Raw genomic sequence first — 62,540 nt, forward strand, 5'->3', positions numbered from 1 at the left:
TTTTCCAGTCAAATATCTTAAAACGGTTCATACCTCTAAAAAATGACTTTTAGTTGATCTTCTCTGGACATTCATAAAAGTTGATGTGCTGTTCTTCCCATTTCTGATTCGAAATTTCTTTGTTTTGTAACATGACAGTGTTTTCATAAATCTTTTGAAAGACATGTCCTTGTTTTCAGTATTGCCTCAGAATTTAAGGTCTTTGCTTTCAGTCTTGTCTTGAAATTTTAATGTGTGTGTTTTTGGTATAACAACAGAATTAAGGGAACCATTACTGAAACAAACCAAATCGAGAATACAATGCCACCAATCACCAGTTTCAAACGACTTCCTCGTTGATTTCCACACCTCCATTTTAAAAGCTCATGTAATACTATATTCATCGAAAAATGTGTTATCAAAATGTTGTTCTTCTTGTCAACCAAATATTTTTGCTACTAAAATCCTGGTTTGATAGACAAGTGTGATGTCGGAATTCTAACACAGACATGTTTTTTACCATATGCTGCGCAGGTATTTCTCCGTGATCCGTGAATCTCGTTTTGTTGATTAGTTGACTAATGTTTGTATCTGTTTGTGTTGCAAATACTGTATACACATATTCCAAATCTAGTCTAGTCTTTTAAGATTATAGTCTCTTCTCGAATCATAACTCTTTTTTATTTGATGGGGGGGGGGGCAGTGTCTTATCATTTTTTCTGATTAACCTAATTAAGTGAAGTATTCGCTTTTCTTTGTAATTCATTTTATTTTTTCACGAATTACTAATGATGATATTAATGACAAATTTATTTGTCTAATAAGCTACGATTATTACTACATATACATTCATTTGCACTTTCTGTAGTGTCTGTTTCCTCATTCAGACGGCAAATAAAAAGGTTATAAAATTTCATGTTTTCCTAACAATTTTTTTCGTCCAGTATCTGGAGTAATTCCTGGAGCTGGATTTGATAACAAAATCATACAAAACCAATTGCGTTTGGATTGGTTTTAAGAGATCAATGTGTCTGACAAACTGAATTGGTTATATTTCAAAATAGTCTTCTTGTTTTATAGTTATTGACAATTTTTTCTTTTGTAAATTTGTTTTAAAAGATTCAACATTGATTGACTTTTCAAGACAGTCGCAATAATAGAATTACCAGACGTGCAGCCAATCAAATGTATGTTAGGAAATCAGTTTTGTTGTTTAAATTAGCAGGACATTTTTGACAATTTAAAAGTAGATTATTATTTATCTATTATTTAATGTAGTATATTAACAATCATAACTGTTTATCTAGTACATTTGCCATCTATTGGTTATATCTATTTTTTATGCGAATTCAAAAAATGAAAATACAATCAACTTAGGACTCGAAATAAGGTATTTTCCCATGATATTTGCAAATTTAGGCCTGACATATTTGATGACATTATTTCGAACACTGGGTTGATGTAACTGTCAGTGGAAATTTCTTCCCCGAGATTATAACCACCCAAGTAATCAATGCTTCTTATGTTGACATGAGTTATCACTGATATAATAATAATGATGAATAAACTGTTTACAATACTTTTTTACCCTAGGAATGAATTGCCGTATCTGTTTTGGGCAATACCTAACGAATTGTGTTGGTGTCCTAAATGCTCTTTAACTTCGATCTTTATTTGACCTTTTCAACTGTATAATTCAATCATCCCTATCAAGTTGGGTCTTTTGAAGAACAAACGTGCGTATGGTGTTTGCAATGTTAGTCCTAGTATATTAGATGCGTTGATTTTGTACAAATACATACTCATTGCGCAATTAGGATGACGCTTTATTAGTTTTATCAGGAATCTAATGACAAAATAATTCCCTTGCTTTCATTTACTTTGAGAGCATTCTTTGAAGCGGAATAGTATGATTCATTATACTATATGTATAACATAGTCATTGTGGATGTAATTTTGATTATTTTTACTTTTTTTGTCTTTTTTTGCTATATATTTTACAGGTTTTTTTTAATTAAGCCCTTTCCATTTACTGATTTTAATATATAAATTTCAGTGTATCTTTTGGTTTATTGTATATTTATAAGGGTAGATTTTGGTTCATTGTATATTTCTAAGTGAACCGTTTGGTTCTTTGAAAATTTATAAGTTTCGTAATGTAGCTTTAAGTACATTGTGTAGTTTTTGTTCCACTGATTCGTAATACTAGTAATAGGCAGATAACGATTGTATAATATTCTTGCACGCTACATATTCATGTGTCTGTCACAGGTCAGAAACTTTGTCAATGGTTGTTTCAAGTCATATTTGTCGTTTCTTTTTATTTTCTCTTTTTTATATCGGGAGAATTGAAATTGATGGTAAATGTACAACATTACATTGTATTCAAAGTAAACAGATTGATTTGTCAAATTTATTACGTTTCTATGTTTTCTCTGTTCTTTGATGTCTGCTTTATATTACACTGACAATGTTCTGCCACAGTTCCTCAATGCTGTGGTTACAATATACTAGTGTTCGCTTAAAAATAAAAAAGTAAAAGATATGTGAATAGAACTTTTCATAAAAAAAACCACAATCAAACAGAATTTTCTCTTACAACAAATATTATTAAAGGTAATTTCACTGTATCCATTGACACAGTAAATTATGTCCTCACTTAATTATTTGACAATACTTTTACTCACATTCACTGCTACAAACAAAGTTATCTAGTGCTTTAATTCTAACATTATTTTGCGGCAATTCATGTTTTAGTAAAAGTGTAATTCAATAAAGGTTCTTTGAGAGAACTCTGTGATATTTTCAAATGATTGCGAAAATGTGGTTTATAGGGGTTAAGTGAGAGAACTTTTCCCCAGCGATTTCGGGAAATTGTATTCTTGTGGTAGTGTGATACAACTGTATGTGTTATCCAAGTAGTGACGGAAAGATGCTCTTAGTGATTGGTTGAGAAAACGTTGTTTTATCCAAATTCAGCCGTGCAGGCAATTTTAGCGTGATTTAGCGTGAAAACAATATCCAAGTTGTTGCAAGAAAATGTTGTAAGAATGGTTCGTTGAATGAAGTGTATGTTCTATCAAGGTGGCCATGTGAAAATGATACCAGAGTGAGAGTGGTTGTATGAGAGAACTTCGTGTTTTATCCAAGTTGCAGCAGAAAGTGCTTTCAGTTTATTTGAGTGAGGTAAATGTGTGTTATAGTATGGCGTTCATTATCACTGAACTAGTATACATATTTGTTTAGGGGCCAGCTGCAGGACACTTCCGGTGCGGGAATTTCTCGCTGCATTGAAGACTTATTGGTGACCTTCTGCTGTTGTCTGTTCCTGCGTCGGATTGTTGTCTCTTTGACACATTCCAAATTTTCATTCTCAATTTTATACATAAGTGTTGTTGAGAAGATGCATTAATCGTTATAAAATCTTTTTGAAAAAAAACGTTTATTCATTGTTACACATGTATCTAAAGTATAGGCCTAGATTGATTGTAATCGACTATATTTAATTCTTGTTTATTGCACTTCGAGAATATTTTTCTTCAAAACTTAAAAGAAAAGAAAAATAACTGGAAATCGATTACAAGTACATTGCCATTTTATTCAAGAAGCTATTGTTTATTATTAATCAAAAGTTTAGATAATAATTATCACAATTTGTTACAAGTATTGAGGTTTTTTGTTTAAACATATATAAACATACCATGCTTCCTTTTACGGAGCAAATGACAACTTAATCTAGTCTTTTTACCAATGGTACATATCCCTTTACAGTGGTTATGTCTACATTTTATCCGACACTCCTTCAGGGAGGACCCAAAGCATTTTGATGACTTTGCTGGATTTGTTACTGAAAAAAGTGTCCAACATTAATTATAGCTCTAAGGGCAACAGTAAAATAGGTGTTTAAAAGTCATAAATCGATTTAGAGAAAACAAATCCGGGCTACAAACTAAAACCGAGAGAAACACATCAACTGTTAGAGGGACACCAAGAACAAAAGGAACACGATTTGTTGTTCTTTTAATAGCTTTGTTTAGGGTTTCAGACGTGTTTATCAATTATAACATCTACGCGCCATATATCATGACCGAGTTTATGTTACTAATGAAACATGGGTAGTTGACTATTGGAAATTTCAAATCGGCACGTTTGTCATATACCTATGTTATTAAATGAGATCCATGATTCGAAATCAAGATATCCTTAAGAATTCAGGACCTCGATGTTAGATTTTAGTTTTCCTGAAATATTTTAAAACCTCGACTATCCATATGTCACATAATAAAATTCAAAATAGAAATTTTTACTGAAGTAAGCAAGCAATGGTTTAGCCTTGTTTTATTCGGTGTCTTTTCCTGCTAGGTTTAATATAGATTATTGTATTATCATTGTGTTCTGTGCAAACCTGATATAAAAAGACTTACCATTTGTAAGGAAAAACAGGACCGCAACTATAAATATGACAGTATTCATGGTTTCCTTGTTTTCCTAAATAGTAGATTGAAGTATATAAAAAATATGTAAATAATAGAAAAACTTAACATCCTATACATGACCTTATAGTACAGTTTAATGAATGAAATCAACTTTGATCTGAGTAAATATACAAGTATTTAGTTTGGTTGAATGGCCTAATCCTTGTTTGTGATGGCATATGTTACTGTTCTATTCTTCGATTGTATTGTTATTATTTGTTGTTTTGACGGAAATACCTCCATTGTTTTTACTTAATCTTAATATGTAGAAAACAAATGCACTGAACTACGGTACAGGTTTATGAAAGCGTTTAAAGCGTCTTTATATTCAAGCATCTGTCAGGATGAAGTACAGCAATACAAGAGTCGATCGCTTCGTGGATATACGGCTATTTTGTTTAATAAAGCTTGTGAAATAATGTTCATGCATCCCAAACCAAATTTCACCCGAACAGTAAAAATCATGAACATAGACAAACCAAACAACAATGAGATTTATGCAATGTTCGAAAAAGAACTATTAATAATTCGGAGAAGATTAATGTTAAAAAATCTAATAGATATTTAAATGTTTTGTAAGGGGGACTAATAAGCAATGAATTTAGTTCTATATTTATGTTTTGGTGGTGGGGTGGGGGTGGGTTGGGGTACATTTATTTACGTTTTTTTTTGGGGTTTTGGGTTGTTTTTTTTTGGGGGGGGGGTACATTTCTTTACGTTGATTTAGGTTTTACATAACAGATTTTCAATATATAAATGAGATAGGGTAATACCCATAGAATTCTTTAATACACGGACGATTTCGGTGTTCAGTATATATTTTAAAGACATTTAAGAATCGCTTGATAAATGCAACGTTCGTTACAGATAGTAAGGACAACAGTAGTTAGTTTGATATAGTATCCCCCCTCCCATCAATATGACCATCTTATAAAATAAATTTCTCATTTCGTTTCGTGTATGGTGAAATTTTGATGCACTTGTGTAAGGCTGTTTGTATATATATATTTATTTCAAAGATGTTTATCAAACATGATCTTGTAGCGAATCACAACCCTCTCCTGTGTTTATTTTTTTCCCTACGATATATGTAGTTAAGAAAAGCTTATAATTTCCGAGGAGTGAAACGAGATAGAAAATGAAATGAATTGTTTTTGTTTGTGTTGAACTGTTCATTTTGGGCTGTTGCAGTGAAATAGACATGGTTTCTTTTACAGGAATTTATCAAGGGAATAACAAAAATTAAATAGTATACTACGCATTCTTCCTCCTTTTTTCACGCAAATAAAGAAGGAAAGAGAATTTTGAATGAACCCAGTTTCTGTAAAATATTCTGTTAGACTTCCTTTTCCTGACATTTTGTACGTGTAACAAACATTCATTAGATCAATAAGCAGTGTGATATTGTCATTGTTTTGAACGAGTTCAGGTGCTATATTTCATGTTTAGATGCTTGATACTGATTAAAAACGAATACCATGTTTGCATCCAACTAAGAGTTTGTGATTAATTCTAAAGCGCCTTTGATTCAGTTGTGTCTGAGATATGAATAGGTTATGTGTGAACGTTGCTCGAAAAGATATACTATCAACCCTAAAGGAATCAATGTCTTTAAGGTAAGCTCGAAAGTTTATTATTTAGTTAGTTTAATTGAAACAGCTGACACCTGTAACATTTTAACACTGACATTTCTACAAACAAAATACAGTCTTTGATGTTTGGTAATAGAGGTTCAATATCATATTGTTTCTCTTATTTTTAAACGTTATTAATACTGGATTTATTGACATATCATTTATAACTGTAAAACTAACTTTGCTTTACTTTATAGAGAATAGATGTTGAACCTATTTACGTTATTTTCATTCATTTATATTCACCTTTTTATCCAATATAGTCTAGATTGTACCGTGCCCGATTATTCCCTTACTTCTATACAATCTTCAATTTAAGATACTTTTATAGTATAACATCATTTATCTTCGGGGAGATACCTTTGAACCTAAAAGTTAATTGTTAACCGTCAATGTCCTGTGTCTACTGAATTTACAAGACTACATTTAAACTTTAAAATTTGTGGATACAAAATTTGAGAAAATACAACTTCAGGAATACTAACGATGTTCTGCAAGATTAGCACAGAAACACTTTTCTTTGTGTTTATTTCTTTTAGAAAAACGACAATGACAAAACCATGTAAAACTGGTTTCTAAAAGTTATGTCTTAAATCAAACTAAAGCCTAAAAGTGCATGAAAATAAAAGATTTTTCATATTTTAAAGTCATATGACAATTTAATAGTAGAATGTAAAAAATCATACATTTTTTTCTTTGCTATGCATAATGATTGCAGGACAAAAAAGTATTAAGTAATTTGCGGATTCAAGAATAAAATTATATTGCAGAATATCCATTACCAAAACGAGTTTTGCTTCTACAAGGCAATTCATTGTTTTAATTTTTGTTCTTGGTAGGAAAGTCTTTCAGGAAACATAATGAAAATTACAAGTTTTGAACCATTTTCGAGCACTTATAGTTGATTACATGGTAACAAATGCAAAATCTATTTGTTGCACACTCACTGCAAATTGTGTTTTATTTATCCCCAGCAAACAATTATGCTTAAGTAAAGGCAACATTCGTATACCGCTGTTATAAAGTTTAAAAATCGATTGAGAGAAAACAAATCGGGTTACAAACTAAAACCGAAAGAAACACACAAATAAGAGGAAAACAACGACACAACAGAAACACTGAGGTGCAACAAAAACAAACACCAAAGCAACATACATAGATAACAACTGTAATGTTCCCGAGTTATCACACGACATTTTAAAGAGAATGGTGGGTTGAATCTGGTTTTATGGCTTGCCAAACCACCCGTTTGATGGGAATTGTAAAAAAAACCTGCTTAAATGACAACATTACGTGACGGGAATACAGAACAAAAAAATGAAGAAAAAAAAACACAAAAAAAAAAACGATAATGTAAGTCAAAAATTGTTTTGATCTAAAATCTTAAATCTGACAAAAACAAAAATTATCACAATAAACATCAAAAATATAGAACATAAACTAATAATATCACATAAAATGATGATAATGGCGATTATATTTTAAAACGTTCTCAAGAACATTGTTCTTTTTCATCATGAAAACTGATTATGTCTTAATGAGAATGTGCTATCTGTATCTATATTTTGATATAGCTCTAGATTTATTTTGAAATAACATAAACAAAGTGCACACACTGAAATATCTTGCCTGTTTCACTGAACATTGATTTTATGTTGTAAGTCTTAAAGATTAATGTTAGTATAACATACACAAGAAAATACTTTATTAAAAGTCAGAGTAGACACAAATTAAAATCTAATAAATGCATTTAGGACCGTTTTAGTTTGAACTGATTTTGGTCACACTACGAATATTATGGTTCTCATTGAAATGAATTCATTTGGTATCCCTTTTTTCTAGATCGGCACACTTAGCTATGGAAAATAAAACCAACATGGACATCGTTACTGTGACAGGTGGATCAGGATTCCTGGGGCAACACATAGTGAAGATGTTGCAGGAAAGAGCAGACTACGTGTCAGAAATCAGAGTGCTAGATTTAGTTCAGCATAAAAACCTACTAAGTACGATATTCTATAAGTACTATAGATACATGTTTAAAATAGGCAGGAGGTATGGAGCCATGGAGGTAACGCATAGAATATTACAAAAAGAATTACAATCTCATGGTTTTGTCCATTCTTGAAAAAGTCATAATTGGATTCGAGCGTCACTGATGGGTCTTTTGTAGACGAAACGCGCGTCTGGCGTATATTCAAAATTTAGTCCTGGTATCTATGATGAGTTTATTGATAATACTATGTTTGTCTAAATAATTCATAACTTCAAAAGTATAACATTAGAAATAGAAGCCTCTGATAAATAAAACTATTAAATACGCTTTGTGTTATTGTACAATGCTTTGTAAGAATAAATACATTGTTTTTGTTTCTTAACATTTAAATTACTAATTACAGAGCATTAGAACAGACGTGGCAAATGGGTTAACAGTTTTTGTATAGTTATGATTTATCTATTTTCCTGATATATCCCAATAGTCAGCACTTTTTGTGCTGACATGAATTGTCATTGATATGGTTATATTTATAAATTTACTGTTTACAAATTTTTTGATTTTTTTGAAATATTAAGGCTTTTCTACCTCAGGCATAGATTACCTTAGCTGTATTTGGCAAAACTTTTAGGACTTTTGGTTCTCAATGCTCTTCAACTTCGTACTTTATTTGGCCGTTTTAACTTTTTGGGATTCGAGCATCACTTATGAGTCTTTTGTAGACGAAACGCGCGTCTGGCGTATATACTAAATTTAGTCCTGGTATCTATGATGAGTTTATCATTAATTTACATTCCCGACCTTTCTTGATTTTTTTCGATCTCATTACTACATACTGCAAATAAAACATGCATTTACCTTAGTTCAAATTTAGGTTTTTCTTATATTTTTGCTTTACAATAGAACTTCAAAGCATCTGCTGATTCAATATATGCAGTTCAGGCTTTTTACCAAAGGGTTGTTTGATATATAACAGTAGTATACCGCTGTTCAATATACTCTTGATTAATTGTTATAATAGTCACCAGGTAAATGTTATTAAATTATAAAATGAGAACTGAGTCAGTGTGAAACCATTTTGATGTTTGATACAGGCTATGATGAAAATTTACCAGTCAGCATGCACCAAGGGAGTATCACAGATATAAACACTATCACTGAAGCTTTCAAAGGAAGTCAGAGTGTGATACATGTAGCTGGACTTATAAGTTTTGGCACATTCCCAGACACTACTGCTATGGAAGCAATCAACGTACAAGGTTTGTGAGACTGAGTATTCTAGCTTTTTAAATGTACTGCATACAAGGCTCTAACATTATCAATTCGAAGATTTCAATAGAAAATATGTTATTCCAATATAAGTTAGCCTGTATGTTTGCCGTTGTATGATCTATATTTAGTAAAGTCATAAGAACAAAACAAAAGCTAAAGTAGATTATAATGTTGACCATAATGATGTTCGATTTCCCTTTTATATTTCTTATAAGCATCTTACAGTATTGTTGAAGTGAGATGATGAGTTTTTAATCAAAATACTGGTAAGGAGGCAACCGTTTAACGTCAAAGGGGATGAGTGGTGTGGGTCTATGTTTTTTGTTTGAGTCAGATTTTTTCATTTTTTTTTCACTCATAGCGCAAACATTTTTATTTAGGTTTTTAAAAGCTTCAAATCAAATTATTTTGTTCAAAATTTATTTAACACTATAAGGTATGGGGACCATCTGGATTTAGAACATTTTTTCTAAGTTCTGTCCTCAGTCTACTTGAACAGATTTTTGTTTTCACTTAATTTGGAAATCAGAATTAGTTGTAAGAAAAAACATATATCTTTTAATGCTGTTTAATTTTTTTATTCTAAATAATAGGTGTAATATACTTTATCTATAATCTGTTAGGTCAATGTTAATGGGGATGTACCTCAGCAGGACAGTTTAACAAGTAAACACCTACAGCTTGTAAACCTTAGAAAACATGGGAACATGGGAACATACACCATACAAGTGAGAGGTTTAGCTAGCTGTAAAACCAGGTTCAATCCACCATTTTCTACATTAGAAAATGCCTGTACCAAGTCAGGAATATGACAGTTGTTATCCATTCGTTTGATGTGTTTGGACTTTTGATTTTGGACTTTCTTTTTGAATTTTCCTCGGAGTTCAGTATTTTTGTATTTTTACTTTTTTATATATAACGTCGATATATATATATATGTTCCTGGGAAACGATCACACACCAAAACCAATCAATGGCAATTTTGTTTGAGTCTAGACATTTTTAAAAGTTTAATTGCTCTCACCACTAAACATCATCAACAACAACTTAAAATTCTAAAAGAGAATGTAGATGCCTGAATTGTAATGTTTAACGTTTTGGTTCTGTATTTTAGGTACTGAAAATATCATCCAAAGCTGTCTAGATACTAATGTTGAACGTTTAGTGTTCTGTAGTACTGTTGATGTAGTGATAGGTCACGATGCCATAAACAATGGAGATGAAACAACACCCATCCCGAAATCATTTCTTTTCCCGGGATATCCAGAGTCCAAGTATAGAGCAGAATGTCTTGTTCGCAAAGCCAGTGGACAAAAATGTAAAAACGGTACATAAGCATATTTTTTTTAACTATTCAAAACTTCTGTAGTTATTTTTTTACATTTTTAAATATCTTAGTGACTTGTCTTTTTATTCAAGCAGATTGAAAAACAACGTTTCGTATGTAAAGTTTTCTTCTATTGATTCCGCAATTGAGTTTCTATTGAAGATTTACTTGGCATGAATATCTGTTCAATTACTATAGTAAAAAATGTGTAAGGGTTCCGCGGAACCCAATGTCTCGCCTACTTTTGCTGTAAATCGCAGGCTCAACAAAAATGAGGAAAAAATCAATAAAAATATTCCTCTTGATACTATCTTATGATTGTAAGAAGCTTCTGTCCAAGTTTGGAAAAAACTAGGATAGTTAATGAATCTAATAAATGTTTTGAAAACTATAACTGCAGACTGTATGTAATGTTAACTGGCAGAAAATCTAAGTCCATTTAAAAGTAAAATACAGAAAAAATGGAGTTATCTTTTTACAAAATTTACTTCTGGATACTATCTTATGATCATAAACAAGCTTCTGTCCAAGTTTGGTACAAACCCAGGATAATTTAAGAAAGTTATTAAAATTTCAAAAACTTTAACCACAGAGTGAATATTTGTGGACGCCGCCGATGACACCGACGACGACACGGAATGTAGGATCGCTTAGTCTCGCTTTTTCGACTAATGTCGAAGGCTCGACAAAAATATATATAACACTTTACTAAGTTTTCTTGCATAGTTTTTCCCTTTTAATCTGCCATAAGCTCAATATTTCAGGAAGATATTTGAAGACTGCTATTTTAAGAGCTAATGTCATGTATGGTGAGTTAGACCCATACTATGTAACAAATGGACTTCAGTCAGCAAAAGCAAACAACAATGTTCTATACCAAGTGGGAAATGGAACTGCCAAATTTCAACAGACTTATGTCGGAAATTCAGCATGGGCATTTATCTGTGCAGACAAATCTTTGCGAGAAAATAAAATCAACAGTGGGGAAGTTTTCTTTATACCTGATAGCACACCTGTCCAGAACACCTTTAGATTTATGAGAATCTTCTTAGAGACTAGACACATGCATCTGTCAAAGTACAAAATTCCATACTCTTTAGTGTACTATCCTGTATTGTTATTGGAATGGATATTAAACATATTAGCACCTATACACAAAGTTAATCTGCCTGTAGTTGGTTGCAGTATTAAGTACATAAACATGAATCTATATTTCAGTGGGAGGAAAGCTCGAGACCAATTAGGATATGAACCTGTTTATACTCCAGAGGAAAGTATTTCAAGAAGTCTCAAGTACTATGCTTCTGTCAAATTAAAATGAAAACTAGTTTGTTGAAACTTCATATTTGTTTTTCGTTCAATAATTTGTACATAAATTAGGCCATTAGTTTTGCATAATTGATACTGAAAAATCTCACTGTACTAGATGTGCTGTAATATTTACTAAACACAATAAAATTAGTTGACTGCTGTAAACAAAAGCCAATGAAAATGTTCTTATATTTGAATTTGAAAGAGAATTTTCTCTTACTTTGTTTCATGATTGTGATCACTGAGCTATCACTGACAAGGACTGGAACCAAATTCAATGAAATGAAACCCAGATAAAGGTACATCTTCTATCCAAATATAGTTATACTGATTATAAGTTAAAAAGTAATTTAAACCTCAAGAATCACAAAACTTACCAATTTAAGATGCATTCTCTGTTGAAATAACACAAATGATAGTCACTTAATTTATAGAAAATGATTTGATGACTACCATAGAGTCACAGGATAACACAAAGGTTCCATTTGATTCAGAAAATCCTTTTGTAATGTTGTGATGTATAAGCAGTTTTTTTTGCTTGCCATGTAAAATATGATGTGTGTCACAACTTGAGCAGGAACTACTTCTAGATATCTTTTTTTTCTCTCATGGTTTATGTAGTGTTTTCTATTTATCAATATTAACTTTACTGTGTAGTTTTTAGTGCACTGTTGTCTCTTAGCCATAGATTGACTGTTCCTCTTTAAATACTCCTACCCTCTAATTGTATCTTCCTTCTTTTATTGACTGAACTATGCCAAAAATTCAACCGTGTTGTGAATTAAAAAAAAACATAAGTTTCTTATTTATTTAATTCTCAATAAGAATCAAATATCTTACACGTTATGACAACCAATCAACAACTTGTACATTAAAATCTCATATTTACACAATATAACATTTATGTACAATATATACATAGGATAACAAATAGGTGTTTTCACATCAATAAATAACATTTCACACTGATTATCACATGATCAACACTGATTATCACATGACCAATGCAGATTATCACATGATCAATGCAGATTATCACATGATCAACAAACAAATATCATTCGATTCTTTAAACCTGAGATGACATGGTCAAACTCAATTACTGACTTATAGACACAGAGAAAAACTAATTTTTTGTGTAAATTCTAAAATCAGTTTAAAATTTGTAACTTAACTTAAGATGCAATCAGTAATGGTCTTGGGATATATATTTTTAGGAAAAAAATTATTTGATTTTCAATTTCCACAATATAATGAACTACATTAAAAATATCTTATGATTTTCATTCAATACTTGAATCTTTAATATTTCATTATTCTGCAAAGCAAAGATGAAATATCAATGATATAATTCATCCCTTATCTATCAAACATGCTTAATCTCATACACACACACACTAAAAAATTGTAACCATACGAGGGTACACCTCTACGTATTCACAGTTGTCGTTCAAAAAGTAAGAGCAAATCAACATTAAAAACAACAATAATAAATTACCACAAAGTAGCAGTTTAAATGGTTGGCATGTTCTTCAGGACAAGTATACTTGAGAAATAGAACAATGAAGTAATTTGTACTTTAAAAGTTGATTATTATAAGCCATCCATTCATTCAGGCCAAAATATGGAGACATCACTCATAAACAATTCTAAGTACACTTTTTTTTTAAAGTAAATTAATCAAAAATTTGAATGAAAAATGTGCATAATTAACAAACTATACATATAAGTTGATTGATGTTTGTCATTGGTTTACTTAATTAGAAATAAAAAACCACTTGGAATGAAATTTTGTTATACTATAAAACATGTGTTAACTACTAACAAAGGCACAAAAACCAACCAAAAAATTAAACCAGATATTTTAGTAAAAGTAAATTCTTCAATACTGACAATTTTTTCACTATTTACTGATAAAGATCTCCCTTTCACAACCAAATAATTTACTTCCTTAATGACTATATTCTGATATGTTTCATATTCTATCTGTTTTTTGTGTCTTTGATATCAACTATTAGGGTTAAAACAAAATTTGTTAACAGCAAAGATGATAAATATTAATACAAGAACATTTATTTCAAAAGTTCCACTTGATAAATTTGATGTTTCATCACCAAAAATGCTTAGAAATTTATCTTGCTAAAGAAGAGAGAATTGGTCATTTATTATAATGGTTTACAAATTAAAAAAGATTTCAAATATTTTGGGCACGAGCATCACTGAAGAGACATGAATTGTCGAAATGCGCATCTGGTGCAGGAAAACGGGTACTGTTAGTGTTATTACAGATATATATGTAAAAGGTTTCCATTGTGAAAATTAATACTTTATATAAAAGGTTGTGTCTATAGTGCTTTTTATGTCTGAACTTGTGACAGCATCTTAAGAAAACCTGTCCTGCATTATTCTGATATACTTTAAAACCAATAAAACAAAAGTTTTTAAACACTGACTTAATACTTTTTTTTACAATAAGCAACATTTTAAGGCAGTTAAATAGTTTCACTTTGAATACTTTTTTGATTATCGGGCAACTGACCACCAAACTCATGTGTATAAAATATAACTGCATATTCAGAAATCATTGCAATGTGTTAACTAATGCAAAAAGGTGGCAATAATAAAAACTTGCATTCATAATTTCAGAAATAATTTTTCATCATAATCTTTTTTTCCAATAGAATAATTTAACCATGCATATCATTCATAATAATAAATGACTACACTAATTTCTGAATTTACAGTACATTAAAGAGAACTGGTAATATCACAGAAATTACAAACAAGCACTAACTTAAATAAATTAAAAAACAATAACAACTGTCAAAAATAAAACTGTTAAAATAAGAGTGATGTAAGGACAAAAGAAAATGACATCTTTAAAAGAAATATTTAGTGTGCATCTTACTACAATTAAACCCATACATATCTCTAAAACTTTCCATAGACAAAACAAACATTTCAGTTTACATTCAATTTTAAATAGTTGTAAATTCTATCAACTTTTTAAGTCCATAATGTTTTGATATATAAATTGTAAACACAATGTCCCATCCTGTACATATGTAATATGTTGAATTGGTTCAAATAATAGAAATAACATCATCCCATAAATAGATAGCATTACCACACAAATGTAGAATGTTGTTTCACAGGTATATGGATCTTCTGAACATCAAACACAATGCTAATTAAATCTTTATTCTATTTCATATTAAACAAGTTGGGCAAACAGTAGTATTATTTTCAATAGAAAAGCCCAGCAAATCCATTCGAACTACTAAATATCAATTAAAATGAAGGCATTCAGGGAAAATAGATAAGTTTTAAAGGAGTGGAGACAAATATTGGGTTGGATGTATTGCTAGCATGATTTTATTTGAGATTCAACATTATAATTCATAAAAAGCAGAATATTAGCCTTGTTTTTTTTAACTTTGAAATTAAGTACAATTGTCAATAATGCTTTTAAAAGAATAGACCTTCACATAGTTATCATTACAATTTGTTTTTATATAAAATAAAGAATATGACTGAACTGTAGGAGACATTATAAGGCTGTTCCATCACTTTTTTGCTTCGTCTAATAAATACATTAAGAGATTTGGTACCATTTTCAGATAATCAATTAAGCCCTTATACACAAATGCCCATATGAGAGATCAAATGATATGAAATGATTACATTAGCAATTTAAAAAACTTATTCACTGATTATTCTCATTACAATTTTCTTTTTTACAAAAATAATTTCTGCATAATATGATTGATTATTTTTATACTGCCAATTGTTATTTACAGTTGTTACTGACTATTGTAAAATATAAAGAGTACTTCAGGCTGAATAATTTTCTAGACATAAAATATGGTCACATTTTAAAATTCAAACAAATGAAAATATTAAATAACAAAAAATAAAATATTTTATCCACAACTAAATTATAATCCTACTGATTGTGGCAGTCAAACTTCATAAACATGGAGGACTATTCTGACAATAAATAAAATGAGCAAGAGATTACAAAAGGTTGAGCAAATGAAATGAAATTTCACACAGAAATATTGTTTGTACTGATTGCAGACAAATGAAGTCTACTATATATGAGACAACAGTTACCTGGGTTGAGTTCAATATCGTAGCTACTACGTAGCTGCTATCAATATCTATGTAGCAACTAGTCTATAGCAACATGTTCAATAGTCAAGATCTATGTAGCACTAATTAGCAGCTACGATATTTAACACTGCCCTGTCCACATGCATGGTAAGAAGATATAGTTTGTACTATCTTGTGTATACACCTTTTATTGGTGGTAGTGAGACATACACAAAAATAGGTGTTTACAGTTATTTGTTTATCAATTTATATCAAATTGCATATAAATGATCATGATGATTAGCTATTAATTTTAAGAATTATTTTGAGGGGACTAATGTTAATGAGACTGAAATTTTGGGACAGTTTTTTTACTTAACATGTGTTGTACAGAAATGAGCTCTTCATCCTACTGTGAAAACAATTTCATTAAAACAAAACAAAAATAATTTTAATATAACTAAAGCCTATAAAATCACTTGAAGGAGTAAGAAAGTGAATATCAAATTAAGATGTTACACAATTTTAAAATGAGTTGCCACCGTACCAGTTATATTGCTGGTTAAATCTTCACTACTGTACTTCATAGTTCATTAATTAGTTAGATGATCTTTGATCCATCTTTCTGCAGAAGAATATGATTCCTCAATAGTTGTAGTAGATTGTCTCCCTTTGGTATTATCTGTATTATCTCCCTTTAAGAATCTCCATCAGGTTCTTCCATTTGTACCTGCAAACAGATAATTAAGTTTTGTATTATAATGGATTGACTATCAATTAAATGATGTTTACACAAAGGTTGTATAAATATACATTTTTCCACACAACGTCATTGGTTAAAATATCTATTTATTCCAAATAATTCATTTTTTATCCTTACTATATGTGCCTGTCCCAAGTTTCAAGACTTTGTAATTCAGTGGTTGTTGTTTGTTGCTACACATATCATATTTGTATTCAATTTATCACTTTGTACATCAATCAGGATGTTATTTTTCTTGAAAGAATTGTTTTACATTTGTTATTTCAGGGCCTTTAATATCATACTATGTGGTATGGGTTCTGCTAATTGATTGAGGCTTCCAGTAACTTATAGTTGTTAACTTCTACATCATAGAGGAGAGATGACTGTGTCCTTATATCTGTTATCTTATATCTAGTAAATATTTTCCTAATCAACAAACCTTAAATATTCATAGATTCCAGTGAAATTCTATGTCAAAATTTAAGAGTAAATATAGTTATGGTTTATGATTAACTGTGGACAAGTATTCAACATTTGTCTCTTTTTGGAACAATAAAATATGTTTAAACTAACTAACATTTCTTATTCCTTACCTTGACAAATGGATGGTCTATTAATTGAGATGCAGTCCATCTTATTTCTGGGTCTGGTTCTAGACAATGTGAAACAAAGTCCTTGCCATCAAAACTTAACGTATCTGGAATACTAGGTATACTACCCATTCCTACTTTAAACATGATTTGATAGTTATTCTCCAACTCATGCCATGGTCTCTACAAGTAAACAAAATTTATCAATACATTTATTTAATAATTTAATATTTATATCACATATAATGGAAATGTTTACAGCAATAACATACTATCACAAAACTCTTAAGAATGTTATTTCTTGAAAATTTAATATAAAGTATACAAGAGGCTGTCACAATAACAGCAAACCGGATTTATTAACATTTATTTGTGTCCTGGCAATATCACAAGAACCATTACTGATGAATGGTGAAAGTGAAAATCGTCAATATCAAATTTGACCTCCATTTTGTCATCAGTATCAACATATTAAAAAATTTGAAAAGCTTAGATTGAATGGTTCATGAGTAAATGTAACAACATGAATGGAAACACCATTTCACGATCTTTTAAGAACCATAACTCCTGAACGGAATAAAAATCAAAATTATCATTATTGAACTTGACCTCCATTTTGTAATCAGTAACAATATATAAAAATTTCAAAAGCTTTGCATGAATGGTTCATGAGAAAATGCACGGACACGACTGGAAACACCATTTTTCAATCTTTCAATAACCATAACTCCTGAACGGTAAAAGTCAAAATCGCCATTATTGAACTTCACCTTCATTTAATTTGTCAGTATCAACATATTAAAATTTTAAAAGCTTTGGTTGAACGGTTCATGAGTTAATGCACGCACAACATTTGATTGCCGCTCGCCTGCCGTACATCCCCAAATCAATAACCGACATTTTTGTCACAAAAATCCGATTAAAAATGCATAGTGTTGCAGCTTAACACACTCTATACATTCATACTGTTAAACCAGTTCTAAATGCAAACAAAATTCCATCAAAATCAGAAATATTGGCCAAATACATATTATTAGCCAAAATTTGATTTTTAAGTAATATTTACTATAATTCATAATTATAATCAAAGTTTAATATACTGGGCTATTGACATATTAAAAAAAACATGTTCTATTTTTAATGAAGATTTTACTCAATAATCTGCTGGGCTAACAATTTTTATGGAATCATGTTTGTCATGAAAAGCAACTGAGAAAGGATTATACAGAAAGTATACAGTATTGGTATTAATATTCACAATTGCCTGTACACAATTCCTATGAATTTTTAAAATGCAATAACTAACATCTTCAGAAAGAAACAAAGGAGTAGGTTCAGTAAGACCCCTTTTTGGTCCCAAAAATATAGCAGTTTTACAAAATTGTGAAAATGTAATTGTTAAGCTATTTGTTGTAAAGTAGAATGCTTCTGCTACATAAATATGGGCTGTTTTTGACAATACAATGCACATTTACCCAGTACTAGCATCATGCTAAATTACTGAAATCTACACAATTTTAGCATTTTAGTTAAATTTTAGACGGTTTCTGTCTTAAACGAAAGTGGCCGCATTCGTGTTCATTCATAATATTGAAATGTAAGTCGTATTTAATGATCATACATGATATATTTAAAGGTTAAGAATGAACACAGATGCGGCCACTTTCGTTTTTGACAAAAACCATCTGAAAAATGACGATTTTTTGCATATTTGATAGATTTTTCATATTTTAGCTTGAATAGGAGCATTTTTAATGAGTTAATCAGTTAAAATCTTTCACATAAACTAATTGAATCAATTGAAATAGACACTTAAGTGTTTAAAAAGTGTATAAAAAATTTTGTTAGATGAACTTGAAAATTGAGGCCAAAATCGGCCCTTACCGGACCTACTCCTTTACCAAAAAACAAACATTGTTAAGTCTAACAAAACCACACCACTAAATAAATTTATAGCCTATCAATTTTGGGGAAAATATGAAACAAAAAAATGTAGTTTGATAGTTAATTTGGGCAATGCACTATGAGATCAGATTTCACATGATAAAAGAAAAGAGAAATCAGACATCTTGCTGCAAGGCATGTTAATAAACTATCTTAATGTTCAAACGGAGTTATCTTACCTTTCCTGTAGCCATTTCTATGATGACACACCCTAAGCTCCAGACATCTGCTGCACGACCATGACCTCCTGACCCACTTTTAGTGATAACTTCAGGGGCCATGTAAGCTGAAAAAAAACAACCTCTGATATTACTATTTGAGGAACATTATAAAAGATCAAAAACATGCTGTGGTTTTTAAGTATTTGTAAGATACTAATTTTCAATGGTGCATATGTATAATCATACCAAAAATTGAACTGTTTAACGAAAATCAAAATTTCCAATATTTTGGTATTCATACTTTGGCTAAACCATATGAAAAATACATTTTTTTTTATTCAGAAAGGTATTCTTTATTTACTACTAACTAATTTTCTAATTGCAAAGATCTTATAAATTTGGAGATATTAAACCTTGTTTAGCAGATCCATTCTTAACAAATTGATAAAATTAGAAGTAAAGTGCCTGAGCAATCTTAAAAAAATGTGTGTGAAGGAAAAAAACATCTTTTACTTCAGGAAAATTAATGTCCGATAACTACATTAGTCAAAATTTTCAATGAAGAAGCAAACCTTCTTAATAACTACATTTTACCAATTTGGAAAAAAATTGAAGTAAATCACAAAGTAATTACTTGCATAATATGTTCAGAATCTAGATCAATTCATTGCATAGAACAACACACGATCTCACATGTTCAGAGTATGCAAAGCTTAACTTCAACTAAATAGGAAGCAAATATATCAAACTATTCATTAACAAAGGTAATAAAGCTGTTTTTCTATTCCCATTATACACAACAAAAAGGTGTGTCACTTGACTGTCATACCTGTGGTTCATACAATATTATTGAACTCTCCTGACTGGTCTGTTAGCTATATGTCACATGACTTTCTTACCTGTGGTTCCTACCATATTATTGAACTCTCCTGGCATGGTCTGTTGACTCTTTAGCTTGGCTGAGCAACCAAAATCTCCCAACTTAAGACATCCCTCAGAAGTCAGAAAGACATTAGCTCCTTTGATGTCTCTATGGACTATATTGAACTCATGAAGGTGACCAATAGCTTTGAGGATTTCCTTGGCATACAATGCCATGAGATGTTCAGGTAGTCCCATTTTACTGGCTTCTTCTAATGTTCCTCTGTCACAATACTCCATAAAAATCAACATTTCATCCTAAAAATGAAAGACTAAATTACTGTTCAATCTATGAGGGGGGATAGGAGGGGTTCTGATCCCAAAATCCTGAGGTCCTGAATTTAAATAAAGTAAATCCTGACGCCCCGAAATCCGAAAAAAATAATTCCCGGATACCGAAATCCCGAGCTTAAAACTACCCGATCCAAAAGTCCCAATAAAGGTCCTATCCCCCCTCATCTATTTTCAAAAGTTTACTGATTACTTCAATTTGCAGGTAGGGATATAATGAAGCAACACATATCAATGAGATGAATTATAAATAGTCTATCCACCTACTTTGTAATTCTTATTGTATATTTCTGGATTTCATTTGTTCCACATCATCCTTTTTCTCTATATGCTTTCTATTATATTCCCATGGAATTTTATTTTAAATAATTTTTCTTAAAAATTTGCATCAAATTTCAGTTACTGTGCATTTATTTATTTTTGTGGGTATCAATTTTTCTTTTTTTGTGGATTGCTGAAAGCTTGTATATTTGTGGATATTAGATTTCCTGGTTTTGCCCATCTCTGTATACAAAACTTTGGAAAATATGTTATTCGTTGAACATTTGAATTCATGGTTCACGAACCCACGAAAATTGGTATCCAACAAATAATAATGAATCCACAGTACTTATATATAAGTAATATCCAATAATAGGTCACTATGACCTAAATGACTCACCCTGTGTACTTCAACACCATAGTACTTTATTAAGTTGAGGTGCTGTATTCCCTCAAACATTATAATCTCATCAGCAATCTCCTTCAGGGCTTGGTGGTCATTAGCTTGGAATTTCATCTACAATCAAAATAACTCAGTTTAAAAATAAGCACACAACTTTTAGAACTTACAGACATGAAACTACTTCTTCCTTTCTTATCAAATTACGATTGATTTTAATTTTGAACAATGTTGAAGATCAACATGGACATTTTTGTTGGTGTTGCTCATTGTAAGTATAAACTTTAAATGGAATTGTTCATCATCTATCATTTGAATTTGTTGTTTTTAATGTTTTTTTTATCAAATCAAAATGGTTGCCTTTTATGGGCATACGATACAGTTACAGGGGACGTAATGATGTTGCTAACGTAAAATGTTATTTTCGCGACGTCAAACTGTGACATATCAGGAAAAGATGCATTTTTTGTCTAATTTCTTTCATTCAAACTGATTTAATTTGAAAACGTGTGCATGGACCCCTATTTTTTAAAACTAAATTTTGTTTCATTTCGCAGGGACAATATGTGTACCAAATTTTATAACACTGTTAATAGTGCAATTTTTTTAATTTTGATAAATCTACAGCAAAAAATGACGTTTTTTTTCTCAATTTATGACCATTTGATGAATATGAGTTATTTCTGAATACAAAATGCATAAATTTTTAGGATACTTATAAAATACAGAAAGTACAAATTATTTAACAAAAAACAATTTGTGTTTATCTTTTAAAACAAAAAAGTTATGTCTTTCATTCGAAAGGGAAAATACAGCCCCAAATCTGAATGTTGAGCAAATATAAAATTTTTTGACCTCATTTAACTCAAAAAGTAGAACATGAAGGTATATTTTTTATTACATATTTGTCTAAATCAGGCAAAAAATAGCCAATATAGAAATTTTCATCAAACTGTAAATAGGGAATTAAAACTGCCCTTTAAGGTGGCTCGTGGGTACAAAAATTTTAGCAAAAAATTAAACCTTTATTTTTTCATTACAAATTTTATTTATTACACTATTAGTTGTTACTTTATGATATGGTACAAAAAACAATCCAAAAAAATGAGTTGGTTTGGCCCCAGATGACTTTAAAAATTGAAAAAGCTTCAAATTATCTCCCTTTGGTGCAAAAATGCCATTTTTTGGCCTTAAATTTGAAATATCTTTTTTATTATTGTTTTCAAATAAGCTGTACATAAACTAAATAATTGTAAAATTTAAGCGATTTCTTATATTAGGTTATTTTTTTATTTCGATTTTTCCTCTTTTTCTTCTATTAGTTCAACAGAAAAAAAGGACATTAACAAAAATGTATGCTTCTTCCAGAGGCAGATTTTAGCTTAAATGAACGGTGACCCAATTTTTTTATTTCTTTTTTCTTTTAAATATATGATAAAGTTCATTTATGAAAAAATATAGCGAAATCCTATATTAGAAAAAAAAAATCATTTATACCCAGGAGCCCCCTTAAGCGTGTAATATAGGTCAGCTTCTAAATGAGAATGTTTAAAATTGTCCTTATAAGAAATGAAATAATTCTATTATGCCATGCTCTATGCTCATTTTAGCTTTTGCTCGGTATTAAGATATTGACAAGTATAATGCATACCTATGTTAAAATGAGCATAACACATGGCATGACTCACCTCTTTCATGGCCATCAGATCACCTGTATCCATGTTGACAGCAGAATATACCTTTCCAAACTGACCTTCACCTATAATGGCAGAATAAAAATATGTACAATTTCTATTAGTTCCATTGTCATATGCATGAATATTTGATACTGGACATTAAACAACAAACAATCCTAGTTTTTCTGTAGAACAGACCTAATCCAATAAATACTTCAACTTTTAATTCAAATTTTTAAATCAAACTGTTTATGCATTTCAGTTTCAAAGCAATGACAAGTTTACAAGTGCTTTTTGGGAATTTACCTTCATCAGAAATGCTTGAACTTGTTGAACATTAGAAATGGTTCATTTATATACTGTGTCAATAAATAGTGATTAAAACAAACCATCCTTACCTATTTTTAAACCTCTTTGCCATCTAAAATTAACCCTTCGTACATTGATACGGTAGTCTGTCTCTGACTTTTTACTGACTTCCCTGCCAATCACTCTTTGTTCCTGTAACTTCTTGGTCCTGTCCTCCTCCAGTTTTTCTATCTTCTTTGAAGCTTTCTCAGACAGTGGTATTATTTCATGGCTAAAATCACAAGACCCACCTGCAAAAGAAGGATTCATTTAAAAAAATTTTTTTTTTATAATTTATATATCGCAACCGAGAATATGACAGCCCTGTTGAGGTGCTAAAAATAGGAATATCACATCAAATACCAGTTTTGTCTATCTCTATTTATTATTTATGACTACTACCTGGCATGGTCAAGTTGTAATTTACTGATCGTAATAAAAGGCAAATTGATGAAAAATATCTTAAATTCCAATAGATTTTTTATCCAGTATTTTCTTAATAATGAGAAAAGTAGTTTGACCTTTGTTTATTAGGGTTTCTGTTGCTAAACAGTGGCTATGAATAGTTCAATTATTAAATATTTGCAAATATGAATGAATAAAGACCTATGTGAAAATATAATTAGTAAAATATAATTAGATAGGTGCTAGACCATGCACATGCAATATATGTAAACAAAAAAACTCACCAATTCCATAAATTATGTCTTACAAACATCATTTTTGTTTTAAATAAAATAAACAATTATCATTAAAACATGAATTCCATATTTCAAATAACACTTCTGAACATGTAATAAAACAATTCCAGCTTTTTTCATCAGTATAAAACTAATTAAGGTAAAGGTATAGGTCAAATACATTCAGGTTAAAAAAATATACATAGGTGATTAAAAAGTCTTAACTAAACAAAGGTAAAACATAAACTTTTGGTTGATTTTTGAAACGTAAATACCCTAACGAAATGCTGAATATTTATGTAATAATGCAATCTCAATCTCAATATTGATTATTTATTTTAAAAATAAAACCATAGATTCTTTTCTGTAAAATATGATAATTTCTTATCCTGACTTTGGTAGACACACAAAATTAAATATCCAACATACTACAATTGTACCTAATATGAAAATAAGTGAATCCACAACTGTTATAAACACTACAAAAAACTTCAGAATATCTGTTCATCTGGAAATTAGGGTACTGTAAACCAACTTATTTTCGCCGATACTTAATTTCGCGTTTTACCCTTCATAGACCACTTTGCGGCTTTTTAATTTCGCGATTTTCTGGAGATCAATAAGGAATGATCCAAGTATTACATATTCGCGTTATTTTTCTACTCACGAAAAACAAATTGCTCACGAAAATAAGTTGGTTTACAGTATGACAATTGATATCAAACTCATTAAGGTCATCACAGATGTTAAATGAGAGGACTGCTACTGTTACATATTTTTATAGAAATCTGATCTTTTCTTAAACTAATAACTTGTTCATAATTTTGTCCTGTTTTAATGTGTGAGTAAACTGTAATTAATTTTAAGCATAATATAGAGTAAGATCCTGCTGAATGATAAAAGAAACAAATCATGCAAAACCTATCCTCAATAAACAAAATAAAATATAAATAAAACATTGTGCATTAATAAAGGTGATAGCGTGTTTACTTAAATATATGGGGGAAAAGCAGAATCTGGAATAAATAAATATTGAATCACTACTTTGGTCATTTCTGTATTAAATATGTCAAATAAATGCTGTGTAGTTTTTTTATTTGTTAAATTATCTGACATTTAAATAAGCAAATATATAGTCCATAAACCTCACAGCTTTACCAACCTACATGATATAACCCAAGTGGACATAGGAATATTAAACAAGTGTTTATTAAAACTAATGTGGACACTACTTTGTATTTTCATAATAGAAATGAGCTTTATTCAGTAATTTCATGCTTTGTATCACATTAAATGTATTTTTCCCGAACTGTAGCTCCATATATCAATGAAACTATTCAATCTACACAGAGCTGCTGTCCTGCAGTAAAATGTCTTTATGAATATTAAAAGGGAAAATCCCATCCCCTTTGAATGATAAAAAAAGTACCTTTACATAACATGAAAAATGTAATTTTCTGCTCTTTTGATCCATAATAATTAAGAAAGTGCAAGAGTTAAAATTTCATAATGATATCAGCAATATTCATCTTCTTAAAAACTCTATTTGCCCTAATTTTAGGTTTCTTATATATCAATATAAAAATTAAAGTACTTTTTTTTTTTACTAAAACAGGTTTTTTACAAGCATATCAAAAGGGTATTGACTTATACCAACTTAAAAACTTCCTTCAAGCATCTTTTCTTGATAAGTCCATTCTAATATATTTGGTAATAAAACTGAGGGTGGGGACAGTTCTTACCTAAACTTGCTGAAATATTCAATAAACATAGAGTCAACATAGGTTTCTTGTAAACAAAGGACAAATAAAAATACAGTCAACATTTGTATAGACAAAGGACAAAGGAATGTATAATACAGTAGTCACAGTTTAAAAAAAAATCGTGTGTGTGATATAAATCTTCAGGCTTGCCCTCAATTTATTGATAGATTTGAATTTTGCCTGAATTTGAAAGAGAAAGTGAGTGAAATTGGAACTCAAATAATTTCTAGGATTCTGTATTTCATCATATTAATCTATTTTTGTATGATTTTTTTTTCAAACTTTTGGACTTTTGTTCAACAGGATAAAGATATATCAAACCCTGGCACACTTAACACATTAAAGCCATCCCTCAACAAATTCAGTTAAAGATGAGCCACAAGCACAAAATGAAGCTTTTTTGTCTGAAATAAGTGTAATGTTTAACCAAGTGAATGAGCGAATTTATTAATTTTTCCTTGTTTATCCTTGAAATCGTACCCTTTCCTAGATTCTCCAAAACCAAATAAATTATCTACAAAGACAGTTAAAAAAAAAAGAGCAACAAAAATGTGCAATCTACCTCTACTGCGACGTCGGTGACATATATCTAAAATTAGACCACCGTCTTCCCCATCGTAAATACACGACTCTAATACTTCTGGCATAGATTCTATAGAGCTGCGTTTGGAACTTCCTGAAAACAAGTCAAAGCTAGCTCAACTATACAATTATTTTACAAACTGAAATTCTCAGTTACCAATTTCTGAAAAGTTGAATTTCATTGTTAACATGAATATACACACACTTTGTGTGTGCATTTACCTTGAAAGTTTTTAATGATGAAACAGGACGATTTATAACAAAGCAATAATTTGATAACAAACATGAGCCAGTTAAAAATATTATGTCTTGCATTTTTTATGATGAATCTTATAAGAATTTCAGTTTGTTTGCAGATTTTGTATTTATCAATTATTTAACTATTTCTAGTACATGAACAAACCATACATTTTCCTGTATAATATCATAAAGAAATTGAAGCTCTTAGAATTGTGATTATAAGCATGCTGTACACTGTGATTGGACAGATGTATACAATACAAAGAAAAGACAAGAAAGTAAAGTTCTGTGATTACATCTTAAAACAGAGATTGCCACAACTTATGTTCAACTTTCTTTGTATGAATTAAGTTCTGTAGAAGAATTTTTAGGTATTGACTTAAACATGTTTTCTGTTTTAGAAATGGTATCTGATTTGGTGTTTTTTTTTAAGGCTAAACCATCATAGACAATAACTAGTTTTGTCTGGACATTGGACATTGCAAAAACTTAAAAAAACAAGGCAATAAATAAATACACTTTTGAAAAATATATGGTTAAATTAACAATTGCTTTTATGTCAAAACTCAACTGACTATAACCCAAAATTTTCTATAATTATTATATTACAGCATAAAACAAATCATCCAAAGAAATTGAACAGAAAAAATGCAAAGGGTTTAAACAACAGTCAAGGGACATTAAAACTAATACAACTAACAAATAAACAAACAAAAGCAAACTGACTTGTGATGTTTTAGTTATTCTAAACTTAATAAATGTATTTCTTGAGCATCTAATTAAAAAAAAAACCAGACAAGCTCTCTGAATACTAATTTTTTTACAATATAAAACATTCAAATATCTTTCTATTTCTGATCAGCTCTTATTCAATTAAAATGGAACTAACTGACTGCACAATAACTGATTGGCACATGCAACCTTTATGCTCAGATATATCTAATTATAATCCAAGTCTTTTTTCTTCTATGATAGAAGCAGATTGCCTGATTACTAAAACAGAGTTATTCTGACAAGCCCTTATATCTATGCAACTTCAAGCAACAACACTATATCATGTTTTCTCTTACTTGTGTCAGAGCCCGCAGACAAAGGGGAGGAAACTCCATCAGCTGACTTTGTTGACATCTGTGATGTAGATCGTTTGATTGGTGACTCAGTTGTTGGCCAGGATGGGAATCTCATATAGGACCGCCCACCTCCAAAATCAGAACTTGATGACCTTGAAGAATGCATGGATCCTGGAATAGAGGTTGTTTATATAATATAGCATCAGACATTTTCATAAATAATAATCTGTATTGTTCTTATGTACACATTTCATCTTCACTTTACAAGTGTTTACCAAAAAAAATTACTAGTTTGCTCCATGCACTATGATATCAATACTATTTTTGATACAACTACCAATGGTAGGAAAATCCAGTGATAAGATCTAGGTACCACACAATTTATACATTTCCACATGTTTACTTACCACCATGAGTTGGACTTGTAGGTATATTACGATCAGCTGATCCTATCACATGTGATATGCAGTTGTTGATACTGTGCTTCAAATCCTGTAATATAATGTAATATAATGTAATATAATGTAATATAATGTAATATAATGTAATATAATGTAATATAATGTAATATAATGTAATATAATGTAATATAATGTAATATAGTGTTAATTCTTGCAAGTTGTTATCACATTGATCAATTTCTGTTTTACGTTATTTAATAGTATAAATTTAGTGCTTTAATGACTTCAGGCTATTCCATAAAAAAAATGTATGGGGGAGTTGAATAATCATGTTTTAATACTCTGACACTCATAATTCATATTCATTTATAACAGTAGTGTATTTGCTTTCATCTCTATGACACATCAAAAATATATCATGTGGTTTCTTATCCACCCATTCATTTTCCTTAGAAAAGGCCTAATCAAAATATTATCTATCTTCAATTCTTGTCAGGTAATGTAGTGGTATACAATCACAATGGTTTTGTGCCTGTTCCAAGACTGAGTTTTCCCAATTGAATTTGATCATATTTTTTCGGATCTGGGCCTTTTAAAATTTATTAGAGGGTATAGGTTTTTCTAAGTGTTAAATGCCTAAAGGTTGCCTATAATTGCACACATCCGCTTCATATGAACTTTGTTGGACAGTTATCTCATTGGCAATCATACCTTATTACATACATGTCAATGAGACAGTAAAGAGACATAAATCACTGCATGTTAAGATACCTGAAATTCTTGTTCTGTTAATCCAGCAAGTACTACAGGCTGACAGGCTACAGTGAGGAAATCAAGTCCATGGCTAGCCCATCTGTAATATATAAGTTATACTATGCTTTAGAAATCAACAGTTCAAGACACAATATGCTTTCAAAAGTTTAATAATGTTTTGTCACAACTGTAATAAAACCTTACTCCACTGTCCATATAGTTTCTAAAATTGTTCCAAATATGATAATTAAATTACAAGATATTTTATGCAGAGGACACTTATACAAAGAATTAATAACAGACAAATTCATTCATGCTTTTCATATGGTTATTTCAACCACTGTTGTTAAGTTAACATATCACATATTGACACTCCACTCTTATTTTTCATTTTTTTAATGTAGTCTTTGATAACACCTTTTTGCTTTTTGATATATATAAAAGTAGTTAATTTAAAGCATTAAGTCCACATGTGAAAACATCAGATTTAATTTGAATGTGAAATCAATTATTGATTGATTACTTGTCAGTGTTTTACAAAACTTTAAGCAGTCTTGGTTATACCCTAACTGCTCATTATTATAAGTGGAGGAAGCTGGGGTTCCTAGCAAAAGGCTGTCCTAATCAATTAAGAATGGAGTTGAACGTAGATGCTACAAGTTGGACAAGAACTCACAAATTTTGTAGACCACTTGGCCACTAAGGCACCTACAACATATATTACAAGTGATTTTTTTACTTACTTTGGCCTCATTCCTCTTCCTTTATCACATTTCTCCATTACAAACTGCATCCATTGTTTGGCAAAGCTAACGAGACGTGTCCCTAGTTTCTGTCGTGGCTCTCCTGTAACTAACCTTGTTACCTCCTTCAGATACTGTAATACAGAAATGTTAGAAGTCAGAATCAATTAACAACCAGTAACTCTTATCACAAAAAATATTACAATACAATATACTCGTTATAAATATTTCAGATCTATCAACTTACAATCAATTTTAAATGTCAGATTTTTTTTAATAAAACTTTAATGTTGTCAAAAGTATATTGATGATTGATTAACTCTAAACTTGCCTATATGATGTGAGGAATTGACAAAGACTTTCAAAGAGATTAACATACTTTTTTTCAGTGTAAGTATATTTGATTGACTGGTGGTATTTTAACGGCACTTTTAAGCGAAACATGTGGTAAATTTCTTGGTGGCCAGTTTTAATTGGTGCAGGAAGCAGTGGTGCCCAGGGAAAACACTGACCTCTGATAGGAAAACTGACAATCCTTTCGTTTGGCAAATCTGTTCGAACTCACAGCCTCAGTGTTGACTGGCTAGTGTAAGTATAATAAAGTTATATCAAATGCCTTGTTTCTTGAGTGAGATTGTGGAAAGCTTAAACAAAAGAAATTTACCTCAAATCCAAAGTTATAGCCTTTGAGCATAGTTTCTCTGTACAGGTTCAGTAGATGGTATTTTTCGTTGTCTTCTAGGTTTGCTATATCTTCAAAGTTTAATTTCTCATCCACCTGTTTAATGGCTAAAACTACTTTTTCTTGTAACTCTACAGCAGCTGACTGTTAAAATAAAAAATAAAAAAACTTCAGTGACTTTTAAAATTATAACAAATATATACTTATAGATTAATTAAAAGTATCATAATTTAAAACTCACATTAAATGTAATTATCAATTCAGGCCTAAATTAATTCGTTCAAATAGTATACTGTTAACTGCATGACAAACAAGTGGAACTGCGAGCTACTGCTCACTGATGATACCCCCGCCGCAAGTGGATAATATTAATAGTGTAAAAATATGCAAGTGTTCTGTAAACAGGAAGTTGTCGAGTGATGAATCTGAAAACGCATCACACAGTATAGCTGACTTATATAATTCCTGAAACCAAATTTCAGAAATCCTTGTATTGTAGTTCCTGCGAAAAATGTGACGAAAATTTTCAACTTGGCTATCATGTGTAAAATCATACAAGTGTTCGGTTAACAGGAAGTTGTCAAGTGATCAATCTGAAAACGCATCACAGGGTATAGCTGACTTAGGTAAACCCTGAAACTAAATTTCAGAAATCCTTGTATTGGAGTTCCTGAGAAAAATGTGACAAAAATTTTCAACTTGGCTATCATGTGTAAAATCATACAAGTGTTCGGTAAACAGGAATTTGTCATGTGATCAATCTGAAAACGCATCACACGGTATAGCTGACTTAGATAAACCCTGAAACCAAATTTCAGAAATCCTTGTATTGTAGTTCCTGAGAAAAATGTGACGAAAATTTTCAACTTGGCTATCATGTGTAAAATCATACAAGTGTTCGGTAAACAGGAAGTTGTCGAGTGATGAATCTGAAAACGCATCACACGGTATAGCTGACTTATATAAATCCTGAAACCAAATTTCAGAAATCCTTGTAATGTAGTTCCTGAGAAAAATGTGACGAAAGTTTCATGGGACGGACGGACGGACGGACGGACTGATGGACAGACAGAGGTAAAACAGTATACCCCCCCTTTTTTAAAGCGGGGGTATAAAATGTCTTCATTGGTAAGTAAATACTGATGTACAGTAGTTGTCTTTTGTTTATGTAATTTATACGTGTTTCTCGTTTCTCGTTTTTTTATATAGAGAGTCCCGTTTGAATGGTTTTACACTAGTAATTTTGGGGCCCTTTATAGCTTGTTGTTCGGTGTGATTTGAGGCTCACAACTGAAAGTTGCAGGAGGAGTTTGAATATGCAAAACAATTTCCCAACCCACTTGTCTGTCACCTGGCCTGCCAACCTTAATTGTACGTCATTTGAATTTGTAAAGTTTTAAAGATATATTTTAAGATACATGAGGTCTATTCCCTGATCTGTTTTTTTTAACTTACTTTTAACTCAGCTAAAGATTCAGCTATTGCTTGATGACATGAGGTTTGTTCATTGACTAGCTCCACTGTTTTCCCAGCATACCCTTCAAACTCTTTTCTCTGTGTTGTTAAATGTCCAGCATTGATTACAACTAACAGCAATCCTTGAACCTTGGTAAAAAATATACAATGTGTTATTAATCTCTTTTCTTATATTTATGAAAACATGTTTTTTTTATGTTTTATGTTACTCTTTAATAGTTTCATTTAACATTCTAAAAAGTGTATCAATTATTCTGTTTCCATCTGGGTTTTTTTCTTATCCACTATTCAGAAACAACCATTACAACCTATAACTTTCATGTATGTCTTCATAAATAAGGATTTCACATTCAATGATAAAAGTATTAGAAAGTAAAAACAAATAAATCATGAACAAATATGAGCACAGTCAAATGCTCTATTCACCCGTCTGTCTATAACTTGGATTCCAAACTCCCAGTTTTATTTACTGCTCATTGTATTCAACAATTAAACACCAGATTAGAAGGGAAATAAGGTTCACTTCAGTTGTCAAAAAGTTTTGCAAAACTGACTAAATGACTGTGTCATATCTTGTATTCACTGTTTACTTCACATTAATTAACAAGAGAACAGTAAAAATTATGCTGTTAGACTCAACTAGACAACACTAAAAATTATGCCACCCATATTGGAACTTCATCTGTGTCTAGTAGTATAAGCATTGTGTATAAGTTTTATAACTTTTGGTTGAGGTAAACTGAAGTTACTGGACAGAATTTTGAGATGTTCAGACAGACAGAGACTTATATGGATATACAGATTCGATAGAGTAAAACTTAGCGCCACCTTTGCTGCAGATCATAGGGGGCTATCCCCTCTCATCCCTATCCCTGGATCTTCCACTGTCTGGATATAAAGAATTCATCTGACCTTTACCTCAATATGAGATAGGGCTATAGTAGTTTCTGCTGTTGGTTCCACTTTGACAGAGTTCCCGACCCAGATTGGACATTCTGATTTATGATCTCGTCCCCCTTCACATTTCACCATCAACAGGTAACCATCTTCCTTGTGAGGGTCATCTTGTGACCTTGAAACATCATCCCGACCACAGGTGACATTCAGTAACTGTAGAATCAATTGTTGGTTGTTGATTATTTTGTTTGGTATAAACATCTGATAGCCTGGATTCATGGATGCCATCACCTACAAATATAAGCAAATTTACTTTTTAAAAATCAATCAAAATCTGTAATATAAATGTTATAAACCATGATCAGTAATATACTTTAAAAATGCTCTGTCTGTCATGTCTGTTGTTTTTATGCGCTAGCTTAAACTAGTCCAAAGTCAAATATGTCACAAGCCTTGAAAGTCTTGCTGATCCCATATGTACCTGACTTTTTTCTTACTACTTATTGTCAAAAAAGTAAGCTGATTAGCATTAGATTCCAACAATTTAGTTTTTGGTTTGATCTTGTTCTAACCTATGACCTCTGATAATCAAAGAAAGCATGCCACAAATAAAGGCCATCAAGAAAGGTATAATCTGTTAATTCCGAAATTATTGCTATGTTTTTATTATTGCGAAAAATGCGACAGGGTTATATTCTTAATAATTTAAACTCAAATTTTGAAATATATTATATGACTAAAAAAGGATTTTTCTCAATATGGCAAAGATTTAAATCGCATTTGAGTCTAAAATTACAAAATCGCAATAATAAGTGCATGCAATAATTTTTGAATTTACAGTAATCTGTTTAATAGCACTTATTTAGTATTACTAATTTAAATTACAAATATCCTTTATTTTATCTACACTGGTAATATTGTGTTAAGTGTTGTAATCTTTTTCTTGATATTTATCATAAATATTGTGGATTCATAGTAATTCATTGAACAATGATTTTTGTGCATTTCAAGGGAATAGTTAGACGTGACATTTAAGAGTTGGAAAGAATTCTTATTTCATATAGGTTTGTATATGGAATTGTTACACCAGGAAATTGTATATCCACAAAAAATTTACCCATGAAAAAAAATGATTCTACAATACCTTGTTTATATCTATTATGGTATTTATATAACTACATTTTTATGTGGAGTTTAAATTCAGTGGTTGTAGTTTGTTGATGGATTACATATTTGTTTTTCATTCATTTTTTTGTACATTATTTAGGCCTTCAGTTTTCTTGTTTGAATTGTTTTACACTTGTCATTTCGTTGCCTTTTACAGCTGACTATGCTGTATGGGCTTTGCTAATTGTTAAAGCACATACTTGTTAGTTTCTGTGCCGTTTGGTCTCTTGTCGAGTATTGTTTCATTGGCAATCATACCACATTGGCAATCATACCACATCTTCTTTTTTTATATTTAAACTTACCAAGGCATGATTTGTTTCTTTTAATTTATCCATTAACTCAGCTGTGTTGACTATTATGTTAAAGTCTGCTGCTATTTCAAGATCCTACAAAATATATAAATAACCATTACTTTCTATTTCAAAGTTCACCAACATAGTAATTTGTATTTAAAGGTGCAAGTTAGAAATGATAAATAATTTATCATGAATCATTCATTTTTGTACATTTCTCTGACAAGTAGTAACATTGAAACAAGTTAATCTTTATTTCATGAACAATTTCCTTTCATAAACAAATTTCAACAAATTTAGTTAAAAAAATTCCTTGACAGCAGTATATCTAAAAAGTGGACCTATAAAAGTTATCAAAAATTATTCTACTTTGCTAAAAACTTTATACATGTAATTCTTTTTAAAAAAATGTAAAAATCTTTGAGATATTGATTGCTATCAATATGCTAAGATAATATCATAATCATTGCTTTCTACTTCAACATCTTTGGTCCTTCAAATTTTTGCGTTTGAATTTTCCTGATGGAAGTACATCCCGAAAATGTGTTAGATGCACCAAATCTATTAAGTTTTATTGTCATTATCTTTTTGTTACATTACCTTTCTTAATATTTTGGCAAAACCTAATGCTTTGGTGGCTCTTTCCCTTGCTTCATTAAATAACTTCTTACAGTTTCTGGAGGTTTGTTGGAATGAATGTCTAGAAACAGTAAATAGGAGATACAATACATCACAATCCACAAAATAAAATACTATAAAAGCTTACAATATAAATGTTAAATACTTGGAACTTCATTATTCAAACTTTTCATTCTTGGAAGTATTATGTGGAAAGGGTAGTGGGTTTTGTAGATTAATGCTATTGATCTATTAATTATTTGTGTACATATTTTCATGAATTAGGAATTGCTGCTGAATTGTGCATATTAATTTTACAGTGTTTAAAAAAAAAGTTTTTAACATAAAGATAATATTGATTATTGTATGACTGGTTTACTTGCTTTATAATATAAAGCAGATCAGGGTAACTCTGTCAATAAAAAAACCATGACTATTCTATTATCAAAACAGTTGTTTGTTAGACATGAGGCAGTGTCATATAAGTTAATAAATGACACAATAAAGATGTTTACATTTGCTTCTGAAGTTCTCTTGGATCATGGTTTGCTTTTTTAATTCAGTTTTAGTCATGAATGTTAGTATTAATGTTGTTTAAATCATTTCACGGTTTATTCGTAGTTCTGCCAGATAAACATATATGTATGCCTATGGTGTTCCAAAAATAAATGTGTTAAGCTGATTGAAGAATTTCAAATAAAGAGCCAAAATATACCTCAGTTCCATAATTCTTTTAACATGATCATCCCTAGAATTTTCATAATCTGAAGGATCAAGGCTGTCATCATCTGTATCTCGTGAAATAAATTGTGCATTGCCATTTTCATCTTCTTCATCTGCATATTCATCACCATTTTCATCTAGATCCTCATCTTCATCATCTCTCATATTCCAGTCATACAAGGAGGCTGTGAAATCATCTATACCTGTCTCCATGAAATCCACAATAGAATTTAACAGACTGCTTGCTAAAGTGCTGAAAAGGTCCAAAAAAAATCATCATAATTTTTTAAGTTTACGACAGATTTTTAAAAATGTAATAACTGTAGATTCATTTATTTTCGTGAACACCAATTATTGTAAATCTGGGAAAACTTTCATGTTTGTTGACATTTAATTTCGTGGTTTTGAGGAAGCCTGCATAAGAGCATATAGCAAATTTGTCATTTAATTTTGCGTTTCATCTATATCAACAAAATTGGTATCCAATAAAAAATAATGAATTCCCAGTATGCTCATTTTCTCAATAATCTTGTCTTCATCTTAAAAATAATTATAAACACTTCATTAAACCAATCATTAGCCAAAACAGGGCATGTAACATAATATGATAAAAATAAGTAAAAGTGGTACCAAGTGAAATAAATCTTATGAGACATGCAAAGAACATTAATGGTAACCAAACAGGGTATATAATGTCTTTAGTTTAATTATGCCCCATTCATGGGCATTATGTTTTCTGGTCTGTGTGTCTGTCCGTCTGTCTGTTAGTTCCTTTCTCTGTTCGTCTGTCTGTCATGCTTCAGGTTAAATTTTTTGGATAGGTAGTTGTTGATGAAGTTGAAGTCCAATCAACTTGAAACTTAGTACACATGTTCCCTTTGATATGATCTTTCTGATTCTAATAACAAATTAGAGATTTTCCCCGTTTTCACAGTCCACTGAACATAAACTAGAGGCTCTAAAGAGCCTGTGTCGCTCACCTTGGTATATGTGAATTAAACAAAGGAAGCAGACAGTTCATGACAAAATTGTGTTTAGGTTTGTACATCTTACTTTACTGAACATTCTTGCTGCTTACAATTATCTCTATCTATAATGAACTTGTCGGTGTAGTTTCAGTGGAAAATGTTAGTGAAAATTTACAAATTTTATGAAAATTGTTAAAAATTGATTATAAAGGACAATAACTTCTTATATTAGGGGGTCAATTGACCATTTTGGTCATTTTGACATATTTTTGAGTCTTAAATTGCTGTTCATTATTGCTGTTTACACTTTATCTCTATCTATAATAATATTCAAGATAATAACCCAAAACAGCAAAATATCCATAAAATTACCAATTTAGGGGCAGCAACCTAACAACGAGTTGTCTGATTCATCTGAAAATTTCAGGGCAGATAGATCTTGACCTGATAAACAATTTTACGCGTGTCAGATTTGCTCTAAATGCTTTGGTTTTTGAGTTATAAGCCAAAAACTGCATTTTACCCCTATGTTCTATTTTTAGCCATGGCGGCCATCTTGGTTGGTTGGCCGGGTCAAAAAACACAAATTTTAAACTAGATACATCAATGATGATTGTGGCCAAGTTTGGTTTAATTTGGCCCAGTAGTTTCAGAGGAGAAGATTTTTGTAAAAGTAAACTACGAGGGACGACAGACGACCGACGCCAAGTGATGAGAAAAGCTCACTTGGCCTTTTAGGCCAGGTGAGCTAAAAAGGATAGTGCAGAAGAGGAATTCCTGTACTGGGGACACATTCTTGTTTTTATTATGTTTTATATTTTTGGTGGTGGAATACATACAAAAGTATGGTTACCCTATAAAGGGTGTAAATATTCAAAGCATAAGAAACAATAATGATAGTGTACTCCAATCAATTCATAAAATTATTCATCTACTAGTTCAAATTGTCACTGCATATTTATCTTGCCTCATCAAACCTTACCTAAACCTCTTTCCCGCCTCTGCTTCACCTCCAATAATATAAGGACAAATGCCTTTAGTAAATGTCCACTCAGTGTCAAGTACATTCTTAAGACTTCTTGAAGCTTCAGGCAGATTTTGTAACATATATAACCAAGTTTGTAGATAAGTGAGATATTCCTATAAAATACAAAGGTAAAAAAATCATGTTATTATACTTATTCTGACAACAGTGTAAACTTAAATAAAAGATAAGTTGGAATACAAAAATGTAGATACCCACACTAAAAAACTTACAAGTTCACTGGAAACTCAATAAAATAAATTTACAACAGAAAACAGGTTTTTCCAATTGTAAATTTTCCCTTTTTGTACTGTATATATTTCTAAACCTCTTTCACTATGCAAGCATCACTAGTGACATTTCAAAGAATGTCTTCATTGTATTGATTGTAAATTTTAAGTCATGGATTTAGTTTACCAAAAAGTAGAAAAATTTAAGCAATATATAATTTGCATTTCATAGAGCACTAAAAATAAATTATCAAATCTATTAAAAAGAATACTGCACACAAAATCTGGTTCTTTCTTCAATATAACTTCTGACAATTAGCTTCAGTATTTTTTGTTTCTGAATAAAAAAAAATCCCTTTGGTATAAAAAAAAATACACTAAAGTATAAAACTTTCAATATTTATACCACAATGTTGAAAGTTGTATACTTTAGTGTACTTTTCTTCTTATAAAACTATGAAAAAGTATACATATTGTAAAATTGAAAACATACATTGACATATAGAAGACCAAATTTATGAACTTTTTTATCTCTTGAAATCTTTTCTTATTTATTAGAAGAAAAGACCTTCATATGAACTTTTTCTACCTTGAAAGATTTCATAATTTATTAGAAGTGAAAAAACTTCATATGAACTTTTCAAATGATCAGATACGGAATAATATTTTCAAAATAAACATGCACATCTAAGATGAAAAAGATAATAATGATTAAACCTCAACTTAGGTGATAATCAATTAGTTGACAAACGTTTATTGAACTTTCGAAGCGATAGTGTACCGAGTACAGATATTTAAAGGAAGAAATTTATACTGAGTAAACTCTCACCATATAAGAATTTTTATTTTTCAATTGATAACTGCTATATTTATTAATGTTTTCTAGTCTTGAGAGTATTTCATTTGGAAGTTAAGATCTGATGGAATACTAATACTCCCAAACACAAACATGCCAACTTTGAAAATCTCAGATGGGGGAGGGGGGGGGGGGGATTCAGAGCCAGAGAGAATAGACCCTATGCACCTATCTTATATGTCATCAGTGTTTTGTTCTGCTACACTATATTTGCAAGAGTATGCATGAGCTTAAATGTCTTTTTCACTTCTTTGGATACCTGTTTGATCTACTGTGAATTCAGAAATTATTGCAATGTTTTTATTATCGGAAAATTCGACAGGGTATCACAATTATTTAACCCATTATTCTCAAATTTTGTATATCAATTAGACAGGATTTTTCTCAATATGGCATAAAATAAAATAGCATTTTAGACTAAAAAATGTTAAATGTCCAACTCTCTAAAATAAAATGCATGTAATAATTTCAAGAGTCATTTCACGTCTTTCTCTCTATAACCAGAATAATTAATATACATACATCAAGCATTTTCCTCAGGTCTTGATCAAACTGTTCCAAGTCCATCATTTCTTCCTCAGCAAACACAGCATACACCATGTGTTGATAATACTGTTTAACAATCACAGCACCTTGTAGAACATCCTTACATTCTCTCAAAAGCTGTAAACAAAAGTACATTATAGTTAGCAATCACAGCACCTTGTAGAACATCTTTGCATTCCCTCAAAAGCTGTAAACACAAGTATGTTATAGTTAACAATCACAGCACCTTGTAGAACATCTTTACATTCTCTCAAAAGCTGTAAACACAATTGCAAGTACATTATAATTAACAATCACAGCACCTTGTAGAACATCTTTACATTCCCTCAAAAGCTGTAACACAAGTATATTTTACTTTAACTAACTTAATACATTTTTTTGAATTCTAAAGAGTATTGTTAGATGAATCCACAAAACATGTCAATTTAAGGTAATATCAAAATGAACAGTCTTTCATGTTTTCAGAAAATTCATTAATTTCACTTTTTATAAAGAAATTGAACAATTCTTTTGAAAGTCTCATCATGAATCTGGTTTTTAAATAACTTCTATGTTCTTGGTTTGGATAGTAAATACATGGCTAGATAAAAGAGTGAGAAATTAAGATTTTTAAGATCTAGTTTGAATAAAAATATATTGGTCAGTTTAATTGCAGAGATTTTATTACTTGGCCATGTTGGCAGCAGATATCTTCTTTTTTTGTAATTTTGTGGTGTTAGGTTGGAAATTGACAACAACAAAAAGCTAGCTCACATCCCATTATACAATTCATTTACAATGTAAAACAATTTCATGATCAGTTTAATTGCATCTGAGTCTTGAGGAGCAGAGACTTAAATAACTAGCCTCATGGTGCCTTTTTTTGTTAAAATGTGTTGCTAAATTAAACAACACATTGCAATTGGCAACTTAAAAAAAAACACGAAACATACCTTTAATAAATTTAACATGCAATGAAGCGAGACAATACAAAATGCACAATCAGCTGTTTTTCATGTTTTTATAACCTCAACAAAATTAACATCATTGATTAAATATCACTGAAAACTTTTACATGCATATGATATTCCTGATATAAGTTGCAGAAAAATAGCTTTTTCAAAATACTAAAACACAAAACTACAAATTTCTTAACCAGATAATTTCATAAATACTAGTACCAGGTAGTTGTTTTTCAATTAATAATAATCTTAATTCTTATCATTGTGACATTATCTAACAGACAAATAATACATTGTTTTGTTATAAATTCATTTGTTGATATTGAAAACTGTAGTCTGTAGATTGGCTAAATATTGTATGTTGACTTCCTGGTTCTAACCTTTAAGGCTAAGTGATAATTGTCTATTGGTTTATCTGGTATGTACCTGTATAATCAAAAGGTTACATTTTCTTCTCACTTATTTCTGAGCTATTATCATGATTATAATTGTCTTATTTACAATAACAAATGCAAATGCAAACAAAAATGTTCAAATGTGAATGCAAGACCTAAAGTTGATAATTTCTGTGTCATTTGGGCTCTTGTGGAGAGTTGTCTCATTGGCAATTATACCACATCTTCTTTTTTATACTGTATACTAGCTACATTGTAGTAGAGTGTTTTTAAATTATTCACTAAGTAGTATGCATGATTGTCTTGGTGTTGTTTAGTGGATGGTACAATGCCATCAGCCGTAGTGTATTGTCACTATATATCATAACAACATGTCTTCAGTTTTCAGGGTCTACTGAAATACAAATTTCTGCAATGGTGACATTTTCAACCTGTCATTAGAATCATCAAAGCGCTAACATGCCACTGTAACTATCATTGGAAATGACTGATTCTTAATGTGCTATGCTACGACTTAATGACATAGATGTACATAACCTAATACAGTCAACTCTGGCTATCTCAAATTCACTTGAACCAGAGAAATATTTTGAGATACCTTTAGTTTCACTGCAACAGGGGCCAAAAAATTTGCGTAACAACTAACTTTGAAAATTGGTTTACATAAATAAATAATGTTTTAAACTAGACCCAGGAAGAAAGTTTTCAGGATTTCACTCAAGCTCTAAACATTAAAATTATTTTATTAGTAACTCATAAAATTATTCCTTCAACCAATACTTACCGGTCTAATACTGAGATGTGAAGGCTCACCCATAGGTCTTTGATCTAACCTTAATCTCAAGGCCTCGTGAATAACATCCATAAACACTTGTAATAGAAATAGATAACTTGGTCTAAATGATGGCAAACCCATCTTCTGAAACTGTTCACTACACGCTCCACAATCTGTTATACTAGAACTACGATGGACTGGTGTATTATGGGGGAAGTCCTGAACACAGAGGAAGTCCAGAGCAGCTGGAGACGTGGACATTTGAGTGTTTGCATCATCTCCCGAGGACTGCAAAAGTTCAACAAATATAAATTAAAATTTCATCTTATTCTCTTAGTCTCAATTGCAATCATGCCAAGGTATTTTATTGTTAGCCTCTGGTTACACTGTTTAGAACTTCAATGAATTTGTGATTATATATATAGGGATTTATGAAATTATATAGCTACTATTGAATATTACAGCTACAAATCATTTTCATATACACACATCATGTACATTGTAAATTTATGTATAATAAAAGAATATCCCACAAAGTATGTTACACAAAAAGAAAAACCTTAAAATAAGCATAACCTGTCTGAATATTTCCACCTCCCAAAGTATGTGCATGTACAAAATGTACATGTACATGCATGTAACACTACAAAGAACCTTGCATACGCATCTTCTGATCATGACTTGTAGACTATCTTTACCATAAAAAAATATAATTTTCTGTAAAGATTAGCAAGAATTTGTATGCCAATTTACCGTTCACATTAAGTTTGAATTTCATGTATATGTTTTTTTATAAGGTATAACTTGAATGCTATACATTACATGAAGGATACCAAAAACCTTAAAATATTGTTATACATGTAGATCTATTACTTATATTACATTCATGACATTGTGTTCATGACCGTCAGAGAAACTGTATTGAATGACTTGACGATTTAACTACAAAATTTCCTTTAGCAAACAATTTGGAGCTTACAGCATGCAGTGTGGAATTTCTGTAAGACCTGATGTAAACTATTCCTTAGAAACTGTCCATGAGCAGATATTGACATTTGTGGTGGGAATCTATTGGCTTACAGGATTTAAGGTGAACTTACCTTTGGTGATTGTCCTTCAGCAGACGGTGTGGATGGTTTTTGCAAAGCTTCTTGAGCCCGTTGTAACGTTCTATCAAACAATTCACGGAATCTTAATAACATTTTGTTCATACCCATTCGTTTAAGTGTTTTATCTACAAACTTCCTATACACAAATGTTGTTGTCTTTGCAAAATCGTCCATTATACTAGCTTCACTTGACACTCGTGACAAATCAGTGGACGATGTAGAATAATATCTAATACTTGGTTTTAATGGGGTAGAAGTATCTTTTGGCACATCATTTGTGGGACTGGCTTTCCCTGAACCCATTGTAAATGTAACACGTTTTGTGGAATGACTTGAATCGCCAGGAGACAACTTGTTGTTTGCAATACCTTCGTCTTCACTTTCACTAGAATCTGGTTCCCGGATTTCTGGTATACTCTCACGATGAAAAGACACACTTGATTTTGTTTCATGCCATCGTGGACTTTCAAAGTCCATCATTGGCCAGTCAATATCTGGAATGTATTGAACACCCAACATCTTACCTAATTGTTTCATTTTATGACAAAGATCTCTAGTTATATTTAACCACAGGTATAAAGATTTCACCTGTAAGGTAAACTCTTTACTACCATACTGAGGACATTCCTTGGCAAATGCTTTTGAAGTAGGAAATAATTGTTCACACTGGTCTAACTTGTCTAATAATTCTTCCACTTGGCTTACTGCCAATTTTTGAAAACTAATGGTTTCCGTGGTTATAGAATTATTTTCACATGAAAGTATTTCGGGCGAGGACAGGTCATGACTGGCATCTTTATTATACACAGGTATATCACAAAGTTGTATAAAATCTTTATTGTCAAGTTTAAAGTTCATGATGTCTTCCAGAACCTGTGGAATTCTTGCTTTCTCTACTCTTAGATTATCCTCAAAGTCTTTAAAACTAGTATAACCTAAGTGTTCCATTCGTAGTTCAAGCCTGTAAAATATTCATGCACATGTTAAACCATGAAAAAGTTTTGCAAGTATTTTTGAACAAGATTATCTAAGAAATAAGTCACATTTTATAACATGTAAATGTACATGTACATGTATCATAGGCAACTTCTACTGCTCGAACTGTGTGTGTGTGTGTACCAAAAATGTAATAAGGACAAATAAATCTATTAAAAACATGAAATTCTGTCCACTGTTATACTTATTAAAAGTTCTGGCTAACAATTATATTCAACTTATCAAGAAATTTAAGGATGAATGGTAATTTTTAACTAATCAGTTTTTTAACATTTGTATCTTAAAATTTCAATTCATTTTTTTAGTCACATATTGTTTTCTCAACGATTAGTTTGACAATTTGATCTTATTGACATCTTTACAGGTTTTCTGTGTACATTATGAACATGATTAGAACATTTTTAAAGAAATAGTGGTTTTCACTTTATTGGGAAAAACATTTCTACAAACCAGAGATAATCCACAAAATGCTGTTGCCACAGTTCTTGTTCAGAGCTTATTTGTCGACGATATGCTCCAAATTTATCTTTTCTGTTATGATCTTTCTCCTTCTTAGGTTGAGAGCCCATCTGAATAAGAGCGGAGAAGATTTTGTAGAAATCACTTCTGTCCTTTGGACAATCTGGACAGACTACAGATAACCTTCTGCTATCAGGCTTTGATGGACCCCAAGAACTGTTCAAGCTACTAGATAAATTTAACGAATTTGTCAAAGTTATTGTCAGAGGCGATGGCCGATTTATCAAAGAAGAAAACCTTCCTGACAAGTCAATCCTTGGAGGATTGGTTGATGAAAATCTACCGGACGTTGTCAAAGAAACGTCAGCGGTATTTGTATCTAGATTTGACAAATCACCAGAAGTAGCCTTCAAATGCCTATCATAACTCCTTGATGTTTTCAGAATTTTTTTCTTGGTACTTCGATTATCTTTGTTCAATTTTTCTGCATCTTGTGAGAAATCCCTTTCAAGGTTGTCATCGGAATCAACACCACTGAGTTTACAAAATACTGGATTGTCTGCATACTGATCTTTTATGATGTTAACTGGAGTTCTTGGCTGAGGTTTCTTTTTTGTAGCAATATACTCCTTGTAAGACACTTTACGCTGATGAGAGTGTTTTTTGCCTTTTTCAAGTTTTGCACTTCTTGGATTGGCGGGTGGTGTTGTGCCATACACCATATTGGAATACATATTGTCTGGTAGAGATTCAACAGAATTGAACTGATCTTCTTCTTCACTAATGTCTGCATCATGACTTTGTTGGTGGAAAAATTTAGCTTCACTAAAAAATAAAATACACCAGATTGTTTATATTGTACATTCATATATACAGATAAATGTAAACAATTGTAGAGGTCCTATAATAATCTAAATATATTTGGTTATCAAACCTGACATTGTAAAAAGTTTTATATGGAAATAGTGCCCCATGTTCACAGTAAAACCAGGACTTAATGGATGTGCTCAAAAATTTAACTATTTGAAGGTCATTAACATTTATGCCATGTTTGGTTTCATTCAATTCAGTACACCTCTAGAGGCATTTGTATGTATTTCAAATTAGGTAACGAAGTCCCCTCACTGGCAGTCATTTTGGATTATGGCTCGGCTTCAAAGTAACAATATTTAGTCAGCACCTCATAATTCATTAAATATATATATATGCCATATTTGGTTTCAATCCATTCAGTGGTTCATTCAAAGAGAAGTAACTGTATGTATTGTCCATAGAATCCTGTTTTCATCATGTCCCCCCCTTGGCAGCCATCAGCTTCAAAAACTTGGTCAGCACCTCAAGGAGCATTCATGCCATGTTTGGTTTCATTCTCTTCATTACCATGATAAAATGGTGTTTTTCTATTTAATTAACCATTCACAATCTTTTCCCTAGTATTTTTGATGTATACTTTTATTTTTGTAAATTTCATAAACTTTATTCAGATCTTCCTTTTGAATGTCACTTATTTTAATTTTTTGGTCCAGCGGTTTCACTCCTCCCACCATTTTCCGTATTTTGCATTGTTGTAAAGGACCCTCACCCAGGTTAATAATTAACTCGATCAATTATACTACTAAGTACCCCCAAATACCATGTAATTGATTTCGCAGGTAAATTGTTTTGTTCTTCAACCTGCAATGAATGTTTTTTAAATATCATAAAAAGACCAGAGACCTTGATTTGGACTTTTTGCTATGACAAGATGTTTTAATATACACTGTACATGTACTTTAATAAGTTCATGTATCATGTGACTATCAACGTCAACATGGAAATAAAAGAGGGATGAAAGATACCAAAGGGACAGTCAAACTCATAAATCTGAAATAAACTGACAATGCCATGGCTACAAATGAAAAAAGACAAACAGACAAACAATAGAACACATGACACAACATAGAAAACTTAAGAATAAACAACACAAACCCCACCAAAAACTAGGGGTGATCTCAGGTGCTCCAGAAGGGTAAGAATAAATGAACATGTACACACATGTATACCATAATATTCTACAATTTGGCAAAATCAATTATACTTTATAGTTTTTTATACATTATATTTTATAAACTTATATTTTTTTGAGGGGGAAATGGGGGGTTGGGTGGGGTGAGTTTGAGTTCATGTTTTATATAATTTTATTAAGCTCGCGTACAACTGTTAGAGCGAATCTAAATAGATTTCTACATGAAAATGCTTTGAGAATACATGTAAGCAAAATTTGAACAATGGATTTTTCAGCTTACATGTAGTTCATAGAGCAGTGGCTTAAAGGGCCAGACTTCCCTACATACAATGTAACAGAGAAGTATAGATTTGAAAGAAAATTATACTCTTCAATAAAATTTTGTACCTTACTGAAAACCAAAGGTCAGACAGTACATGTTCTCTATTATTGTGTATAAATTTAGTACTTTCATAAATTTACTTTGCATGTAAATTACTCCTTTCATCATGTTCATCTAATTCTTTGAAACTACCCTGTGTCAGATGTTTTAATATGCTAGCTCATTGACACTAGATTTTCACAGGAAAGTTTTACCCATTTATGACACAGGAAATGGTACCTATACGCTTTTGCAAATTTATGTGGGAATGCAATCCACACCATTTTTTTTGTATCCCGTTTGCATTCTGTTATGAAATGAATGGGTTTATAACAAATTTTAAGCGACAGATTACAAGTTAGATTTTTGTTCACCTGAAGCACTGTAACACTTAATTAATCTTAATGACATTTTATTGATATTTTTCGGAAATTATAACATGTATGCATCTGTACATGTAAGTATAATAACGAATACAATGTATGTTTTTAACACATGTCCATTTCTGTATTGTGTTTTTATAAACTATAACCGGATGATGAAATTAGCTACAATAAGTAATGTCAAGTCCAGTCAATATATACATGATACATCAGTGTTCCAGCTAGGTTTTCAAAAGGGCAGGGTGCCAATCCTGAAAAAGAGCATTTAACGCGCGATATGATAATATGAAAAGGGCATATTTTAATAAAAGATGTTAATCAAACAGTTGTGTTCATTCTTTGAATCACAGGTTATACAAGAACAACATCATTAGCCCATATAGAACTCTATCTTTCTACTTTTAAGGCTGAAAAACTTGTCAAGCAGCTTGTCACACAAGTTTTTTTATCATTGCTTGGCACAGTTGAACTTTATATGCAGTATGTTTTGAAAGGAGTCCTGTTTCATACTGTTTCTATGGTCTACCACATTTTACCAGTTTCACCTTTCTACGCCTGCTGTGCTTGATGGCAATACAGCACAAAACAGCTGTGCTCAGTAAATTCACAATTTTAGGATATAAAGCAACAGTGAAAAATAGTATCAAAAATAAAGAATACAGAAAAAGATGATCAAGGCACCCTACCAACACTGCTACTAAGACCCTCTTTAACTTTTCCCATAACTCAAAATGAATACCTAAACATATATATTCTTAAGCATTTGCAAGAAGTATGGAGACATATTTTAGAATATGTAAATGGGTTACTCAATGCTAGGGAAAAAATCAGATTGCAGGGTTCGACACTAACGGTAGTCCGGTAGTCCGGTGCCCCCCTAAAATCTAGGAGGACTACCAAAACCTGGTTAGTCAGTAGTCCTGTGGACCACCTGGAAATTTGTATATGGTCTGGCTATTTCAATTCTAAAACTTGGCATAAAAGTCCTCCCAATAATGTTTAAATTCTCAACCAGATGCTCCGCAGGGCGTAGCTTTATACGACCGCAGAGGTTGAACCCTGAACGGTTGGGGCAAGTATGGACACAACATTCAAGCTGGATTCCGCTCTAAATTTGGATTGTGATTAAATAGTTGACACAGCATAGGTTTCTGACACAGAATGAATGTATTCAAATGAACTTAAAATTTTTGTTTTCTCTTAGAGCAATTCACTATGCTGTTGAATATTAATCCTCTCAAAAAAATGTTTGAAGAAATTTTCTTTTTATTTATGAAATTTCAAATGAGAAAAATTTAACCCAATTTTTTATTCACATCCCCCTTTCCCTTATTCCAAAACTAATTTCAATTAAAATATTCTAATGGAGTTTGCAACAATTACTACTCATTTAAATACATGATGTAAAAAAACTGCTTGTTATCACTGAATGGTAAAGATTATTTAAATTTATCAGTTGGTAGTAAAAAGTGAATATACATTGTATATTGTATATAACAAAGATTTAAGTTGATTCTGGACAAAGAAAGATAATCCAATTAAAAAAAATTCTTGCAGATATTTCTTGCTTACTATACTGGACAAAGAAAGATAACTCTTAATTAAAAAAAAAATTGCTATTTCACAATATTGTGAAATTAGATATTTCTTGCCATTGCACAATACTGTGCAACTGAAAAGACTTGCTATTGCACAATAAAATGTACTTAATATAATAATTTTAGATCCTGATTTGGACCAACTTGAAAACTGGGCCCATAATCAAAAATCTAAGTACATGTTTAGATTCAGCATATCAAAGAGGCCCAAGAATTTAATTTTTGTTAAAATCAAACTTAGTTTAATTTTGGACCCTTTGCACTTTAATTTAGACCAATTTTAAAACTGGACCAAAAATTAAGAATCTACATACAGTTAGATTTGGCATATCAAAGAACCCCAATTATTCAATTTTTGATGAAATCAAACAATGTTTAATTTTGGACCCAGATTTGGACCAACTTGAAAACTGGGCCAATAATAAAAAATCTAAGTACATTTTTAGATTCAGCATATCAAAGAACCCCAAGGTTTTATTTTTTGTTAAAATCAAACTAAGTTTAATTTTGGACCCTTTGGACCTTAATGTAGACCAATTTGAAAACGGGACCAAAAATTAAGAATCTACATACACAGTTAGATTCGGCATATTAAAAAACCCCAATTATTCAATTTTGATGAAATCAAACAAAGTTTAATTTTGGACCCTTTGGGCCCCTTTTTCCTTAACTGTTGGGACCAAAACTTCCAAAATCATTACCAACCTTCCTTTTATAGTCATAAACCTTGTGTTTAAATTTCATAGATTTCTATTTACTTATACTAACGCTGTGGTGCGAAAACCAAGAAAAATGCTTATTTGGGTCCCTTTTTGGCCCCTAATTCCTAAACTGTTGGGACCGAAACTCCCAAAATCAATACCAACCTTCCTTTTGTGGTCATAAACATTGTGTTTAAATTTCATTGATTTCTATTTACTTTAACTAAAGTTATTGTGCGAAAACCAAGAATAATGCTTATTTGGGCCCTTTTTTGGCCCCTAATTCCTAAACTGTTGAAAATAAAACTCCCAAAATCAATCCCAACCTTTATTTTGTGGTTATAAACCTTGTGTAAAAATTTCATTGATTTCTATATACTTTAACTAAAGTTATTGTGCGAAAACCAAGAAAATGCTTATTTGGGCCCTTTTTGGCCCCTAATTCCTAAAATGATGGGACCAAAACTCCCAAAATCAATACCAGCCTTCCTTTTATGGTCATAAACCTTGTGTTAAAATTTCATAGATTTCTATTCACTTTTACTAAAGTTAGAGTGCGAAAACTAAAAGTATTCGGACAACGACGACGACGCCAACGTGATAGCAATATACGACGAAAATTTTTTCAAAATTTGCGGTCGTATAAAAACAGTGATGGCATTTGGAAGAACGTAATTTTAATATTGTTATTATGAAAGCACTTTTGAGATCCAGATTTCTGATCAGAATCATTACAGTGTCAGGGTTCGACACTAACGGTAGTCCGGTAGTCCGGTGCCCCCCTAAAATCTAGGAGGACTACCAAAACCTGGTTAGTCAGTAGTCCTGTGGACCACCTGGAAATTTGTATATGGTCTGGCTATTTCAATTCTAAAACTTGGCATAAAAGTCCTCCCAATAATGTTTAAATTCTCAACCAGATGCTCCGCAGGGCGTAGCTTTATACGACCGCAGAGGTTGAACCCTGAACGGTTGGGGCAAGTATGGACACAACATTCAAGCTGGATTCCGCTCTAAATTTGGATTGTGATTAAATAGTTGACACAGCATAGGTTTCTGACACAGAATGAATGTATTCAAATGAACTTAAAATTTTTGTTTTCTCTTAGAGCAATTCACTATGCTGTTGAATATTAATCCTCTCAAAAAAATGTTTGAAGAAATTTTCTTTTTATTTATGAAATTTCAAATGAGAAAAATTTAACCCAATTTTTTATTCACATCCCCCTTTCCCTTATTCCAAAACTAATTTCAATTAAAATATTCTAATGGAGTTTGCAACAATTACTACTCATTTAAATACATGATGTAAAAAAACTGCTTGTTATCACTGAATGGTAAAGATTATTTAAATTTATCAGTTGGTAGTAAAAAGTGAATATACATTGTATATTGTATATAACAAAGATTTAAGTTGATTCTGGACAAAGAAAGATAATCCAATTAAAAAAAATTCTTGCAGATATTTCTTGCTTACTATACTGGACAAAGAAAGATAACTCTTAATTAAAAAAAAAATTGCTATTTCACAATATTGTGAAATTAGATATTTCTTGCCATTGCACAATACTGTGCAACTGAAAAGACTTGCTATTGCACAATAAAATGTACTTAATATAATAATTTTAGATCCTGATTTGGACCAACTTGAAAACTGGGCCCATAATCAAAAATCTAAGTACATGTTTAGATTCAGCATATCAAAGAGGCCCAAGAATTTAATTTTTGTTAAAATCAAACTTAGTTTAATTTTGGACCCTTTGCACTTTAATTTAGACCAATTTTAAAACTGGACCAAAAATTAAGAATCTACATACAGTTAGATTTGGCATATCAAAGAACCCCAATTATTCAATTTTTGATGAAATCAAACAATGTTTAATTTTGGACCCAGATTTGGACCAACTTGAAAACTGGGCCAATAATAAAAAATCTAAGTACATTTTTAGATTCAGCATATCAAAGAACCCCAAGGTTTTATTTTTTGTTAAAATCAAACTAAGTTTAATTTTGGACCCTTTGGACCTTAATGTAGACCAATTTGAAAACGGGACCAAAAATTAAGAATCTACATACACAGTTAGATTCGGCATATTAAAAAACCCCAATTATTCAATTTTGATGAAATCAAACAAAGTTTAATTTTGGACCCTTTGGGCCCCTTTTTCCTTAACTGTTGGGACCAAAACTTCCAAAATCATTACCAACCTTCCTTTTATAGTCATAAACCTTGTGTTTAAATTTCATAGATTTCTATTTACTTATACTAACGCTGTGGTGCGAAAACCAAGAAAAATGCTTATTTGGGTCCCTTTTTGGCCCCTAATTCCTAAACTGTTGGGACCGAAACTCCCAAAATCAATACCAACCTTCCTTTTGTGGTCATAAACATTGTGTTTAAATTTCATTGATTTCTATTTACTTTAACTAAAGTTATTGTGCGAAAACCAAGAATAATGCTTATTTGGGCCCTTTTTTGGCCCCTAATTCCTAAACTGTTGAAAATAAAACTCCCAAAATCAATCCCAACCTTTATTTTGTGGTTATAAACCTTGTGTAAAAATTTCATTGATTTCTATATACTTTAACTAAAGTTATTGTGCGAAAACCAAGAAAATGCTTATTTGGGCCCTTTTTGGCCCCTAATTCCTAAAATGATGGGACCAAAACTCCCAAAATCAATACCAGCCTTCCTTTTATGGTCATAAACCTTGTGTTAAAATTTCATAGATTTCTATTCACTTTTACTAAAGTTAGAGTGCGAAAACTAAAAGTATTCGGACAACGACGACGACGCCAACGTGATAGCAATATACGACGAAAATTTTTTCAAAATTTGCGGTCGTATAAAAACAGTGATGGCATTTGGAAGAACGTAATTTTAATATTGTTATTATGAAAGCACTTTTGAGATCCAGATTTCTGATCAGAATCATTACAGTGTTTGTAACAGACAGGATTTCCAATGTAAATAAAAATGTCTGATAACCAAACTGTGAAGAAACTGCTGAATAGACAGCAAAGGTCAGCAATAAAAACGTAGATGAGTTTAAAAAATACTTCCCAAATTTGGATAAAAAGTTATTATCCCCCCAAAAAAATAAACAGGAAGAGGTAGTTTGGAAAAAAAGGCAACAATATTTTTTTGGTGGCTTTCTTATTAAAAAAATCCCACATACATGTCATTCAAAATAATATTAAAGGCATTTTGTTTCAGCAACATATCCACTGAATTGCTTTCAACAGTGATGATGACGTTGACCTCTAGTACACAAACAAAGACACTGTATCACTACAAAAAAAATCTTATAAACTGATTGAAGAATTAATGAAAACTTCAAACATTGTTAGGTCACACTTAAAAATATTTTGGTTTGCCCAAACCCTACCCAAATGTTGAGACAGTGGGGCATGTGGGTAGGTAGGTAGGCATTTTCTTTTCTTTTTTTTCAAAAAACAGAAATTGAAGTATTAGATGTTTATTGGTCTTCATGCCTATTTGATTAAAAAAAAATCTTTAAATCAGGACAATAAAAGAATTTGAGTGAGCAGCTTTTTTCTGGGTAGGTAGCGTTTGGGTAAACAAACCTATTATTTATTATGGCCTTATTTTTTATCCTTTTTTTTCTTAATAATCCTGGAATAAAAGGTCAAGTAACTCCACCTAACAAGGCCTTAAAAATTGTCTCAGATTGCAGATTTTGCATTTAATTTTTCAAAATTTTCTGACAGGAAAAGTTCAGGAGTAATAAAATTTATTCACTGAATGTCAACTTTAATTTATCTGAAAAAAAAAACCAAATATTTTCAAAACTCAAATGAACATTTCTGTGCTTTTGAGGTGCTCATCAGATGGCAGGAAATTGCATCTTATTTCCAAAAATTTTCTTGGGGGGGGCATGCCCCCAAACCCCCCTAGCTAGTTCGGGCCGCGTTGCGGCCCTCACCGGTGATAGACGAGGACCACCAGGACTACCAAATTTTTTTTCTTGGTAGTCCTGTGGACTACATCACCTCTAATGTTAGTGTCAAACCCTGGATTGAGTTATCTTTCTTTATTCGGGTGTGCTCCTTCTTTGGAGGATTATAAACAGTACGTAAATATGATGTAAATATGATCACAATATGGCGGCCGATTTTGTTATTTTCGTATCAAAAATGAAGGCAGTCAATGACAAATACGTCTGAATTTTCTGTTTATTTTACAGAAAAAAAGTAAAACAATGTCTTCAACGAGTTTATTATGATTTTCCAACTTTCTGTCATTACGTTTCCTCCATGAAACTACGGTAAACATCGCAAATTGTGCCCAAGTTGTTGTATGCACATTTCTTCAAAGATAATTGCCGACTGACCAATTCTATTTGAATGAATTAATGTTGATGATCATTAATGACCCATCCGATAAACGGAGTACCTATAACAACAGATTATGACACCAGTTGTAACCATTGATTAGCTTGGGGTCGTAAACAAAGTCATAAACTTTTCCCCAGGTAAAATTTAGTAATTAGCGTATCATATCAATACGCAAATTAATATGCAATCGATCTTCAAAAAAGGCAGGGCGCCACTCGGAAAAGGGCGGGCGCCGCGCCCTCTGAAAACGGCCTAGCTGGAATACTGTACATGTTCCTGCTTTCACTCAGTTTGTAGTCAGACATCACAACCACCAATAGGAATTTTGTGGACTACCTGATTTTTGTTGGTCCAGTTCAACAGTTCCAGACAAGACTGTATATGGCGACTGCATGTGGGACAGGGTGTGAAATTCTTGGCCTTCTTTTACTTTAAGAGTCCCTGTACTTTTAGAGTTAGGGTTTGTTCTTGGTTATTGTTAGGTTAGGGAATGTTCTAGGTTAGAACTGCGGGTTAGGTTTTAGGGTTAGAGCTAGTGTTATGTTTAGGTAGGGTTATGGTAAGGTTCAGGGTTAAGGATAGTTTAGTATACATTTGTAGCTCTATATGGGTTGGGACCCCTAAAGCAAAAGAATAGACCATGCACAAAAAATCTTATGAGCACTGTAACTTGTAAGATGTATATGTCTGTTGCTATTGTTTGTGTTCAATTAACAAATTGAGCATACTTCATTGATAATAAAGTGGTTATATATTCATTGTGATAATACATGTATTGATTGAGATTGCATTATGCCATACATAGTATTCCAAGAATACGTAGTATTTCTGGCCCGTTTCTCGAGTTCAGGAATGTGGTAAAACGGTCGATTTTAGCATTCGAATTCATGAAAATTTCTCAAAGATGTGCAAAAAAAATTATTTAAATGCTTAAATTATCATTATGCGAGGTTGCATACTGACAATGCACTTACGTCTCGTCGTGCAAAGGGTTGTAATCCTCATTTGGCGATGCTGACCTGGGATACTTTGTCCCATCAGCCGCCATGACAGATTATCACGGAAAGTCACGCGTGATTTCTATTTTTAGCAACACAAGGGATTTACCCATTTGCTGTGTTTTTATGTAAACAATTTTTGGGGTTCATTCACCTATGCCAACATTTCAAAAAGAATTGTATGAAAAATTAAAATGTTGGCATTGGTTGAATACAAATTTCACAAAAACATAGATTAGCGTTTAAGTGTACCCAGAAATAATTTTGTTGCAATATTTATTATCAAAAATCTAGACATGTAATAATATAGCTCCCTAAATAATAAGTACAGACAAATTTTCATTAGTAAATAACCAAACAATTTTTTTCTCATTTGAGAGATGTATAAAATAAGGACAAATACAGTTTATCTCCTTGAAAAATATCTCCCTATCTCATATCGAGATACATGTACAAGTCATCCAAGTATTCGATTGGTCTCATGCTAGGGGCTAATACAACTTTACATAAATGGTAAACTATACATATAGAATTAAGAGCCATTCCATACTTGGGGGGGGGGGGGGCAAAGAGAAGAATCGTCATCGCAAAATATCATATATATACTGTATTCATTAAAATTAAGGCCACGGTGACTACGTTTTTGCCAGTCCGCAATCTGTAGTGAAAGTGATATAGTGAAATAAATGTACTAATTTCAGCTGTTACGCCAGTTTGGTCCACTGAATTTTGTCAAAATAATCCAAGAAACATTGCAGATGATAAATTCACTTGCAAGTAAATAATTCGACATCATTGAATCCGTATTTACACAACTTTCAATTTAACCCTTTTTATAACAGATGCATGAGTTAGGCATGTTCAGTTAAAAGTAAGAAAATTGTCGACATAATGTGAATCATGAATAAACAATTCGATTGACTTCATCCAACAAAAAAGAATTCTTATGCATGTAAAAAACGACGAATTAATATATCATTTTAAACTTATGATATGAAATCAAACAGACCTAGAAACTGATTCAATTGCTATATCTATTTATATCTATGTTTATGTTTCTATCGAGTTATATGGCCGTTGGCAGTCTTCGTATGTCACCTCAATTGTTGATAACATGACGTCTAGAGAAGAATAAATAATGATACACGTTATCTATCCCAATCATCGTAATATACTTATTTTAGATTTTTTTTTAAACTTGGACATACGTTCTATGTTATTAATCAAATATGATAATTTGGGTAAAATCGTTGAACATGAGTTTTATAGCTACTACCCCTTTCAGTTGTCTCTTTTTATTCGAAATTAGATAATAAAACCATAGATATCACATCTATGAATTACATATATGATAAAACCAAGGATTTTTGTTAATTTATTAGAGGAATAATTAAAAAGAAAGTAACAGTATCATCCTGTCCCATTATTGTGATGAATATAGAACAAAACAAGAAAAAGATATATAATGATAACTTTAACTGCTACATATAACAAAACCTATTGTATTTTGTTTGTTGGCACAGGTTGCCAGAATATATATTGACTTCAAATGTTGGCATAGGTTGAGGGCACCATTTTCTTAGACATACATTAATTTCTATTATTAATGATAAATTAATAGTACAGCTAAATGGGCTCTGTGTATGTCTGTCTCTTATCATAATCATGATTTGAACCCTGACTTCATATAATATCATTCAAATGTGAGGTCAACTCCTTAACGGAAGAAGAAGAAGAAGAAGAAGAAGAAGAGAATTAAACAAAGGCGCATGGACCCCCCTCATTTAAAGTTTTGATTCTTCATCGTCTTAGCTTATTTCACATGTTTCATATATAGTTAATGTGTTTAATGCTATTATCTGCACTGTATTACAGCAAAAGAAGTACTACATTGTTATATGATATCCAGTGGCGGATCCAGAAATTATAATAAATGGGGGCCCACTGACAGCCAAAGAGGGTGCCCGTGCCCCCTACCCCCCTAAATCCCGGGCCTCTGCTATCCTGTCTGTCTTAATCATTTTCGACTGCCTTTTCTTATATTTACTGTTTCCTTTTTTATTATTGGTGTTTTTTGTATACCTTTTAGTTGTATATATAATTTATTTGTTGTGTACAGTATCGTTTCTCATAACGACCCTATCTATATATGTACATTGGAACAGCCGGACGCCGGAATGATATATATAAGGGCTTATAGTCGTCAACATCTATATTTAGATCTTTAGTAAGATTTCCAATAAGACACCTATCCGCCAGAGACCAATTGACGTGGATGTAATATAGAAGCAAATGTAAGTCAATGAACGACCTTCAACAATGTGCAAAACATATTCCGTATCGGTAACTGAGATAATTATTTTGCTAAAACATTGCATTTGATGTTTAAGGGAAGAAAGATAAATTCATAACTTTTTTAAAAGAGCATACATTTTTAGTTATTTTTTAAAGCATATTATCTAACATTTTTAAATCAATTCTGCTTTTTGTCGTTCTTTTAAGTGAAAAAAATGTTGATCTGAGAAGTAATTGTTTTGTATTTTAATTTTGAACAATGTTTAAATTGTGTACGCAATTAATTAGGAGCATGAGGTAAAAGTGTCTCATATGTCTTTAAAAGCAGGAATCTGATATATTTTTATTCTGATTTTATCTGATGTATTTAAGGAATGACTGTAATATTTTTTCTGTCTTTTCGAAATAACATAAAAAATGTGGTGCACACTGTTAAATAACCCGCTTTGCGCGTAATTCAGTGTGCACCACATTTTTTATATTATTTCGAAAAGACCGAAAAAAATTATTACAGTCATTTCTTATAATTTAATTCTAAATTCTAAATGTCACTGCACCATGAAAATGAGGTCAAGGACATTGGACATGTGACGGACAGAAACTTCGAAACAGTGAGGCATCTATATACAAGTATGAAGCCTCCAGGGTTTCCACGTTCCAGACTATAATGCTTTTAAGAAGTAAGCTCACGCAGCCGCCGCCTACACCGCCACAGCCGCCACCGCCGCCGGATCACTATCCCTGTGTCGAGCTTTCTGCGACAAAAGTCTCAGGCTCGACAAAAATGCAACGTACATACATGGTAACTCGTGAGTATTAACACCCCTATAAGTATGCTGGCTTATTACTTTCTTTGGTTTATTTTTGAATCGATAACGCTATTGCTACCAATGTTTACAGAACAACAAATGCTAATTGATAAAATAATTCATTGACCAAACAATTAATAATTATTCATAATTGATTTAAACAAAATCATGAAGCGCCTTTTCTATGGAAGTCTTTGATGTATAAGGCAATTCATGATTTTTATTTATCTTTAATAAAAGTATGAAATATATTTTTGGTATAATAATTGTTTGAAAATATTTTTTTCGTGGTTTTTTTCTGATTATGATCAGCATTGTCTGGTTGTATGCTAGCGTGTGCCGTTGTTTCTTGTGCGGTAGGTCGTGGGTTCGAACCCTGGTAGGTCAAACCAATGACTTGAAAATTGGAAGAATAATGTGTCCAGGTAGGTTGACATGTCTTCCAGCGGAATGTTTACAGAGAATGCTTATAACATGTTCTCGTCTTCTAGAAGCTTGCAACTGGACATAAATATATACATGTATGTACATAAGAACGTGTGCTGAAGCTTTTCAATAGTACAGGTCACAGGAGAATCGGAAAGTTTTGGTTGACCAACAGAGATTAATTTTAATATTTACTTATAGGCTAGTTAGGGAGCTACCATTTGATTTTTATAGGGGGCTAGGATGAAATTTGAAAAAAATAGGCAGGACAGGAGTTTTGAGTAAAAAAAAAAGGCAGGATGAGACACGTGCAAAAAAAAAGTCAGGATAAAATAAAAAAAAAAAAGCAGGACCGGATAGAGTGAAAAATAAAAAGGCAGGACAGAGATTACAACTAAAAAAAATACAGGACAAAATTTTTCATCCCATTCCCCCCCCCCCCCCTAAATATCAAATGGTAGCTCCCTTAATAAAAAAAACGCATTTCTGTTATATATTTTTTGTTTTTTTTTATTATAATTAGTATGCTGAAATGAGCTAGCTTCTCCCGTTTCAGGCACCCGAACCCCCCTAAAAAAAGGCTCAAAAATTTTTCGCTTCGCTCCGCTCGGCGATTTGTCTCACTTTAAATGAGCATGCGCTACTGCCTTGTACATTGAATACAAGATAAAAGCAGAGACAAGATTTTAGATGAGCTATTGCCTACTGATGACACCCGCTTTTAAATGGTCGATAAACAGTGATAAACATTGATTGAATGTTTGTTGCTTAATTATTATTGGTCGAATGGCATATATTTCATGCATATGCATGAAAATGACGAGCGATGTGAAAATAATCATAAGTTATAGCATGCTCACATTGAAGCTTGATACCAAATTTCAGAAAGCCTTTGAATGCAGTTCATGGTAAAACGTGATGATAATTTCATGGGACAAAAGGAACATATATTTCTTTTTGAGTGGGGATAACATAACAGGTAAATATAGGAAGATGGTTTGAACTTAGACTGAATTCTACAGAATTTATAAAAAGGAAAAAAAATGATTGCATACCTTATAGAAACAGTGATGAAACAACAAAGTATTGTCAATAATGCAGCAAGTGACATTCACTTTTAGTAATTAATCATATTTCAATAAATAAAATTTCAAAATAAACACGTGCGAGTTAGGTTAATTTCTCCAATACTCCGGTCCTCCCAATTTGGCAAGTTATTTTATATTACGTAATATACAAAAGAACCACATGCATAATATGATAAATTATAGATATATTTTTGTTGTTTGTATTGTCTGGTTGCTGTCTTAACATGCACCATTTTTTTTTATTTACACACGTGGAATTCAAGAAAAAGCAGAGACAACATGTTTTTGATATTAGCAACACTTAAATTCTGAAAACGAAATGAGCACCAAGCATGCATATACGGTATTCTACATTATAATAATAACAAGTTATAACATACCTAGTTAAAGATTTAGATCTAAATAGCGCTTTAAGTCTCTTCATGTTTGCTACTTTTTCACATGAGGTTTTTGTTGGAAAGATTTAAAATGAATAAGGGCATCTGCCGACGGAAAAAAGGTGCTAATTAAATTTCTATATTATAAAAACAAGGACATATACCAGTTAAAGGCTTGCTTACGTACCATACATGCTAAAATTAAATCTGCTGAGGCGAACATAAAAGGAAAAAAATCATTTACGATTTCTACTATAAATATCAGTTCGCTAATAAAATATGTTTTTGCATAAAATGTCAAATTTAAAGCATTGAATGGTTCATGAACACGAATCGTTTTATGTTTAGAGCCTTTAGATCTATTCAGGTATGACTTTTGTGTTACTAGTCTAGTAGTTTTTGGTAACGAAAATGTTCAATGAACTGATTTAGGTTGACCATTGCCCATGGTATCTGTCCTATATTAGAGGGGCCTGATTCAACTTGGGTATTCAATTAAATTAAGAATGGAAATAGGAAATATATAAAAGAGACATCAACCAAACCATAGAACAAACAACAGCAGAAGGTCACCAACAGGTCTTCTAAGCAGCAAGCAATTCCCGTACCCGGAGACGTCCTTCAACGAGCTCCTAAACAGATAAATATACTAGTTCATTGATAAAGAAAGCCATACTTAACTCCAAATTGTACAGAAGAAACTTAAATTAAAAATAATACAAGACTTATCAAAGGCCAGAGGCTCCTGACTTGGGACTAGCGCAAAAATGCGGCCGGGTTAAACATTTTTATGAGATCTCAACCCTATCAACCCTCCCCTTATATTACTAGCCTTTTTTACAGAAAAAAAGACATACAGAGCAGAATTCATAAAATAGTCCATTTCACCCTTTCCGTATTTGTAAATTTACATTTAACCAAGAGTTCCCTATGGAGAAGTTGTAAGCATCCCTTCGTAAATGTTACGGCCCTCATCACGAGTTGATTGACCGTTTCACAGATGATATATGATATGTCCCTTTGTCGTAACTACAATATCCTTCCCTTTTCACTAATGTGACCTACCGAATGTGAAATAACATAAGCAACACGACGGGTGTCACATGTGGAGCAGGATCTGCTTACCCGTTCGGAGCACCTGATATCATCCCAGTTTTGGTGGGGGTATCTTCATTGTCTATGTTGTGTCTTTTAAATTGTACTATTATTTTTCTGTGTGTCTTTTTATTTTTAGCCATGACGTTTTCAGTTTATTTTCAATCTATGAGTTTGACAATACCTTGGATATCTTTCGTCCCTCTTTTAAAGATGGAATTTCTATTAGTTTGACTACTTTTTTTTCTGTCTTCTACTTGGACCACCCGGCCACTGAGGCTCCTTTCATAATTGTATTTAATAGGAAGCTGATTATCAACAATTCTGTCTCGGTGGTGGGATTGTTAAGAAAGGGTTGATGCATGCATGTACTTTTCTGAACAATAATTCGTTTGGTTGTTTAATATTTTATAGGTTGTTTTAGATTTTCTGTTGATAATTCGGTAAGATGGTGTATGCCTGAACACAATAAAGTCAGTCTCTTTTATCTTAGACTATATTCAAGGGTACTAGCTTGATCTGGCTTAGGTTTGAAGTCATACTAACTGGTTCGTTACTGAAGCTAGATGTTATGAATCATGTTTGCTGCTATTTTCGGAATATTTTCGAATTTGTCCTGTATATTAAATAAGATCCTTACTATGCTGGCATATTTATATTTTTAAGACTGATAAAAATAGTCCTGTGTACGTCTGTAGCTTTACTACAATAAGGCATGGTGAAATATTTTGTTTTAATATCATAATACTAACCAGGCGTTCTATAAGATTTCTTGCATATATATCTCTAAAGTGTGTTCCCTCATTTTAATTGTTAATGATTATGCTGCCCGTTCTCATGTATTTTAATGATTTTTATGATAATTCGAGTTAAATGACTTGCAAAGTGTTCTTAAATTCCATTGGTCTTCTTTTTGCGAATTAGAGAAATCAGTCATGTTACATTTGACCCCTATACCAAAAGGTGTCTAGGTCTTTCTTTAGCACCAAACAAGCAATATTGGCAGTTGTTTATTTCTCTATAGCATCATCAGGGTAGAAGATTTGTGTGAAAAGTCACGGATGTCAAAATACGAAAGCCTAGTGATGGCAAAAATAAATAATAACACATATCAGGCTTATAATTTTGTGAGTTGTTAGATGATGAAAAGACAAAATTTGAAGCTGGGGATGTGCTCATTATTTTGAAATCCAGTTTTTCTGTATTTCTTATAAATTAAAATACCTGAAACCAAAACCATTGCAAATCATAAAAATAAATATTCTGGTGCAATAAATCTGTAATAAGTCAACAGAGGATTTGAACCGATAGAGATATTTGCATGCTCATAGTTTTATACAATGTACTTTCCAATTTCTTTTATAATAATTTTAAAATTTTAAAATATGTGCCAAAAGTGCAGTTTAAACCCATGTTTTGTTTACTTCTATTGCTGAAGAATAACCACCAATGCAATTTATATACTTTACACCAAATGGATCTCAACACTAATTTAATCCAAATCTCTGCAGCTTTTTCTGCATAATTTTTAAAGTTCGTGTTTCCAGATTTGTGTGAAAAGTTCAAGGTTGGTAGATCCTACCCTGCAAATCATTTGACTTATTTGAGATTTAAACTACCAACTACTTTAGTCTCTATTTTGATACAAGCTAAACAAAATTAACATGCTGATTGAATCAAAAACAAATGATCACATGTTGACAGTACCCAACACAGCATGTCACTGATGGAACAGTATCTGGTGACCCTTCAAAAGCCTGGGTTCATCTATAACATTTTGATATGTTTTGATATGTTTTGTGTTGTTGAATCTTTTGTTTTCTGTTAGTGATTTGTGGACAGTTGCTTTTTGGCTGTTCCTTTTTTTTCTAAGGGCAATGGAGTCTTATTTTGATGGTCAATTTGGTTTATGATTGATTTCCCCATAATAGATTTGTCTCTTTTTGAAGATGCATCATAGAAACAGGGATTTATCAAATCAACTGAATAGAATGGTTGACAAATTGAAGACAAAATAACTGATGCAAGAAGGGGATCGTGAATAAATTGGATACAATACTGCACAGTAAGAAAAGTAAATTTATTACTTTACCAGTGAGAACTGAAAATACCAATCTTATGGATTTGAGAAGGGAAGCAAATTCACAAGATGCTATAATATAAATCAAATCGATGGAAGTAGCAAATAGTTTCACGATGTAAATAGAAGACAAATTCACTACAGTCAAA

The 62,540-nt window shown here is 31.4% G+C and overlaps 2 protein-coding genes across 2 annotated transcripts; one reads left to right on the forward strand and one right to left on the reverse strand.

Annotated features, from left to right (window-relative positions):
* The first annotated feature begins 7,945 nt into the window (after positions 1-7,945).
* LOC134688030 (3 beta-hydroxysteroid dehydrogenase/Delta 5-->4-isomerase type 6-like) lies at positions 7,946-12,004 on the forward strand. Its single transcript, XM_063548496.1, has 4 exons — positions 7,946-8,094; positions 9,179-9,343; positions 10,471-10,683; positions 11,448-12,004. The coding sequence occupies exons 1-4, from the start codon at positions 7,965-7,967 to the stop codon at positions 12,002-12,004; spliced, it is 1,065 nt and encodes a 354-aa protein (XP_063404566.1). The 5' UTR covers positions 7,946-7,964.
* Positions 12,005-12,787: 783 nt separating this feature from the next.
* On the reverse strand, positions 12,788-54,286 carry LOC134688240 (mitogen-activated protein kinase kinase kinase 4-like). Its single transcript, XM_063548740.1, has 24 exons — positions 54,198-54,286; positions 43,808-44,641; positions 42,353-43,322; positions 41,262-41,540; positions 39,118-39,258; positions 37,468-37,625; positions 35,510-35,770; positions 34,777-34,876; positions 34,186-34,269; positions 32,735-33,004; positions 31,796-31,945; positions 30,323-30,484; positions 29,659-29,792; positions 28,934-29,015; positions 28,169-28,253; positions 27,762-27,932; positions 26,432-26,545; positions 23,477-23,677; positions 23,091-23,161; positions 21,403-21,519; positions 20,429-20,708; positions 19,548-19,654; positions 17,428-17,607; positions 12,788-16,819 (listed from the first exon to the last, which is right to left on the reverse strand). The coding sequence occupies exons 1-24, from the start codon at positions 54,269-54,271 to the stop codon at positions 16,787-16,789; spliced, it is 5,058 nt and encodes a 1,685-aa protein (XP_063404810.1). The 5' UTR covers positions 54,272-54,286; the 3' UTR covers positions 12,788-16,786.
* Positions 54,287-62,540: the final 8,254 nt, after the last annotated feature.

Source organism: Mytilus trossulus, chromosome 10, assembly GCF_036588685.1.
Source record: "Mytilus trossulus isolate FHL-02 chromosome 10, PNRI_Mtr1.1.1.hap1, whole genome shotgun sequence".
In the NCBI taxonomy this organism is placed as follows: domain Eukaryota; kingdom Metazoa; phylum Mollusca; class Bivalvia; order Mytilida; family Mytilidae; genus Mytilus; species Mytilus trossulus.

Coding starts and splice junctions, on each gene's coding strand:
- LOC134688240 (XM_063548740.1), bottom strand. CDS start 54,271: ATGGCGGCTGATGGGACAAAGTATCCCAGGTCAGCATCGCCAAATGAG. Junction 41,541..42,352: donor CTGAAGGACAATCACCAAAG/GTAAGTTCACCT, acceptor GAACTTTTGCAG/TCCTCGGGAGATGATGCAAA. Junction 30,485..31,795: donor AATCTTTAGCTGAGTTAAAA/GTAAGTTAAAAA, acceptor TTATTTTAACAG/TCAGCTGCTGTAGAGTTACA.
- LOC134688030 (XM_063548496.1), top strand. CDS start 7,965: ATGGACATCGTTACTGTGACAGGTGGATCAGGATTCCTGGGGCAACAC. Junction 8,095..9,178: donor TCAGCATAAAAACCTACTAA/GTACGATATTCT, acceptor TGTTTGATACAG/GCTATGATGAAAATTTACCA. Junction 9,344..10,470: donor GGAAGCAATCAACGTACAAG/GTTTGTGAGACT, acceptor TCTGTATTTTAG/GTACTGAAAATATCATCCAA.